This window comes from Thermobia domestica, chromosome 14 (assembly GCF_964235325.1).
Source record: "Thermobia domestica chromosome 14, izTheDome1.hap1.1, whole genome shotgun sequence".
Lineage (NCBI taxonomy): Eukaryota > Metazoa > Arthropoda > Insecta > Zygentoma > Lepismatidae > Thermobia > Thermobia domestica.
Genome location: NC_137467.1, coordinates 161,158,206 through 161,230,294, shown reverse-complemented (window position 1 = coordinate 161,230,294; position 72,089 = coordinate 161,158,206). Strand labels below are relative to the sequence as shown.

The 72,089-nt window shown below is 34.7% G+C and overlaps 2 protein-coding genes across 2 annotated transcripts; one reads left to right on the top strand and one right to left on the bottom strand.

Moving 5' to 3' along the window:
- Nucleotides 1-13,498: 13,498 nt before the first annotated feature.
- On the bottom strand, nucleotides 13,499-34,795 carry LOC145670738 (uncharacterized). The gene is made up of 3 exons (XM_081739511.1): nucleotides 34,152-34,795; nucleotides 19,298-19,422; nucleotides 13,499-16,818 (listed from the first exon to the last, which is right to left on the bottom strand). Exon 3 carries the CDS (start codon nucleotides 16,712-16,714, stop codon nucleotides 15,440-15,442), a length of 1,275 nt encoding a protein of 424 aa, XP_081595637.1. The 5' UTR covers nucleotides 16,715-16,818; nucleotides 19,298-19,422; nucleotides 34,152-34,795; the 3' UTR covers nucleotides 13,499-15,439.
- Nucleotides 34,796-35,703: 908 nt separating this feature from the next.
- Nucleotides 35,704-61,459, top strand: LOC145670440 (uncharacterized). Its single transcript, XM_081739118.1, has 2 exons — nucleotides 35,704-36,585; nucleotides 58,817-61,459. The coding sequence occupies exons 1-2, from the start codon at nucleotides 36,224-36,226 to the stop codon at nucleotides 59,925-59,927; spliced, it is 1,473 nt and encodes a 490-aa protein (XP_081595244.1). The 5' UTR covers nucleotides 35,704-36,223; the 3' UTR covers nucleotides 59,928-61,459.
- Nucleotides 61,460-72,089: the final 10,630 nt, after the last annotated feature.

Sequence of the window (72,089 nt, the reverse complement as noted above, 5' to 3'; positions counted from 1 at the left end):
TGTGTTTTTAACGTTAGAAATCTGTCTCATTATCAAATACGGAAACGCTAAGTAAATGAAGACATAACATACTGATTTATTCCTTTAGGGATAATGATGATGAACCTTAATATTTTTTAGTAATATTTTTGCTTACCTATTGTAATAAAAACGTCCGATGATAACACTCAATCCTTGACATCCAGCGCCACAAGCACACATACACGCTATTGCAAGTTTACAGAGAATGACGACGAAGATTTAGCACACCTCTCTATGTTAACTCTCTTACATCTATTCTCTTTCCGTATTTCATAACACACACACACACATTCGTGAGTACCTTCGACAAACATGTCATAACAGGTTCACACCTGTCTTCAATATTCGGGGTCGCATACTAGTCATCGAAAACATATCTCGTTACGATTTCAATACAGACATAAGATAATACCTTTCACATCAGGACTTAGGAAAGTCATGTTTCATTTTGTTTATACAGGCATCTCCATGTGAATGTGTTTCAAAGCAATATCTCATTACGAGTTCAACATAAACAGGATATTCGAAGGTGAAAAGTGATTTCAATTATTAGTCATTTCGTTCACGTGATCCTTCATATAACACTTTTCACATCTAACACAAACATCCTTGTCGAGTTGGGTATACAGGTTTTCATCCTACGTTGTGAAAACATTATCAAATGATATGAGAAGCTTTCTTTATTAAATTATGTTCAATCAATGGAATCCAAAACGTTTTAAAATAATCTTATTCATTTTAGCAACCGAAGAAACGTTCCCAGGCGGAACTTTTCCCACATGGGTCCTATCACTTAGCAACATGATTTTGTATGGGTATGTGTTTCGCTATGCGAGTCGTATATCGATTCTCATCCCACCTTTTAAAAAAATCATAAAATACAATATTTACCTTACTAACTAAGAATAATTTCATATAATCTGCTGAGAAGCTTCGGATCGTTTGAATATCACGCCTCCAGTTCATAACCTAAGGCATTTCGTGGGAATAGGACCAAGGGGCCAAATCGCTTATGCTCTACGGCTTTCCAGATGGAGCGGGAACCGGGGGGTTGAAATAACTAGACAATACAAGACGAGAAGAATAAAAAAATGCTTCATCTTGTTTCTATAACTGTTAGGCGTCCAAGACTATGAGCTTAGCAACAGCGGGTTCCCACAACCAAAATTTTCCCACAGGGCTCAAACGGGGAGGGATCAAATTTTTTCCATAGTGCCTCACCTCTACTATGTGTTTTCAATTATACGTCTGCTGTACGTTAAGTACAAAAACTACAGGAATTACGCATGTAACCTATTTTTAAGTACGCCACCTAATTTTTTTTCACAGTGTATCTATGAGTTTTTCTTACATGGCATTTAACGTTAAAAACAGGAAACAGTTAATCGCTACAAATTCCTACTTTAGATGTAGGTTAAGAATAGAGATGATATTTATTCTTAGGACGCTTAATCGATTTTCAAAAACCGCTTCTAGCTTTCTACTAACGTCTTTTGCTCTACAGTAATTAATCTTAAACCGGAAGTCGTTCATTTCTGCCACTTCCAGTTCAAGAGTTACCTCCATTAATTTTAAAACATTTTCCCTGCACAATTATGTAACACTAGGTTTAATTCCAACTAAACTTGATACATATATGTCTTACAATTTGGAAAGAAGTACTCTGGAGGGCCAGGAACCCCTAGCTTGGGGATGAGAAAAGTGACCTTTTAAAAATAATTCTAATGATCGATATTTGTATTGAATCCATAGGTTTCGGGTCAATCGCTTAGATGGATAATGATTGTTTCCATGCCGTTCAAGTTCATCTCTGAGGAATCGGGAAGGGTGACATTTTAAAAGTAATAAAAAATGACGGATATTAAAGGCGAACCCATAGATCTTATTAGTGCTAAGACGAATAATGGCACTCTTGATACAATTTAAAAGGAAGTTAGAATGCAATTTATGATTTTATTTAATGTAAACTTATGCATTAAGAAAAACCTAGACTATTTACCATCCAAAGTTGTAGGTGCGACTGTAGTTTTCTTATTATTATTTTAAAAGTATACTTTTTAAATAGCACCACGACATAGGAGGGAGTGAGAGTGAGAGATTTCTGGCCTTTTCAACATGTTTTTAAACGTTTATAAGGATTTTCTTACGTTTTTCGTATAATTTTAATTTATGTTTTTTCGTATATTGCAAGTACACACAACTTGTAAGATGTAAATGCAACTTAATTTTGAAGAGACTCGAAAATGGTGACGCCTTTCCGTTGTTCTAGTACCTAGAACGTGCGCCTTTCGTGCAAGGGGTCTCACGTTTGATTCCTGGCGGGAGTCCCTTACAACATTTGAACGATTACTGTGTTCGAATTTCATCTTAATCTTTGAGTCCACGTCTCATATAACGTTGATGCAGAAAGGGAATCCTAAACTAAAACAATTAACTAACTCGAAACCGATGAAAGCACAAAACACAAGGTTTCGACAGAAAACTAGTACAAAACTTTGGCATAGAAAAAGTATCAACTGTCCAGTTGGAGGGGGAGGGAAAGGATGGGAACATGGACATAAGACCATAAAACGCATCATTGAAATGGCAGTCAGTAATGATTATAGAGGTTGTTCAGGGGCCTAGAGCTTCGAAATTCCCTCTAGGGCATTTCCCGGGCGTGCTTAATCTGAGTTAGCATAATTTTAGCAGTACTATATTCACCCATCGTTTCTTCAATCCCTCCGCACTGGAAAATCTGAATGAACAATGCCTCCTATAGTGCTCAATATAATTTACAAGTATTTTTTGAGTACTGTTTTCACCTCTAGTTTACTGAAATTCTTCCACGAGAAAACCTGTAATCAACATTGTCAGCAGCTACGGCCTCGACTAATATACATTTAAAAGTGCAGCTTTATTTTCGTATTTTCTTCAACAGTAACTAATTTAAAATTGTATTATAATTCAAAGTCCTTATCATATTTCTATCGTAAATAAGAATATATTATCAACTTCTTAAGCACTTCGTTCCGCAGGAACCGGTTCAGCGCATGTAACAAGCAAAAACAACAGGTTAGGCGTCTCAGAAATACCAAAGGAGAAAAAAGAAAGGAAAAAGCAGTACAGTACTGCCTTATCGCAGTCAGTGCTAACAACATAGTTTCGGTCGTCACTTACATCGCTAGAGCTACAAGCGGTGTACAAGAGTTATACAGTTTCAATATACATTGTGCCACAGTAGCGCTACAGGCGGAATGTGCAAGAACTACAAATGAATATTTTTCTCACAAGTATCCATCACTGTTGCACTCTCTTTACATTCTACACGTGCTTTTTCCTCCCACTTTTTGATCTTGCCAAACAGAAGTACCAGGCTTTCCAATTTCACATCCATAAACTGTTTGTGTACAGAGTACGTTTTTAGGTCTTCGAATGACTGTGAGCGCGATGTACAAGAGTAATGATCGGACAATCGCATACGGCAGACAGAAACTCCCGGTTGCAATAATAATTGTAAAATACAAATACAGAGCCTTGGCAATACCGTAAGGATATATACATATATATATTAGAGAATTATTCCCGTATTTAAAATTTAATCATATTGTTTTTTATAGTTATTTAGCCTATATCGTTGACATTTACATGCTACTTTTTTGCCTTTTAGACGCCTGTCAATGGAGGCCAGCAGACAATTCCATTGTGTTCAGTTTCCCTTGCTTGGAATTTTCCATTCGAGTAGTTGGCACTAAACATTTTCAAAGGATTTTGTTTAGCTTTTTTTTTAGGACAAAACATATAAAAAGACAGCCTCCCTTACATTTCGTCGCTGTGCGTTGTAGGAGTTCTTGAGTATGTGAACTAGGCCACGCAGTTTGCTAAACTGGAAATGAGTAGTGCAGTTTGTAGAGAATCCCCTGTTATTAGTTACTGTACGTACTCAAATTAGAGATATTGCTACAATACAGATGCCCCTAAAGCAATTGGGTGTTGGCCGTAACATAGCTTAGGCAATGCTCGGGAATTAGGAATTAAGCTTGTTTCTTATTAGCTTGATCATACGCGTATAAAAGAGGTAGCATGGGACATTTATTGGATCATCAGAATGGAAGTATATAAGCTTCCTATGGATTCTATGCCGGAGGTGAGTGAAGCTCGAATAGAATTAGAAATTGGTTCCGTCCTAGTGGCGGAGGAACTTTTTATTTGAATGCGAATGCGTTTAGGTTAGATCCCCTGTGTATTTATTAGCACAATTAGGTGCGGTGAATGATTAGAGATTTCTCACTGCAACTTTCAAGCAGGAAAGTGTAAGAGTGAGTGCTGAACAAACTCCTCATTCCTTGAGTGCAAGGAACTTTAGTCAGAGCCATGGAGTGAAAACAGACAACCTATCCCAAGACCAATCTATGCTACATATATAATTTAGATAGATTCTTTATTGTAGACTTAATTAGGAATCTCAGAATCAGGGTAGGCCAGACTGTGTCCTGTGAGTCAAAATCTAGTCTTTGAAATGTAAGGAGTACGGGCCAGGATTAATTGATTACTGTAAACCGTATTTCCACAGGTCCCTTCTAAATTAGAGAGACATTGAATAATAATTGAAATTAGGAAAATTGGAAATTAGCTTGAATTCTTCCTTTCTCCATTTGTTATTGGGGAAAAGCGAGCATGAGATTTGTATGTGTATAGGGGCGGAGTAGTGCCTTGAGATTGTAGTCTTTATCCCACCTCCAACATTAGAATATTAATTTGCAATAAAATTAATCTCCATTCAAATTCCTCGATCTATTCATTTAATTTTCTTTGATATGAGCCAATACTAGACACAACGAGCAGGTATTTATTAATGGTCGTATAGATATATAAGTATTGAGCAGATGGTTGTTAATACGAAGTTTTCGTAATTTTAATTTTTATTTTGTTTGGAGGAAAAATAATAATAGTATAAATTCTTGAAGGAAGTGAAGGTTATTTCAGTACTTTCATCCCAAGTAGAGGCTTAGCCAATTATAGATATTTAATTTCTAGTTGTATACAGTTATATCAATAGAGACAAGAATATTTACCGTACGGACACTCGGATTGACAGCCAGATTTTTTTTTTTTAATTTTTCTTCCTTCCAGTCTGTTTCCACCTTCCCCTAAACCCAAAAAGATAAAGATTGTTTACCTTTGATATAGTCTTTCTTTCAGTGTAATTCATAAGGTGGGTGTGCTTTGTCGCTGGTCTATAACCCTACTCAGGCCGAAACGCTTACAGGATTTGTGCATTCTGTAAGGTATACAAATACCTGTATTACTTCCCGGGAAAAAAATGTTACAAAAACACTCTTTTGGAAGTGTTATCTTTTAATCATTTAGAACATAGTGTAGTGTGCATGACCGGAAGTACTGTACGAGCAAGGGTGACACATCAAGAATATGAACAGCAAGTAAGAAACACAATCTAAATTGTAGGTTGAACATAGGTATTTATACATAGTGTTCCGTTTGAATTTTAAGACATATATTTAGCGCTTTCATAATGACACATTTGTAATAGAAAACAAGTGATATCACATCAAAAATTGAAAAATCGCGCTTTCATTATTTTCTAGTTAAGCTTTAGGGTCTTTATTTAGTCAAAATCTCCATAATAGCTTATTTATCATGAATATTCACAAAGTATAATATATATGTAAACGCATAAAGCTATATGTAACATGCCCACCCATTATTTCTCTACTTTCAATAATAAACTAAAATGGTACACATTAAGAAACAATAAATAAAATTCAACTACTTTCATGTAATTTCAAGTCATCATAAAAACTGGTTTAATCTCCAATATTATCAGAAAAACAGCACCGCTTTTGAAGAATACTAAACCAAAACCTTCGCATAGCATAATGAAATCCAAAGTCGGGTCGAGTTTCTGCTCTATTCCCATAATTTAACTGACGTTTAACACACTCTCCTATTTAATTATAATTAATTCAACACTAATTTTTGGTGCGACAATTTTCGAATCAGAGAAGGAGTTGATTCGGCCAAACTTCCCTTACGTACCGGCAGTTTTAAGTACCAGGGGAAATTACAAGAGTTTAGGAAGTGGGACTGATTATAGCTACATTTCTATTTGCCGAACGCATGGTAAGGATTTGGGTATCAGATTAGTCCCCCAGGTCGCCATTTTGGCCTCACCGCTTTATATAAACAATAAACCACGTTCATACTAAATCATTCATGAAAGCATCAACAAACACCAATACATTTTTTTCTAAATAGAACAGGGACACTAATAATAATATTACAAATAGATAGAAACTTTGCATTATATCAGCAAGGAAAAAACTGTATCGCTCAGACCCCGAATACAAAGGATAATCATTTTACACCACCCCTGGGAGTAAGCAATAATTAGAAATACTAGTTTTCTGGGCTTTCAGCATCTATGACAATATTAGCCCGTTACGTATTAGAGATGACGTCCGTCCGCGACCACACTGCAGGTGGTATTGCAGAGCGAGAAAGGAATCAGAGTTGAGTTGAGTTGATTTTGAGTTTAACGTCTCTTTCAGTAGAGAGGCTATACAGACGTGGACCTGCTGATTAACATGGAATCCAAACCACATGAGCTCCCTCCGGAAATCGAACCCGGGTCTCCCACGTCAAAGGCGCGTAAGCTAACCGCTTAACCACGAATGAGTTCAAGAAAGGAATCAGAAAGTAAGGAGATACCTGAAACCATTATTTTAGGTTCGATCCTGGTGTGAATGAGAAAGAAACAGGAAAACTTGACTCAGGATGACTGACCTGAGTTTTAAAGTGTTTCAAGCTAATGTACCTACCGGAAATTGAACCAGGGACCGAAGGCGAGATTCTTTGCGTTTACGCTGAGCGCGCAAACACCTACGAATTAATATAACGTGCATTAAAATACATTAATTTTAAAGGTGGATCCAATCAATAATCCACCTTAAATGCTCTTTTATTCATCAAGTTTTTCATATTTCCATAAATGCTGACAAAATCAAGAAATAATATTTCTTGTACTAACTTAGCATTTATAAACGTTTTCTCTCTCTCTCTCTCTCTCTCTTTTTTTTTTTTGTTTTGTTTTGTTAAGGAAAACGACGTTTATACTAGATACATTCATACGCGTGTCCAATAAAATGTTTCTTCGTGGACAATATTGTGATTTATACAGTGAATTCTATTTTGAAATTTGTAGAAAAGTACTCAGTGGAATTATAACATGCATGTTTCACTTTTGAAATATATTTTAAAGGTTTAGAATGGAGCTGGTTAACAATAAATTCGTGGTCGACTGCAGTGAAAGTTCATTTATTTTTCATAAGTATAACATCATTTCTTTAGTGGATACATCCTTTTAATATATTAATAAAATGTTAACTTCTATCTTGAGAGGTGTTATGCCATCGCATTTTTATTGCATTTTTTCTCTCTTAACATTTAAGAAACATAAAGACGTAGAGTTGACGTAGTATTGACTAATTGACGAAGTTTTGCTGACCAAATCTGAACCAAAGAAAAACGTATTGAACTGCAGCATTAAACAAGGAAATAAAACTTTATCTCTGCAGGTCATAGAGCACAAACCTAGACTGAAAATTTTAACTTCAAACTGATGAATCCTTTTTCTTTCTTCCATTTCTTTGGCAATGCAACAGCGAAATAAGGACATAAGTGAAATAAATTAACAGTGCCATATCTTCTACATTTTACGTCACATAAAACAAATCTTTTTCTGCGTCTTTAAATGCATTATGGGCAAAGGCTTAGAATTCCTATTTATGCCCCTCCAAAAAGTATTATGGAAATCTGTACCCAAAAAGAAACATGGCGTCGCTTCGGCGACAGGAACTTTTGGGTACTAGTCTCCATTTACAAAAATTAAATTGCGTTTGTTTTGATGATCCTTCATAATACACTAAGATGCTAACAGGAATATCCATATTAAGTATACATTCTAACTAAGTCTATTACACGAAATAACAAATTTAAACAATTGTTCAGTACACTTTAAGATTTTTAACACATTTGGCAACCATTTACTAAATAAAACATGTTGCCATCTATTGTGAATAGTAAACACTGATGGAAACCTGAAAAAATAATTCTTCCACCTTCGCTAGTAACGTAGGTAAGTTACTTTTACATTACTGTCTCTTTCATGTTAATTATATGGTTGTTCTGCCTTCTGTAAATATCCAGAGCTTGTAAATAAATCTATGTCTCTCACCAAACTACATCTTTTTCCATAAGTAGGCTAGTAGTCTATTGTTTTCAACCTTAAAACGCCGAAATTATTTTTTGTTTTTAATTTCGGTGAAATTTGTAATTTTGAGTTATTTAGGTGTAAGGACCACTTACGAGAAATTTTGAGTTCATGACGTAAGCGGTTTTTTGGGGGTGCCCCGTGATCATATGAACACGCTAGGCGTTTAAGTACTTTCCTATATCATGATTAAGTGGTTGGCGTGTTAAATTATTACAAATATGGAAAAGAAAAGAGACATTTTCTGTCTTAGAAATTTATACACTTTAGAAGACAAAAATGAGGACAGTATTTGGACTATGGAATTGTCAGGCTATGAAGCCCATTATCTATGGGACTTTACGGAAATTGAAAAAAAAATGTCGGTAGGTACACAATCCCATGCTATATTTGAAACATTTCGTAGGTACTGTGCTTGAACATAGTGTCCTTGCACAAAGTTTACGCTTAGGCCGAACCACAAAATGCTTTCACCCATGAAGACAAACGTCATTCCTTACATGGTATTGTTGACTGCTGGACTCAGAAATGGATGGAAGCCCTGCATCTAATAGAATGGTTTTATACTTTTGCAACTTTGAACAATATGTCTTCCAAATTCTAAGTGTGAGATGTCTATTCTGGCTTTCTCAACATTAGCCATGCGTTTTGTGCGATACATCAATCATCCAAGAGAAAGGCGCCCACCACCACTTTTTGGACTTGATCAGTAAGTTCCCTGTGTTTGCTGATATTCTCCGAATTCATACGCACGCGTACTTCCTCTTTTCACTTTGGGAATATATATTGCTCGACATTAAAAACAGGCTGAAACCCGTTAGAAGTAGACGCAGTTGCGATGACAGAGTTGTCACATCATCTTCACCAAGTCGAGTATTATCAGTAAAAACAACTTCAGCACGACTGGTAAGTTGTCGCCATGTAAGGTTCTCGATGAGTCCATTTCCATTTCCTTTTCCTGAATCTTCATCCGAAAAGACATTAGGTTTCGGAGGTTCAGCATATATGTCTTGCATGTCTTGCACGTCATCCGATTCTAAAGAATCAAGAATTTGTTAAAGTGAAAGACCTCTGCATCTAAAGGGGAAACATTCAATTACCAGTAACATGAGTTGAATAATAATAATAATAATAATAATAATAATAATAATAATAATAATAATAATAATAATAATAATAATAATAATAAATTAAAGTAAAAAGAAAGTAACTCAACTGAAAACATGCACAAACTGTTCTAAATTGATATACCTGCAAAAGTTTACTGTATTATCGACACCTATACGCACGTACGTAAGAGAAAAAGCTACTTAAACGCCTTGCGTGTTCATACGATCACACTGATGGAAAACGTCAATAACCATGGCCCAAATATTTTCAGATGAGTAAAATGTAATCTGTAACAATTTTTGACAACTCTAAAACATAACCCAGCAGAAAATAATTTGAAAGGATAAGATATAAGATTGTTTTTCCATACTTACTACGAGGACGATGCCATTTTTCTTGTATTTCTGGCGCGTTGTGGATATCTGTGCCTCTAGGTTACATTCACACCAATATGTGGAATTTGATTTGTGTGAATATCTTTACCAGAACCTTCTCCTAGTAGTCAACACATAAAGCTTAAAAAATCTCTAAAAGTATCTTATACAAGGCTTACTTTCATAAATACTAGCTGCTGTGATCATATGATCACGCACGGCGCTAATGGGTTAACCTGAATAATGTGTGCACTGTGCACAACATACACATTCAAAGGGGGCACGGTGGCCCAGTGATTGATAGCTTATCTCTGGTACGAACGGTACCCGTTCCGATCCAAAATCAAGTAAGTTATTGGTGGATAACATCGTGTCCGTTAATTTTCTCGTAGTTCTTCCGTTTTCTCCCACATTACCATAGAATCAATTTCTCATTACCATTCACCTTTATTAATCTCCGAAAGGAAAGACTTAATCTCATTTTATGCATATATAGGGCCTATATATATATATATATATATATATATATATATATATATATATATATATATATGTGTGTGTGTGTGTGTGTCGTGCGACAGCGTTCATAGCGTAATTTGACTTGCGTAGTACAATGATATACTGCATAAATGTGCGCCAGCTCGTGCCGCATTCGTAAAAAAAATGAAATGAAATCTTTGAGTCTTACGTCCCACGGTTATGCCGGTTAGGCTAAAGGAGTCGGTGATAATGAGTAATGAATGAAATGGTGGAATGAAGAAAGTGGGAGGAAACGGGAGAACCCCGAGAAAACCCACGCACATGGTGTTTATCCACCACAAAGTCCACTTGGCGGGGGCTGGGATTGAACTGCCGCATTCGTGTACTAATGAGCTCCTATTTCTAGTGTGACAGTAATATGGAGCGATAGAGTGCACAGCATCGTGTCTTTGCTGTTGAAGGTTATTTCAAGAATAACGACTCTGTTACCCATCGTCTATTTAAGCAACATTTCTACTTAGGACGTCATGAGAAAGTTCCAGATGGACGGACCATTGTGAGGTGGGTACGTGCATTTCGAACAACAGGTTCTCTTTCCAACGGCAAACCGGGAAGAAGTGAAAGAGCTGTGTGGACACCAGAACCCGTGGAAAATGTTCGTGCTGAAATATTGCGTAGCCCAACAAGATCCGCTCATCGTCATTCGCAAACTTTGCATATGTTCGATCGCTCATTCAGGACAATATTGCACGATTATCTCCATTTTCATCCATATAAGCTACAGATTGTTCAGGAAATTAGGCCTCGCGATGGTCCTTACTTCTTTAAGGATGACAGCGGTGTGGCTGTAACTGTCACCAGTGAACGCTCCCTAAAGATGCTGCAAGACTTCGTTCTTCCCCAATTAGGTATTGTCAATGTGGATGTGGAACAATTATGGTTTCAACAAGACAGAGCGACCTCGCATACAGCCAGAATTTGCATGTATTTCTTGTAACATACATTTCCAGGTAGAGTAATTTCCCGCTTTATTGACATTTCCTGGCCGCCTAGCTCACCTGATCTTTCATGTGCAGACTTTTTTCTTTGGGGCTACCTGAAGCAAGAAGTGTTCCGAACAGGTTGTGCCACCATTCCTGAGTTGAAGGATCACATCAGAACTGCCATTGGCAATGTCCCAGGGAATACGTTACGCCGAGTTACGGAAAGCTTCCAACGCCGCCTAGATGAATGTGTTGTGCAGAGGGAGCATCATTTGACAGGAGTCATATTCAAAAAGTAATCCACGCAATGAACAATGACTTACACATTATTAAATGACGTACTTTTAACTATTAATTGACATAAGAGGTAATAAATAAATTAGTTACTGCATGATGGTGTACTATGAACGATGCATGATGGTTTTTAATATTCTACTATGAACGCTGCCGCACCCTGTACACACATACACACATATATATATACAGGGTGTTAATGAACTATAGGGACAAACTGTAAGTGGTGATTCCTTACATCAAAAGAGATAAAGTTTATATGGATTTGAGGGAAAAGTGCAGTTTCAGAACTAGGGCTGTCCAAAGTCGCGAAAAAGCCAATTTTCAATAGGCCCTGTTTCGAATTCCAGAAACTGTGGATTGTGGTCCTTATCAACATGAAGGAAGTCATGCATACGCAATCCAAAAGCATATTTCATTAACTTTCAATGGGTGTACAGGGTTAAATTCCCAAACATGCCATCAACCGAATTTTGAGATATGCTCGAATTTTATGATTGGTTCAACGTAGGTAAATTATAAGCGTTGATAGCAGTGAACACAGAATCCTTTGGCGCGATGTCAGAAGTGTTAAGGATCGTCAGCAGCACGGTTTCAAGTACTCGGAAAAACGCATGTTGAAATGGTTTCTTTCACACTTATAAGTGAAGAAAATATGAAATATACCGTGACGAAATACATCGCATCACACATTATTCCGTACACAAAGAAGCATGTAGCTGCCGGTTCCTAACATTTCCGACTTCCCTCCGAAGCATTGGATGTTCATTGTTGTCAAAGCTTACCTCCAGTCTACTTTGGACCCTCCATGAAATCAGGGTATATCTGGAAACTCTATTGAGAGCATATCTGAACATTACACATTGTATGAAATACCATGTATACTTATTGAAAATTGACGAAACATGCACTTTTAAATTGTGTATGTGTGGCTTCCTTTACGCTGATAAGGACCAACATGCACAGTTTCTGGAATTCGAAATAGAACCTATTAAAATTTGGCTTTTTCGCTATTTTGGACAGCCCTAGCTCTGAAATTATGCATTTCTCGCCATAGGTCCATATGAACTTTTTCTTATATCTTGATGTGAGGAATGACCTCTTCTAGTCTGTCGGTGTAGATCATTAACACTCTTTAATATATATATATATATATATATATATATATATATATATATATATATGTGTGTGTGTGTGTGTGTGTGTATTTGTATACTGAAACAGCAAGTGCAATTAACTCATCACCACACCCTTTACATTAATCGTCTTCGCTTCTCACACCTGGTTGGATTATAAAAGAAATGTTTCCATGTAAGTCCTGAATCCACAAAATCGTTTTCAGGTATGAGGTAACTTTCGTGAGAATGAAAATATACGAAGTGCGTAAAAAGAATGCTCGATGCATTCTGACACACACTTGGTGATAATATTTTTACGATACTTACCAGTTTAATGAAAGATACTTGTTAATACAGCTGTTCCACATTTATATAATACATTAATGAATATAATACTGTCTTCCTATACAGAAAGTGAAATGTAAGAAAACATAACAAGCAACGGCTTCTAAAGCTGAGAATCCATAAATGCAAATATTAAGTTAACGAAATTAAATCATTACCCGGAAAATAAAATGCACTTAATAATTTCAATATAGAAATAAAGGGTTCCAGCTATCGCCAAATATCATGTGTATTGTACGTGATTTCGTTAGGGATATCTTTTCTTTTTCTACTTTGTTCCTTGCATAATGCCATCAATTTTCTTTATCACAATCTCTCGCAACTTCGATGCACAATTGTGTGGTGTTAAACTAAATTAAAGAACAGGATCTTTGTATTTTTCAGAGATAAATTTATTCTCTTTCCAATACTGGAATTTGTTTTAGTTAGTTAATCATTTAGATTCTCGCGATACATGATCTGTCGTTATGTCTAAATTACAATATAATAAGACAGTTGGGCATGTAGAATAATATTTCTGACTTACAAAGCTGAAATTTATGCGGTTTTTACTTTTTAAATCTGTTTGAAACTCACTTTTCAATTAATATAAAGCTACAATATATTATAAATACATATTATTAAACAAAAGGCCTCAAATTTGAATGAGAGAGTATAAGCTTTGGTGACATACTATTCAAAAATAATTTTTAAAAAAATCCTGCCATCACTGGCTGTTGTAGGAACTCTTTGTAATATTATCAAATATGTCATATAATGCTTCAAAGCACAACTTGCCATGAGGAGCTCAATAGTGTTTCTAAAAAGCAATAATGCACCACTAAATTATCATATTGATATAACACAGAATAACATGAAAATTATATTACATGCCTCTAATAAAAAAAAAAATTCTTGGCACAACAGATTGCGTTACATGAGTTCCTATACTACATTCTAGCTATTACATTCAACATTCTAGCTATTCTTCATTCAAGTATTACAAATGCAACAGTTGAACCTAAGATCTGATAGCTTCGTTTTATGATGCAATTAAGAATTTAAACGATACATCAGCTAAAATTTGTAAACACTCACAAATTCTTCACAATCAATAAGTACTTAAGTACCTAATACACACGCACATATATTCTTCACTGAAATTATATTAAGTGAGAATATTTATAAACTAAGTTGAACTCATTTATTACTTATAAAGAATGGAGGAAATAACATATTTTGTATCACATAATTCCTGTATAGGTGCAAATTCAATAATACACAAGCGAAAATATGCACGACTGATCCTCGATTATACCCCATTCTCTGTTTTGCTGCGCGTTAACCACAACACTATCCAGTCCTAAAAAATACACACGAAACATCAACATAGATAAAGTCTGGCACATTTTTATTAAAATTAACTACCTCTAATCTTTTTGTATGTTTCCTAGGTAACATTACTGAAATTTCGGTAACCAGTAGCGTGGCATTTCAGGTAAGTATCCATCCGATAACGATATCCATGGAAAAAATAGTTGGTTCCCTGATCAGACGCGGTTTCAGTTAACTTAACAATGACTTCAGGTAACTTAATAATCACAAGATAATAATAAAAATAATGACAATTATATACTATTGAATAAACCAGAACTATTGTTTTCTTTTATGTTAATTTAAATATTTCAGTAAAAAAACACATTATTAAAACAAAACATGACAAAAATATTACAGAAACAGCTACACAAGTTTTTTTTTGTAATACAAACTGACTGCTTTATTTTACAGTATACCATATTTAAGAGAGTAGACACAAGAGCAAACTAAAAGTGCTATTAAAGAAAAAAAACTTTCATTACAAATACAAAATTAACATTTTGAGAAAAAAAATACGAACATTTTATATGTAATGACAATGTTGTCTGAAATATATCTGCTTTTAGTTTCGTTAAACTGACCAAATATATACAACGTAATCGCTACTATTCTACTAATATAGTCTTCACAATATAAATACTTCATGTTTTAATACAAGTTTGATCCTAGATATCATTCTATGCACATCAGTAAAAAGAGGTTTTAATATTTAAACTTCACTTAGATTTCGAACTTTGCGTCGTTTTGAGGAGAAAACACGTCCCTGCCCATGTATACTGAAAAATTATTCCTAATCATTTGTTATTTTCTTTCATAATATGGTCCACTTTTTCAAAAACGTACATTGCTTGAATAACTTTTTTGCATGAATTTTTCATCAATGACTTCTCGTTAAGTAAAATCTAAATAAGGCAACAGTTATCTATGACAACATTTTGACTTACACTCCTTTTAGACTCATATATCGACTACAAAATACCAGAGTACGTTTACAAGCTCGCTAACTATGGAAATCCATAGTTGCTCCACCTTTACAATAACTTACACATACATCAAAGGTTTACTTCTTTCCTAAAGAAACATTTTGGCTCACACAAGCTGACAAACTGTGGGGTGCTTTACTTCTATTCTTTCCACTTCGCCAGATGCCGTACGCTTTTTAGAATATTGGTGTTCAAGTGTGAACGAAGATTTTGGGGGTCTACCACTTACTACACACTTCCTTCCAGGCACACTACTTTTTCTTCTGGCAATAGCTGTTGGCCGAACTGGTATGTAGGTAGCATTTTTTCTACGGTAGTCATGAGCGCTGCCAAAATTATGCAAAGCTGATAAAATACCCGCCTCTGTTTTCAATTGGAAGTATTTCTTGTGAAAAGTTTTAATTGCTTGACAGAAGTGTCCTGGTTCGTGTTCGTATTTCTGCTTTAAATCTATGACTACTTCGTCAAGCATTAAAATTACATTTGCATTGTTACCACGTACCGGTAACTCTAATCTGTAACACAGTGCCCAAGCCTTAGCTCTTTTCAGAAGATGATGCAAATACTTTTCGAACTTGGGGTATTTTCTGATCAATTCGGATTTCTCCTTTAAAAAGTCTACAAATTCCTCTTCGCTTCTTGTATTTACTAGTGTCTTCACAAACGAAAACAATTCTTGTCTAGCTGGCTTAGGAATTTCATTGTTAGCGCTGCATAACCAACGCCATGTAGCTTGTAATATATGAAATATACAAAGAAGCAACGTAGCCTCAGGAAAACACTGGCGAAGAGCATTTTGCTCACTGGCGCTATCATCAGTTAGAAACAAAGATGGGCCTGCCGCACCACGACCACCAAAAGCCAAGGCAGACAAAAGTGAGATGTACGATTCTAACCCTACTCTTAGAACCTCCTCCGCTTCAGAGCTTGTGATGATGGTACCCACAGGAAATCCACCCACACAGCTGTCCACCATTAATAAAAATATTCTACAATTATGTCTGTCTGCATTTCCCGTACTGTCAACAAAACAAATATCACTGCTGCTTTTCAGACGGTGCACCCTATTCATTAATGGTGTACAGATTGAAACTGCGAAATGATTGCCAATAGAAACAAATTTTGCAGATATGCCTTGTTCTTGCAGCTGTTTAACTTTTTCATCTATACTAACTACAAGACCTTTAGAAGAACAGCCGTCTTCCTTTTGCACAACTTTATAGTATAGTCTATATATCCAGTGAAGATCGGGACACAGTTCTCTATTTGCTGCCGCGATGTAATAGTCATCGTGTTCCTCCATTAAATCTTTCTTATGGACTTCCAAAGCTTGAGATGGTGATAGACCTGTCCTTATTAACTCGAGAAACTTGACCTTCATTTGGCTCCTGATACCGCAAGGCTTCTGCTGCCCAAATCCTGTAATTGTGTTTATCGTAAATTGTAACAACCGTTGGATAATCCGGTAGAAATGGGGCCTTCGACCTACAAATCAAAGAAAGTAGATTTTAATATAAAGCAATTCTCAAGGTATAATTTTAAATTTTAAAAGCTAATCTACTTGCGTTTTTATAGAGGTTGGACCATTTATTTTTTAACACCCTAATAACTTTTAAACTAATAGACCAAAAAGTTGACATTATGAACTATTCAAATATCGGTAGGGCGACATTGACATACTAGCTAATATCACTAGAATTACAGTGTTGTCAACTCATCACAAACTTCTTTTTTCAAATACCTCGCGTCAGGCTATTACAAACTTCAAATTTACATCCGAAACGAAAGCACATAGTACAATATTTATTGTTCAGTGCTGCGAACTTAGGATGCCACTATCACAAAAACCATAAAACGATTCAATCTTGGAGGTCTCTATAACAGTAACAACGCAAATGAGACGGACGAAACATTGCACATCGAAGAATACTATAATCAGGATATAACATTTCTAAAAAGTAGAAACTAAGTTACAAGGAATTCAAACTTTGACTTTATTTCGAAAAAGTGTTCACATAGGTATCATATCTTATTTCTAAAGAGATATGATAATTATGGTTAAATGAAATGAAATATCTAGTTTAACGTCCAACGATTATGCACTGAAGCTAAGGGAACGGTGATGATGAGAAATGAATGAAATGATGAAATGAAGAAAATGGGAAGCGGGAGAACCTCGAAACAACTACGTACACGATGTTTGTTCACAGCAAAGCCCACTTGGCGCGAGCTGAAATTGAACCAGGGAACCCACACATCAGAGGTAAACGCTCTACCGCTGACCCACCGCGGCCAAAATTAATGTTAAAGTTGGCAGCACTGCATAGTCATGTAACTGCAAAAACATGTAGCAGTCACAAATACCAAAAATCATTGAAGTGTCAATGAAACAAAAGAGATTGTGAAATTTTATATGTATAAAATAGGATACATGACGAATCGCAAGTATAGATGGAAAAATTACTCTTATGCATAAATGGATGTAATATACACTAAATTAAACCTGCATTGCTACATGATACGATAAAGACTGATTAATGTAAGGTAAACTACAAAATAGCGGTATAAATAAGGTGGGATGGTGTGATTAAAAGTTATATAGAAATGACCAAAATAGATATTAAAGCGACAATCAAAGAATCATATTAGGGATATCAAACTAGATAATCCACTCTAAGGGCTCTCGAAACACCTTAGGAAAGTAGTACTCGGAGTTAAAAGAGTAAACCGGAGTACAACAAACAACTATTGGTATTATATAAAAGTAAGGGGAATCCGCAATTTAATTTACTTACTACAATAACTAGTAACGATCTACTTAAATAACTAATAGATCTATATATCAGGTGCCTCACGCAAATTCAAATGTAAACGCCTGTCATTGCCTTTCCATGTAAACCCTTCCTGTTATCCATTACCGTTCTCATTTTATGGCAAACACTGTTAAAACCGGAAGTGGATAATTTCTGTAACTTTCGATTTAAATAGAGCATAGGTGAAGGAGGTGGAAACTATTCTTTAAATGCAAAATCGATTGCAGAAAACAGCTTCTTTCTATCTTTCATCATTTCTGCTCTTTCTAGATTAATATGGAAACCGGAAGCAGTAGATTTCTACAACTTCTGCTTATAGCAGGAAGATACAGATCAGGATGGTATTTTTCCTTAAGATGCCGAATCAATTCCAAGAAACTGTTTCTCGATATCTGGTACCATTTTTGCTCTATGAAAATCAGTATTAAAACCGTAAGTTGTTAATTCATACCTCTTTCGTTTTGAACAGATTATCGAATGAAATGGTACTTATTTTTTACATGCTTAATCTATTGTAGAAAAAACCCACATTTTTCGTTTCTGCCTTTTGTTTATATCTTTTACCGTTTCTGATCTATGGGTCAATCTTGAAACCGGAAGTTATAGTGAAATTTAACCACATCCGGTTCTCAATTTACTGTTACGCACTTTGATAGTGACTACGATGAAGAAAAAAAACGCAGTGAAGTTATAGTTGCCTTCACTGGTAGGATGTCTCTATGAGAAAGGTTTGATCAACCGCTATTACAAGTGTCTGAACATTGGTGGAAATTTTGTCGCCTAGTAATATTAATTTTACTTTGAGTAATTCGTGGTTGATAAAAAAAAAGTTATGAAATTTAATTTGGTGACTGGCATTATGCAACATTTTGCTCAATACCATTCAAGGGGAAAAAAATAACGAAATCTTTCTTTTAACTTTCCACGTTACACACTGTACGAGTGCACCGTAATTGAGACATATTTTGGAATTCTGATTAACGAATTACTGGAATGAAAGTTGGCGAAAACTTAAGTACCCCGAAAAAGCACAAACAACAGTGTTCGTGTAGCACATACACACTATTGGGTTCGAACTGAGGACAGGAAGTACCCATTTTTCACAACTACTCCGTCCATCACCCACCAAACAAAACGGAGTAAATTCATACCTATTTCTGGCAGTCACTGCTTTAATTGTCACATGTATCTCTGCCGGACATCCTGTATGTTTCTTCGAAGGTTGCTTCCTTCCACGATATTCCGGATAGGTATTATGCTGACATCTGTATTCACACTAGAAAAACAAGGAAGTTTCACAACATTACACTTTCTATCCTCATAATGTAACACGTTAAAAAACACAATGTTCAGTATAATGTGAAGACGAAGATACGTGTGAATAATATGACAGTTTACAAAGAGAATAAACGAAAAACTAGTCCTACGACAGCACAAGCTGCGAATATACCCGATGTCATTTGATTACACTAGTTAACAAATTTAAACTTTTTGTTTGTTACATGAGAAAAATCACCTGATCTTAAAGGAACTTTTTGCGCTGAATTCGAATATGCACTCGGTTTCTCACCATCACGTACAGTTTTCCCGTAACAGAGGGATTTTCGGGAAATTCCCTCAAAAATTTCCCTTTTTCAGATATTTTATTCCCCTAGCTCCTGTCCCCTTACATATAGTAACATAGAAATTATACCTAAGTATACCTTGATTTATATTTAATAAACCCTAAAAGTTTCGTAAAAATCGCTTTGTTCTTTCTAGAGAAATAAATATATTTGTATGTATACTGTGTGCACTGTTTATTGCACCTGATAGTAATGCTTTCAGATCTCCTGAGTTGGGGTAAAAACGATTTGCTTTATTACTACAAACACAGACATAAAAATGAATATTTACAATAGTCAACAACACACTTGTATTGCTCTCTGTAAATACTTCCAACGTATATTTTTTTAAACGTACAGTATATGTATATCTTAATACATATATATACAACTCACCAAGTTTTTTCGTTTTGTTCATGAAATGGTTATCAATATTTGTTATCAAATGTAACAAAATGCAAAAGAAAGAAAGAATGGAATACAGACTCATTGTTGACAACAATGAACTAATGCAGTCTGAATTTTCCACTACGGTATCGTTTCCCCCCTTAACGGCATTATACCCAACTAAGACCAGAAGTTTAGTTTGTGATCAGTACAATGGCGTCAAGAGGACGGCGTTCGTGTGTTAACTCACCAAATAGTTTTTGTTATGTGTGTGGCCAGTTTGTAGTTAAAGGACAGTGTAGATCCATTACGCCATCGGTGAAACTAGCATATAATATGTATTTCGGATGTCGTGTGGGAGATCAGGACAAAACTTGGGCACCGTGCTACGTCACTTTACTTGCATGGGCCAAAGGGAAACGGAGGTTCATGAAATTTGCTGTACCAATGGTGTGGAGAGAACCACGTCTGTGAAGTTGTCCCGCCCACCTAATGAATTTTTCTTTTTCTTATCTACATCGTTAGTTTATCGTTAGTTTACGTTAGTTTTGCTAAAATTATCGTTAGTTTTGCAAAAATAACGATTTTATTAAAGAAATAAATGGGCAGGCCAACTTCACGGTTCCCCGCCCACAAACGAATTTCAAAAGTTTTTCATATCACATCGTTAGTTTATCGTTAGTTTACGTTAGTTTTGCTAAAACTATCGTTAGTTTCGCAAAAACAACGATTTTATTCGAGAAATAAAGTTTCCCGCCAATTGTGAATTAGCCTGCCCATATTGAATTCTCATAAAATTCCAACTCATATCGTTAGTTTATCGTTAGTTTACGTTAGTTTTGCTAAAACTATCGTTAGTTTCGCCAAAATAACGATTTTATTCAAGAAATAAAGTTTCCCGCCAACTGCGAATTAGCCCGCCCATATTGAATTCTCATAAAATTCCAACTCACATCGTTAGGTTATCGTTAGTTTACGTTAGTTTTACTAAAACTATCGTTAGTTTTGCAAAAATAACGATTTTATTCGAGAAATAAATGGGCAGGCCAACTTCACGGTTCCCCACCCACAAACGAATTTCAAAAGTTTATCATATCACATCGTTAGTTTATCGTTAGTTTTGCTAAAACTATCGTTAGTTTCGCAAAAATAACGATTTTATTCAAGAAATAAAGTTTCCCGCCAACTGTGAATTAGCCCGCGCATATTGAATTATCATTAAATTCCAACTCACATCGTTAGTTTATCGTTAGTTTACGTTAGTTTTGCTAAAACTATCGTTAGTTTCGCAAAAATAACGATTTTATTCAAGAAATAAAGTTTCCCGCCAACTGCGAATTAACTCGCCCATATTGAATTCTCATAAAATTCCAACTCATATCGTTAGTTTATCGTTAGTTTACGTTAGTTTTGCTAAAACTATCGTTAGTTTCGCAAAAATAACGATTTTATTCAAGAAATATAGTTTCCCGCCAACTGTGAATTAGCCCGCCCATATTGAATTCTCATAAAATTCCAACTCATATCGTTAGTTTATCGTTAGTTTACGTTAGTTTTGCTAAAACTATCGTTAGTTTTGCAAAAATAACGATTTTATTCAAGAAATAAAGTTTCCCGCCAAATGTAAAATTAGACCGCCCTTAAAGAATCTTCATAAATTTTCCCCTCATATTGTTAGTCTATTTTTAGTTTAGGTTAGATTCGCCAAAATTATCGCTATTTTAGCAAAAATAACAATTTTATTCAAAAAATAAATGTTCACTGTTTCCCACCCACAAACAAATTTCAAAATTCTTTCACATTGCAGCATTAGTTTATCGATAGTTTACGTTGGGTTTGCTAAAACCATTGTTAGTTTCGCAAAAATACAATCTCTCGCCAACTGTGAAGTTAGTCTTCTCATAAAGAATTTCCATAAATTTCCACATCACAGCATTAGCTTTTCGTTAATTTACACTTGTTTTGCTAAACCTATCGCTAGTTTCGCAAAAAATAAAAATTTTATTCGAGAAATAATGATTCCCGTCATATCTGAAGTTAATCCGCAAGTAAAAAAATCTCCTGAATTTTCACCCCATATCATAAATTTATGTCAGGTTTACTAAAACTATTGTTGGTTTCTTTTAAATGTTCCTTTTATTCGAAAATAAACGTGCAAATTATCAGAGATAGTAAAGCATCTTCGACTGTCTATGACAATAATACATGAAGTATACATTTCTGCTGTCTATGCAATTTTTAGAACTTGCTGTCACCTTGACATTAGCAACTAGTTTTCACAGCCTCTAACATCCATCCAACTCGTCATAAGAAATCAGAGTATATTTTTCTTAATAAACACACACCAAAAGATACTACAATAAATAAAATAATTAAATATTTCAGAATGAACATGAGATAAAATTTCTAACAGCTCTCAGATTGAATTACAGTAAATAAAAAAGTAAATAATGCAAATGCGTGAAAATGATCCTAAATCACATTGAAGTTTTTTCATAAGATGGTGATGTAGCTGTTTGTTGACGATACCATCATTTGACTCTACACACACAAAGGTTTGGCTGACTCCTCACGCTATCTTTACCTATCTAACTACTAAAAACTACTGTTCAATATTAAGGCGACAGATTTTCTGATATTACACCTGCAATTGTTTCGAATCATTATTTACTGTTGCCGACAGGTTTTTCGACTTGCTTATCACCCAGTTTTATCATGACTATCCTGACATGTCCAACACCTGAGCGATTTCTTTGTGAAAAAAAAATCAGCTGCTTATCATTAAAGCAAGTGGTACGTTTTGTTGACACCCTGGTGTTCAAAGAAAGCACACAAACAACAATAAATCTACATAAAGCGACATTTTTTGAGAGGTTCATGGTTAATAAGGAAAAAAAAATCACACTTCATTAAATAAAGCGTGTATTTTCGCCGATCTAATACTATTCTTATGCACTTAATTATCGTTCATATCGATGAGCGATAACCTTATTTTTGCGAAGCTAATGATAGTTTTAGCAAAACTAATGTACACTAACGATATGAGGTGGAATTTATGAAAATTCTTAGTGGGTGGAGTAACTTCACACTTGGCGAGAAAGATCGGCGTAGCCAAGGGGAGGTTCCGGGGGCTATGGATCCCCAGAAACTTTTAAACGTTGTAAAAATAAAACCTAAAATTGCCTTTCCAGTTTATATATTGCCAAAAATTTTCAGCGGTAGGACCCTATGGTTCCCAAAAATTTGTAGGGGTCCTTAAAATATAACCTAAACTTGTGGTCCCACTTTGCATATAGCCAAAACGTTTCGAGGAAGGGCCCAGGATCCTCCGAAACGAAATCCTGGCTACGCCACTGTCGAAAATATTGTTGAATTAAATCGTTATTTTAGCGAAACTAACGATAATTCTAGCAAAATTAAACTAAAATATCGATAAACTAATGATGCGATGTGAAAGAATTTTGAAATTTGTTTGTGGGTGGGGAACCGTGAACATTTATTTTTTTAATAAAATCGTTATTTCTTCGAAACTGACCATAGTTTTCTCGAAACAAACCTAAACTAAAAATATACTAAGAATACGAGGTGGAAGTTTATGAAGATCCTTTAGGGGCGGGCTAACTTTACATTTGACGGGAACATTTATTTCTCGAATAAAATCGTTATCTTTGCAAAACTAATGATATAAGTTGGAATTTTATGAGAATTAAAAAATGTTCGGGCTAATTCACAGTTGACGGATAACTTTATTTCTAAAATAAAATTGTTATTTTTGCGAAACTAACGATAGTTTTAGCAAAACTAACGTACGCTAACGATAAACTAACGATGTGATATGAAAAAGTTTTGAAATTTGTGGATGGGTGGGAAACCGTGAAGTTGGCCTGCCCATTTATTACTCGAATAAAATCGTTATTTTTGCGTAATTAAAGATAGTTTTAGTAAAACTAACGATAAACTAACGATTTGAGATGGAAACTTATGATAATTTTTTATGGGCGGGCTAACTTTACATTTGGAGGGAACATTTAAATCTCGAATAATATCGTTATTTTTGCAAAACTAACGTAAACTAAAGATAAACTAACGATATAAGTTGGAAGTTTATGAGAATTCAGTATGGGCGGGTTAATTCACAGTTAGCGGGAAACTTTATTTCTTGAATAAAATCGTTATTTTTGCGAAACTAACGATAGTTTTAGCAAAACTAACGTAAACTAACGAAAAACTAGCGATGTGATATGAAAAAGTGTTGAAATTCGTTTGTGGATGGGGAACCGTGAAGTTGGCCTGCCCATTTATTTCTCGAATAAAATTGTTATTTTTGCGTAATTAACGATAGTGTTAGCAAAACTAACGTAAGCTAACGATAAAGTAACGATTTGAGCTGGTAACTTATGATAATTCTTTATGGGCGGGCTAACTTTACATTTGGCGGGAGCATTTTTATCTCGAATAATATCGTTATTTTTGCAAAACTAACGTAAACTAACGATAAACTAACGACATAAGTTACAATTTTATGAGAATTTAATATGGGCGTGCTAATTCACATTTGGCGGGAAACTTTATTTCTAGAATAGAATCGTTATTTTTGCGAAACTAACGATAGTTTTAACAAAATTAACGTAAACTAACGATGTGATATGAACAAGTTTTGAAATTCGTCTGTAGTTGGGGAACCGTTAAGATAGCCTGCCCATTTGTTTCTCGAATAATATCGTTATTTTTGTGAAACTAACGATAGTTTTAGCAAAACTAACGTAAACTAACGATAAACTAACGATGTGAGATGGAAATTTATGATAATTCTTTATGGGCGGGCTAACTTTACATTTGGCGGGAAATTTTATTTCTCGAATAAAATCGTTATTTTGCGAAACTAACGATAGTTTTAGCAAAACTAACGTAAACTAATGATAAAGTAACGATATGAGTTGGAATTTTTTGAGAATTCAATATGGGCGGGCTAATTCACAGTTGGCGGGAAACTTTATTTCTTGAATAAAATCGTTATTTTTGCAACACTAACGATAGTTTTAGAAAAACTAACGTAAACTAACGATAAACTAACGATATGAGTTGGAATTTTATGAGAATTCAATATGGGCGGACTAATTCACAGTTGGCGGGAAACTTTATTTCTTGAATAAAATCGTTATTTTGGCGAAACTAACGATAGTTTTAGCAAAACTAACGTAAACTAACGATAAACTAATGACATGATTTGGAATTTTATGAGAATTCAATATGGACGAGCTAATTCACAGTTGGCGGGAAACTATATTTCTTGAATAAAATCGTTAATTTGGCGAAACTAACGATAGTTTTAGCAAAACTAACGTGAACTAACGATAAACTAACGATATGAGTTGGAATTTTATGAGAATTCAATATGCGCGGGCTAATTCACAGTTGGCGGGAAACTTTCTTTCTTGAATAAAATCGTTATTTTTGCGAAACTAACGATAGTTTTAGCAAAACTAACGTAAAGTAACGATAAAGTAACGATATGAGTTGGAATTTTATGAGAATTCAATATGGGCGGGCTAATTCACAGTTGGCGGGAAACTTTATTTCTTGAATAAAATCGTTAATTTGGCGAAACTAACGATAGTTTTAGCAAAACTAACGTAAACTAACGATAAACTAACGATATGAGTTGGAATTTTATGAGAATTCAATATGCGCGGGCTAATTCACAGTTGGCGGGAAACTTTATTTCTTGAATAAAATCGTTATTTTTGCGAAACTAACGATAGTTTTAACAAAACTAAAATAAACTAACGATAAACTAACGATATGAGTTGGAATTTTATGAGAATTCAATATGCGCGGGCTAATTCACAGTTGGCGGGAAACTTTATTTCTTGAATAAAATCGTTATTTTGGCGAAACTAACGATAGTTTTAACAAAACTAAAATAAACCAACGATAAACTAACGATATGAGTTGGAATTTTATGAGAATTCAATATGGGCGGGCTAATTCACAGTTGGCGGGAAACTTTATTTCTTGAATAAAATCGTTATTTTCGCGAAACTAACGATAGTTTTAGCAAAACTAACGTAAACTAACGATAAACTAACGATATAAGTTGAAATTTTATGAGAATTCAATATGGGCGGGCTAATTCACAGTTGGCGGGAAACTTAATTTTTTGAATAAAATCGTTATTTTTGCGAAACTAACGATAGTTTTAGCAAAACTAACGTAAACTAACGTTGTGATATGATAAACTTTTGAAATTCGTTTGTGGGCGGGGAACCGTGAAGTTGGCCTGCCCATTTATTTCTCGAATAAAATCGTTATTTTTGCAAAACTAACGATAGTTTTAACAAAACTAACGTAAACTAACGATAAACTAACGATGTGAGTTGGAATTTTATGAGAATTCAATATGGGCGGGCTAATTCACAGTTGGAGGGAAACTTTATTTCTTGAATGAAATCGTTATTTTGGAGAAACTAACGATAGTTTTAGCAAAACTAACGTAAACTAACGATAAACTAAGGATATAAGTTGGAATTTTATGAGAATTCAATATGGGCGGGCTAATTCACAGTTGGCGGGAAACTTTATTTCTTGAATAAAATCGTTATTTTTGCGAAACTAACGATAGTTTTAGCAAAACTAACGTAAACTAACGATAAACTAACGATGTGATATGAAAAACTTTTGAAATTCGTTTGTGGGCGGGGAACCGTGATGTTGGCCGGCCCATTTATTTCTCGAATAAAATTGTTATTTTTGCAAAACTAACGATAGTTTTAGCAAAACTAACGTAAACTAACGATAAACTAACAATGTAGATAAGAAAAAGAAAAATTCATTAGGTGGGCGGGACAACTTCACAGACGTGAGAGAACCCACCAACCATCTGGATGATTGTTACTTTTGTCTCACAGTAGTTAAGGGACATTCTAAAAAAAGCAAATACACAATAAGTTATTCCAACGTTAAATCCGCAATTAGACCTATTCCGCACGGGGATGAACTTCCACTTCCCGAGCCCACTACCAACTGGGAAGAGATATGGCCAAAAGACTCTGATGATGATCATGACCTTGATGAACCATCGACATCAACATGTACATCCAAGGATCCAACGTTCATCCCTGACTGTGTTCGCGAGCCACATTTCATCCGGCAATGTGAACTTAATGACCTAGTCCGTGATTTGCACCTGACAGAACAAGAAACGGAACTTCTGGGATCAAGGCTCCAGCAGTGGAACTTATTGGATGCAGAAACGAACATATCAGTGTACAGGAAAAGGCATGTTCAATTTTCAAGCTATTTCTCAATGCAAGATAATGTGTGCGTATGTACGGATATAAATGGGTTGATGGCGGAACTAGGAATTCCTTACGTTCCAGAAGAATGGAGGTTATTTATCGACGCGTCAAAGGTCAGCCTTAAAGCTGTCCTTTTACATAATGGAAATAAAAAACCTTCTATACCACTTGCGCACTCAGTGAAGATTAAGGAAATCTATGACACCATGTCAACTTTGCTAAATCTTATAAATTACAAGGACCATTGTTGGCAAATATGTTGTGATCTCAAGGTAGTAGGTATTTTATTAGGACTGCAGTGCGGTTACACGAAGTACCAATGTTTTTTATGTTTATGGGATAGCCGAGCTGATGACAAACATTATGAAGTGAAGGAATGGGAACCTAGAGTGAATTACGTACCTGGAGAATGCAACGTCAAATACGCTCCCTTGGTAGATCCTAATAAGATATTACTACCGCCACTTCATATCAAGTTAGGACTTATGAAAAACTTTGTCAAAGCCATGGACATATCTGGTGAAGGTTTCAAGTATTTGCGAGATAAGTTCCCTAACCTGAGTGATGCTAAGATTTCAGCGGGAGTGTTTATTGGTCCCCAAATTAGTTAATTAATGCTTGATGATAGCTTTGACAGCAAGTTAAACAGTGCTGAGCTAGCTGCCTGGACAGCATTTAAGTGCGTTGTGCGCAACTTTCTGGGCAATAACAAAGCTGAGAGTTACACAGAAATCGTACAGGACATGGTACAGAAATACAAAGAGTTGGGTTGTAGGATGTCTTTAAAAATCCACTTTTTGCACTCCCACCTCAGCATCTTTCCTGCTAACCTAGGTGCTCTCAGCGACGAACAGGGGGAAAGATTCCACCAAGATATAATGGCAATGGAGAAAAGGTACCAGGGACGATGGGATCCTTCAATGATGGGGGACTATTGTTGGGGTCTTGTTAGAGAATGCAACATTTCTTACAAAAGAAGGAAGTAGTGTACGTTTTTGTAACCCAGTGGAAGTTTCATATATTGTGATAGTTTTGATTGTCTTTTCATGACCTTTTGGTACATTTGTATTATTGTTTATTTTAAATTGTCACACTTGTAAATTATATTGTATTATATTTTATATATGTGTTTGCGGTAATAAAGCAAAACGTTTTACCTCAACTTAAGAGATCTGAAAGCATTACTATAAGGTGCAATAAACAGTACACACAGTATACATACAAACATATTTATTTCTCTAGAAAGAATAAAGCGATTATTACGAAACTTGGAGGGTTTGTTAAATATGAATCAAAGTATACTTAGGTATAATTTCTATGTTAGTATATGCAAGGAGACAAGATCTTGGGGTGTAAAATAAACGAAAAGGGAAATTTTTGAAGGATTTTCCCGAAAATCCATCTGTTACGAGAAAATCGTACGTGATAGAGAAAAAAACGAGTGCATATTCGAATTCAGCGCAAAAAGTTCCTTTAAGAACAGGTATTTCCTTTTATCTAACAAAACCTTTGTTAACTAGTGTTATTGCAAGCGATAATTCAATTCAATTCAAAGTACGATCTATCATTTATAATGTTGTCATTTGATATGTTCATGTTAGTGTAACACTTAATTCCGTCCTACAATATACAGGTACAATAATTATTAAAGAAAATTATCACCTGGGAGAACGTCTTTTTAGCACCACTCTTTTTCAACACGATCTAGTTAATTTGATTGACAAATCAATCTAATTTTATTTGAAATATTATTATTATTATTTGTCTAACACAGTATAACAACACTAAACAAATTTGAGTTGCCAGGATGAATTGAAGTTGTTCGTTTCATAGCACTGAGTAACGAAACCTAGAAGTTGGCCGGACATTCTTTTAAAGGAAGAACCACTGAAAAGGGAGCTAGGAAGAACCCTTTTTAGTAGCGGAAAACTCTTATAAACATACATCTCAACCAAGATTGGTAAAAAAAAAAAAAAAAAAAAAAAAAAACATAGCATAGTTTACTGAAAGGTTGAAGTGATTATTCTAATTACATAGTTAATTCTTTTTGCAAAATATATTATTCATTTCTTCACATATTTTCAAGTTTTTGATTTTGACGTTATAGCAAGGTTACGTTTAGTTCTGAATTTTGCCTTGCAACTATGAAATCATTAAAGAAAAAAAATTCAGCTCCACAAGTTACTTACAATATAGTTACGGGATTTTCGCATTAGATAATAAAATTCTGAAAAGTTTTTCGTGGGAAACTAATAACGACGTTAGAGGAAATTTAGTGCAATAGGTATCCTAGTGAGTTTTAGGGCCCCCTCAGTTCTATGGTGTAATTGCACGGTACCCCTATAACCGCTGGGTGTTCTAACTTGGAATACTTATCTGTAACGTCTTTAAAATTGTGTAAACAGTTATTTTTAGAATATTTTAAAATTCTATCTATGGAAACCCAATGGCATCCCTAATTCCCACTGGAATACCTAATTATATTTGCGTTTAGTTTCTCCTAAACTCGTTATTACTTTCGAATAAACCGTTTTGGAAATTTTACCACCTAATGTACAAACTCCATAACTCCATAGTGTTCCTACTTGACAATATCTCGTAGCATTTAGGTGTATGGAGTTTTCGTTTTCGTTGAACGCATGCTTGTGATGTCCTTCAGAGCTGTGTTGACATTTTAACAATTGCTTACCAATGGGGGGAGGTAGGCTCAGCGACTGTCCCAAGCAGATTTTGCTTGCTTGAGGCGAGAAAATCGCGAAAAAGGGATATTTTGTAAGAAAAATCCCTTTTTTGTACCTTTAGCCCCTTTAGACTCCCCCTGTTTTAACTCAGAGATGTGAAAAATACTAAGGGTGCACGGAATGTGTGTGCAAAATCTCAATCTTGTAGGTACAAAAGCCTGCCAAAAAGTAAAGTTTTGTGTTTCAATTACCGTCAGGTGGACGGTTCGTATCTTTTCCGGAGTTACGTTACTACAAGTACTTTTAACAATTTCCCAAGTTTTGTTCATCTTCACCCCACCTGACGGTAGTTAGTTTTAAATAAATAAATATGTAAATTCAGTGAATTAATTGATTTTCGAACTTGGAGCTATCAAGGATGAGTGCAGCAGGAATTTTTGCGGATGGCATTTAGTATCTCCCCCAAGTCCATCGACGGTTTCGAAACTGATATTACGATTCATAGTAAGCCGTTGTTATCGATCTCATTTATGTGTATAAACACTATCGCTGACGCGCCTGCTCGTACGAACGCACCCCATTTCTACCACTTGGGCCTCACTGCTGCGCTCCTGCCCTGGCTCAGTTAGGCAACATTCGTAGTAATAGTATAGAACGCCCTTTTGAGAACCCCCTGATCTGCGTTTCTTCTGTGTTCTGTTACCACTTCTACATGAAATACCATAAATTTTCTACGTAGTGCAATAGTAAGAAGTATCCATGTGCACAAGTCATGCGATATGCTTTAATTCCCCCCTCCCCACACCCACAGTCATAGATAAAGTACAACGGCACTATACATGCAGATATAAAGTACAGGTACGTTCTTTTTATTTTCGTATCAGTCGATAAGTAAATAAAAGTCGCTTTGTTGCCCCCTTTGTAAGTTCGCACATACTCAGTGATTAATCCCTAAAAGTATGAGCGTCCTGCTCCTTCGGGAACTGATGCACTTCATCTATACTATATCCCACTACTAAATGAGCCACATCACTAACAAGTGATTTGTGGAAGATACTAAACAATGCCCGTTCTTGCAATGAAGTCGTTGGAATGAATGATTGGCACTATAAGGGTAGTCACACCATTTTGACTATTAGAGCATATGGATCAGATACACAATGCATTTCAATATTGCTGCCAGGAATATTATTTGCACACAGGTGAATTAATTATTGCTTGAGTACCAGTATTCGTGTGTAAATGAACTTACAGATAATAGAATTTAACGAGGAAAGAATATAATCTGATTTAGCCCCCGCATAAAAGAAAAAGTCTATCAAAAAGACGACGCTTTGAATAATATGCTATTTTAAAGTATTCCACTGATACTGATAGTACAAGCATACGAAAACCTTTCTGGTGTGAATGTTGCCCTTTTGATCTTGGTACAAGATACTCAAGCACGTATCGGAAATATTGGACAGTTTTTTGCTACCTCTAGAAATACATTTAGGTGACTACTTTGCAATGTCATGCCCTTTTACTTCACGATATTCGGGTAAAAGACGAAAATCAATTCGATTTTACTTGATTTTCATACTCACATATCTTGATGAATACAAAAATCCTAAAGGGTTTCACCTGTTCTTAACACTATATAGTAGCTTTCTCCCGCTAAATTTACTATTAAAACCGAAAAACACATTATTTTCGGTTCCATTATAATTTATGCTACCGGTACATATGGTTCTATTTGTTCAATTTATAATTATTTCTAGTTCTTTTCGCATTCAAACCGTTCAGGTTCTGTAATTGGTTCATTTCCTTCAAATTTGTGCAGATGGTTCAAAATGATTGGTTCTTTAGTAATATTCCTGGTTTTCCTAGTAATATTCCTGCTTTTACTAGTTTTCCTATGGCAACAGGTGAAATAAATAATGTTAACTAAACGTGTTACCTTAAAGATGTCTGACAATAGTCTTGTGGCATCACTCGAGCAGGAGATTCTATAAAATTTTGAAACATTTCTTACATTTTCAGATTGGGTCATAGCTTGTATTTTTTTTGGCGGAGCATACACTAAATAAAAAGTTCCATCATTACTTGCGGATTCAGTTTTAGACGGCTCAGTATAAATACAGTGTGGATGTATAGCATAAAAAGTACAGAGAATAAAACACGAACCAATTTGTGCTAGGTGCCCACTAAAAAGAACGAATGCTATCTACCCGAGTCGGGTCAGGAGCGCAGCAAGGAGGCACGAACGGCAGCGACCGGGGTGCGTCCTTAAGGAGAAGGCGCGTCAACGATGGCGGGTATATGCATAAACGAAGTTTTTTACAACGGCACTTTCTATGTTACAATATCACACCATCCCTTCATTTAATCAAATCTCTTGCAATCGAAGATATAAATTGGAATACTGAATTGTGTGTCATAAACTATACTTCCTCCGCATCTTGTACCTATGTATAAAAACGGAAGTTAACCTCCGCTGGTATAGTGATTAGCGCGTGCACCTTTGGTGATCCAGGGTTCGATTCATGGTGTGAAACCACAAAACAATTTAAATTTATTTCACTATCCTCTAACATTAAACTGAAATTTCACTTCATCTCTCTTCAAAATTGGAAGTTAGTTAAAAATGACAAACACGGAAACTAACAGCTTCGAAGGTAATCATAATACTATATGTGAAGTATGATGTATGAAGTATTCCATTATAAACGTCTTTCAGGAAGCAATGTTACTTTTTTTAAGAAGCAATTAAGTTTTAGCAAACTAAACCTAACTTTCCCTCGTTAACTCTTACACGTAAACAACTTATTCGCCATATATTACTTTTGAAATGAATTGGCTTAAGTAAATATTTGCCATTTCAACTATATCGGCACGAAATTTAAGATCTGATCTCAGAAGTCAGACTTGCGCTCGACTGTCCATTCACAATGTAAAAGGCAATATTCCTATCGCCGAATTACCTGGTCCTCAACTGCGATCAGAAATTTTGCAACCAGTTTTAATGTATACAGTTCAATACGTAAAGACAAATAGAAGTAGCGGCTTAAGTTTAGAGTTGCCCCTCCAGTCTGAAGTTGCCCTTGGACTTTGCAACATACAAAAAACAGTGCTTAAAGTGTTAAAAATTGTTACATTTCACTTAACTTCAGTACTCCGTTTGTTTCACAAAAATTTAAAAGGTTTTCTTCATTATTTTGCGCATCCGTTACAGCTGTTCGCCATATTTTACAACTACCATGCTGCTGAAACCTTCCGCAATGCTTCCGCATCTGGCAAATAGTACTAACTTCCACATATCTTTTCTCGTATTAAACATAACTCTCCTGCCGATCTTACATTCCTAAACCTCAAATAAAAACTTCAAATTATCATTTCTTACCTCATTTCTCCTGTAAATTTTCCTGATTTTTATAAAAAGCGGAGGGGTAACTCTAAACTTAACCCGAAGTAGCAGAGCGATTTTAAATTTCAAGGCACAATCCATTTTTTATTTACTTCGTTACAATAACCTACCATTTGGATACCTTTTTTCGTGCTGCACAACTTTTCAGGAGTATGCTTAGCAGAAGGGGTCCAGGAGCATGTAAAAAAATTTAAAAAAAAACAGGAGAAATTGATGATGCATGTAGTTAGACGTAACATAACATAACCTAAACTAACCTAAGCTAACCTGAACTGACCTACAATTAGTAGAAATCAGAAAAACTCTATTTTTTTTTTTTTTGGAAAATTATGCTGGACCCCTACACTAACCTAACCTAAACTTACCTCAACTAACGTAATGTGAACAGAAATGACCAAAATTTTAACATTTTTTAGAAAAACAGAAATGGATCCCTCTGTTAAACATAGGCCCCTTTTTCACACTTTTTCAAGAATTACAACACTCCTTAGGATGTAATTTTAGGAAATGCGCTACCTTAAAAAGAAAGAAAAAAAGGCTAACGTTACAACGCCCGCTCCAGCAGGTATACTCACTGAGAAACGTGAAATTACACACTAATAATTTTATGAAAATAGATCAAAACTTACTCAACTTTAAACTAACCCATTCCTAACTCCTACCCTACTTATTTACATCTTACTCTACTCTACTCTACTTTTTAAAAAGGGTCCTACTTATCGATGCGCAGCTGGAGCATGTCTTGTAAAATCTACCCAAAAATAGCACCTCCTTTGAACTATATTAAAATGAAAATACTCACCTTGAACAGCACGTATTTGCCATTTATCTTGAAAGATCGAAGTACTCTAAAAATTACGTAGGACTTCTTTTGGTAGGATTTAAACCTTCTTTTGCCTTTGTTCTTAAACGAATAGTTATACTATCTTCATTATTGGCGCTAATTTTATATGCGTAATTTTCTGGTAATGCCGTTTCCATTTTTTGTTCAACCGTTCTTTGAATGCTTCCCGTTTCTCAAGTTTTTCAACTTGGAATTTTTCTTTAAAATAGGCTGAAAACGGGAAATTATGACATTCTCAACTTTTTTGGTATGTTTTATCATTCATTCATTTTTCTTCTTTTGCTCTTCTCCTTCTCACATGAACAATTCCTTCACTGACTTATCTCAATGTTGACCAACTAAGCAGGCATATAGCCAGCACAGACGAGTAGTAAAGACAAAATGAAACCAAAAGGGTCTGGTAGTTTGGACTCCTGCTGTGAACTGACCGTGAGTAAATACCTGTTCCTTCCGCAGTGCTACCCTTCCCCTCGCACACGTGAGATTGTTTTATTGTTTCCAAAACAAATGGGTTACAGTTGTCTGGTGTGTTTTTCGATGTTTTGGCACGCACACAGGTGTCACTGCTATGTTTCGATAATGAAAAGAATTATCAAACCCATCCGATACATATGATAGAGAAAAAGCAGGAATTGGGAATCGATACCAAAACTAGGTATAAACCTGTAACAGCGAGCTCTTCTGTAGTAAAAATGAGCTTCAGTATCACACAAAAAACTTTAAGCATCTAGTTAATGCAACGCAATAGCAAAATACCTTGTCTATTGTTACAGCTTTTTTTCTTTCTTAGCAAGGAACAAGTAGTGTGCAGCAAAACAAAAATCTTGTTAAGACCAAAAAATTGTATTGTGTTTCTTTGCCGAACACAACATTCCCTTTCAAAGCATAAAGAAAAACATGGTGTTCGTTAAATAAAATGTTCACAGTGTTCTTGATTTTTTTTTTTTTTTTTTAAATATTGTGGCAGCATCTTTGTGATATTATCATGCATTACTGTAAATAGTTGCTTTTACGTTACGAGAATGAGTTCAACTGCTCCTTATAGGTCCTCTAAAGTGATATTTTTCAAAATTATTTATCACTAGGTGTTATAAATTGTATCTATTTTAGTTGGCAGGAAATTTTGCTTCCAATCGGGAAATTTCATGGCTTCGGACGGGAAATTCTCTGTTACAAAACTGGCATCACTGCATTCTAGTAACCTTGAATCACTCTACGAAAGAAATACGCAAGCGAAGAAGAAAATGATTGGAAAAATAAAGTACTTTTCTGAAAGTTCTAGCGTTCGACAGTGGCTGTGCTAGTGAGTGCCTCGTGGCTGGTGATGCTCCGTGAGGAAGGAGATTAAGTGGACCCAGTGATACACCTACACTACACTTACACTTTCTGTTCCATTTACACGTACATACATTCCCTCCTTCTTTCTTCTTTTATCTACACTTTCTATTTCTCCTTTATCTTTTCATTTTATTCTTCCCACTTTCCTCTACTTTTGTGCCCTGTTCACCTTGGCTTTCGCCCTCTTTCCCTGTCTGAAGTCCTTTCCCGACTTTGACTTTTACTTTTTCCTGATTTTGATTTTTTTCCGACTTGTGTCCTTTTCCCGATTGTATCCTGTATTTCATTTTATTTTGCTTTTGAATCATAAATCCTCTGTTTGAGGTACACATTTGACCATTTTTGTATTAGTAGCACATATGACCATCGAGCCGGTGCACCTACCTATTTGACCGATAATGGTCTATGACAAGACAAGACAAAGTTCTCGTAGACGTAAATCATTTCATTAACACTGGCAAACAAAATATAAGGGAAGTAAAAGAACAGTGTTAAATTCTTATATAATTTGAATTCACAATGGCTGGTGAGGCGTCTGTTAGGTTGGAATTGAAGTGCAAAGAAGAAATTGTTTGTGACTTACCTCAGGAAGATCCACTCGAAGGGAAAGGGTGGACATACGAACTAATGACTGACAACAAAGAGTTAATATTATCTACAACTGAAGGAGAGCAAACAATAGACAAGGGTACAGCTATGTATTCTTTGGATGTGAAACTGACCGTTAATATGCTGAAATCAGAACTTGCAGAATCAGATCCTGCATTAGAAAGTAATATAGAAACGGTACGAAAAAAAGTGGTTCAGGAGACTTGCGCGTCGTACTCTAATGACTCCCAACAATTAACCACTAAAAATTTAAATTTAGTTCGGTCAGAAAGGTAATGTTCAATTTTTCATATACTAAATGGCTCAGATTGACAATACGGTTACATGGGTTCGGAAAATTGTTGGTTAAAAGAAATGCTTCACAAGAAGTATTTAGATATGGGAGATATCTAGAACATAAGTTAGTAATCTACAATTTGAAGATGGCGTGGCACACATACACTAGCTGTATACCAAATAATAACAAGGAATCTATTTTTTTGTCAAGTTATGAAGGAGTATTTTCTTTTTCAAGATAAACACTACTACTCATACAAATCTCTTGATAAAAAAAAAAATGATTCTTTTATTATTAATTACACGTTACTCACTAATTATTGCACATATATAAAATATAGGTGCTCGACGATATTGTTTTATTTATATAGAGACTTTTGTAAAATAACAAATTGCGAGAATGATATTCATCCTATAATTTTCCAAATTAAACGTGGAATGTATTATATTGGAACAAAAACTATGCACGTTTGTAATTTTAGTCAGAATTTAGCTCAAATGAGTCTAGCCTCATTTCTCCGGAGGGCTTAGAAGACATTAGCAAAATACAAAATAAAGAATATTTTTTACCAACAATGGATGTTCATTAATTATAGAGGTCCATACACAAATCCATTTCATAGGTGCACTAATTTCTTTCAAGGAAGTCAAGTTTTTATATTCCCAGCAATCATTTCAATATAGGATCACTTTAGGGGTCTAGTAAACGTACATGATATATGAATTATTGTCGAAACAACTCTAACGAGCATGCGCTAGATGGCCAGTAAAAGGAAGATTGCTATGTAGATTAGGGCATTACGCAGAATGTTGGTAAACGAGGATAGCGCAAAATACTTCATTTAGGATAAACTTACATGTCTTGCGTGTTGAATGTGTAATTGAACGTTCCTAACTATTTTATAGGTAACATTCTGAAATGCTTTCTCTGTTTGCATATTTGTGTACCGAAGTACCACAATACATTAGGGACGTAATTTCTTAATTATATGGATTCTTTCATTCTCAAACATTTTTCTAGTTCCGTGTCATGATTTGACTAATTGATTTTTGATACTCCATTTCGTTTACAGTGGTTACTGGATACCGTAACACGGGATTACTTTGCACATCGGTCGTTACTTTGCACGAAATATGAAAAGGGTTTCACAGTCCTTTGTCGGAAAACCATGAACTGTAAACAGGAAGTTTCAACTACGCTGTAAGATAGAACATGTAACTGTATTTTGGCTGTAATGTTGGGGGTTAGCATCAGTTCTAATTACCGGGAGTTTTTGTTCTAGTGGTATGGCAAGCAGTTACTCTAAAAACAGCCTAAATTTAAAAGAATTTTCGTCAAAGTTAAGTCAGTTGGTAGAATACTAGTGCATATAATTAGACTTTGATGCAATTGTTGAAATTGAAATGTGAAACGTTTTAGAGGTGAGGTTACTTTCAACAACATACAAAAAAGTATGTTGAACATGCGTTTCTGTGCAATGTTTTCATTCAGTATTTAAACATTTCACACTCTACACAAAACTGCATGCATTTTATTAACATCGATATTCTTAAAGGAAATTATGTGTTTTCTGGTATCGACTCTGGAACCACATTTTAATAGTTTAATATATGTCCCACACAAATGCCAACTGACGAACAGAAAAAATCATTTTTGTAAACTGATTTGATTTGGTTATTCCCTTTGTCCAAGAATATGATCCGAGCACTAATCAGCTTAAGATTTACGGGGTTGGTAACTTTCAGGCTCAAACCCACCCAAAATTGCATGATTTTTTTTTTCTTAACGGCAAGTCTGCAATTAGACTCAAACAGTGACTTTAATCGGTTCTTAGAGATTTAGTCACTTCCTGGAACTGTTTCTGCGTGAGTCACTTGTTGGAACTGTTCGTGCCTTTGCTGTGGCGTATTAGTTCAGAGATTAGTGGTAGTTCATATTTTTCCCACTAAGTGTCTCTGTACAGTCATATGGCAGTTTGTTACTGTGGCGTCACATGTTCTGTCTGCTTGTATGTGTGTGCTGTTGCTTGTGGGATGCGGTGAGCGGGTAATTGAATTTTCGTTTCATGGCGACGATCCAGTGAGCAAGTGCGATTGAAAAACCGTAACATGAATTCAATACAAAGAATTTGAACTTGTCGTTTTTAAATAAGTTTGTATTAGATTCGGATATTAACTCATATCGCTTTTCAGCACTGTGTGGTTTAATTGAGTTAGAGAAAACCTGTGATGGTCGAATTCTGAAGATATTCCCGACCTATAGTAAAAGTGGGCGTTTGTCGGTTAGTCTTGTTTGTAATAATAACAAGTTTGCTCGCTTTAATAAATCGACGTCGTGCAGAGCGGAACATTTTTCAGTAATGTGTAGTTGAGTATTGAGCATGTGTTCCTGCTATCTTACTTTTTCGGGAATCAGCAATTATAAGTTCATTACTCATGAGTGGTCTGATATGGCGAAAGGGCGAGTGCTTTCGTTTTTTAATTGATATTTTTTTATTCTTAGATTTCCTTTGCATTTGAGTATTTGGCAAAGTATTTGTTTTACTGCTGGTTCCATTATCTTGGTGATATGTAATTTATTTTTCCTTGTGATGCTTCACTGATTTATAATTAGTGATGAGTTTTTTTTTTTTTTTTCCTTCTTACGATAGCTTTATAGTAGTGGTTTGACTGAATATTATTTTTTTGGGATGTTTCTATGGTGCTTGAGTAGGGTGGGGGTGGGGTGTTAGTCCCCATATAGATATCAATATTGATAGTCACCACTTCACCTGGATTGATTAAGAAAGGTGTTTAGTAACATTTTGGCACTTGTCTTTATAGTATAATTCTTAACAATGTATATTACTTTGACTCGGATAGTAACTATAATCGATTCAACTGATCCAGTCCCGGGAGCATATTGAAGCAGTTTAGAAATCATTCCTAAACTGCTCCCGACACCGGATCAGATAAATCGCTGCAGTCACTGTTTGAGTCAAAGTAAAGATTTGCCTAAGAATCCATTGCTAGTGACTGCAGGATTGCATCAAAGTCCCATTATACATGGCAGTATTCTACGAAACTAATTTAACTTCGACGGAAATTCTTCTAGATGATATCTGTTAAATTTTATCAGCCTTTATAGTGACTGCTTTTCATACCTCTACTAGAAAAAACTTTCCCGGTAATTTAAACTGAATTTGACCGCAAACATTATAGCCAAAATACAGTTACATGTTCTATCTTACGGTTGCAGTTGAAACTTCCTTTCTACTGTTCATGGTTTTACCGACAGAGTACTGTGAAACTCTTCTTCAAATTTTGTGCAAAGTATAAACCCCGTCTTATGGTACTTAAAAGCAGTTTTATGCAAGACATTATAGTTTTGATTAAACGGTAGGTTATATATCATTATTTAGTTTACGTTAACTGCGGAAAAGGAAGTGTTAAAGAAGATGTTATTAACTTTCTCTTTCTGTGTCATCACGTTAGGAGGATGAAGCTCGATTATTCGTATACTAATACATAACAGCTAGTTAATATACACTTATAACTAACATTATGGAGTAGGGTAGTATAGATGTGAAAGAGTAGAGATGAGAAAATGATCAAATAGGGCCGCTATCACTTTCGAATCCATAGTCCTCTGGCGCAGTAGGTGTTGCTCATTAGTATATATTTTGTTTAATTTTTATAATAATAGTTATTATTATAATTATGATAAGGAATTGAGAATGTACCGGAAAGGACATTAGAATCGCAAGATTGTGGCTTCTCTTATTTATTCTTATCAGTTTTTTATTTCAAAATTTTTTTATGCACTTTTTTCCCTGAAGCTAGTGCTATTTCGCCTGGCGCGTGGTAAAATACAAGTTTGTATAGTGTTATAATAAGAATTTATACATAATGCTGCCGAAAAAATTCGTAATGTGTATCATTTGTTTAACATAACATAAAAAGGTATAGCAAAAATATATATATATTAATAATCATAATCTATGGAGTAATCGTGGACAGTACATAATGATTCCAGTTATGTATAAAAATATTTATAATAATCTTTAAAATATTCAGCACTCGAAATCGAAAATGGCATCATTAATCACTACAGTTTGGAATCAAATAAATAAAAAAAAAAGTAAGAAATTGTTTGAGATTCATATATAGGTCCATTTTTTCTGTAAGACCCTCGAAAATTTTAGTCATTTCACTTGTCTTTTAAATGGTGTGATTTCAAATTATAACCCCTATGGTGAGAAGCAGAACGCACACTATTAATAGTTCCAAATTCTAAACATGTTACAAATAAGACGATAGGGTATAATTATATAGCTGTTACCTAGGATATTATTATCCCTTCCTATATTGTAGAAAATGATAATTAATTATTTCATTCATCGGGTAGCGATAAGGTGATTTGAAATGAAACATCTCCATCTTAGTTCCTCAGAGCGCGTAAATGGGAAGTCAAAATTTAGAGTAGATAAAAAAATAGAAGAAATGGATAATTTTAGTTTTTGTTATCTACGGACATAATTGTATGGTTTATATTGTATCATATAGCAACAAATGTGTTTCTTTCAGTTATTACGGATAAGACAATTTCAAATTATATCCTTTGTGTTGAGAAGCGAAAAACTATCATTATGAACCACAAGTTTGATAATATTTCAATATGGATTAGAAATATTTTCCTGACCTTTTTCGGATTTGTACCTTTTACTTGCAGCTATTCTACAACCAACTTTACGGAATAATAAATTTATTTATTTTCATTTTTAGTAGTTAAGTGTAACAAATTAGGAGTTCGTGCTTTCTACAATTTAGAAATTTGTAAGAATATCTTTAGCTGGAAACTACAAAGAAAGTTGTATTTTGTGTATTGTATTGTATTGAATTGTTGGAAGTTGTATTGAATTTTTATTTATAGCAATTGGAGGTTTAATTATGCAGTTGTGCTTTGAAAGTTCTCCAGAAAGAACTGCCCAATAAATATCGTTGTAGTGCATATTTAGAAAGTTAGGCCCGAGAAATATGGTTGTATATTTAAAAGTTTACTACTCAGGCCAGATGTGATTTATGCTTTGTAAGCCTGAATCCTGCCCGCGGGCTAATCATTTTATATATTAAGAAGAAGGGGTTGTAGTTATGGTTACTTTTACTTAAATATTACTTAATACATTCCGGACGGACTGCGAACATAGCTCGCAGTGAATGTTTTGTCCCTCTAGACGGGCTGCGAGCTATGCTCGCACTGTACTGTTCTTTTTTGTAGCAATGAAACGATGGGCGACACTCGCACCTCGTTTCGTGTATTTGTTAATCGTGAGTACGTGGTTCAGATTCGAAGTGCTAGGTGGCGTGTGTGCTCAATTTTTGTCACAACTCAGCTGTAATTACAACTTTGTAGGAATACGCGGTTTTTTGCCTTTTCTTGTGAAAATGGCGAAGAAGTTGAATTTTTCACACAAAGGCTAATTACACATGATTTTCGAGTTTCCATGTGGGCATAACAAGTATCATTATTGAAACTCTCACATTGTGTATTTTGTGTCTCGTTTCCAACTACAGCTTACATATTACATGCGTATAGGATATTTTTGTAGTTTTTGTTACATTGTAAAAATTTTTCTCGCTTTGCGTAATTGATAGAAGTATATATGCAGTAAAATGTTAGAAAATATATACCAAGTGTTGAATGATACACACCTATGTAAAGGGGAAGTTCTGTAGTTTATAAAATGGTATAATCAGTAGCATTGTGTTGAAAACTGTCATTTCTACGAATTTTTAAAATATGCCAAAAAACCGTCGTCTACAAGGAAAAATCAGGTATTAAAAGGCCCGTCCGGAATGGGTTAATTATGCACCAAGGCAGACGGTGATGACGGCAATGAATGAACGGTAGAGTGAGAAAAGTGGGAGGAAACGGCAGAATACCGCGAAAACCCACGTACACGTTTTTGTTCTTCAACTACAAAACTAGCTTCACGGAATCCAAACAAAGTAGCAGAGCTATACCATTCAGCCACCGTGTCCCCAGTAAAAATAAAATAGTACCACTTTACAGCTCTCCTACAATACATATGCTATACTGATATTAGTTTATTTTGGAATTCAGAATTTAACTACAATATGATATAATTAAGAACATGCTTCTCGAAACTATTGTCATAATAGATTTTGTCTTTTTTTTTCATCTAACTTCTGCGCTGATGACGGATAATTAATTAAAGAAGCTGATTGTAAAATTAATTTTTAGCACTCTTACGTCGGGAATCGAACTCGGTACAACATGCACCAATGGCACGCGCTAGCAATTCGAACAACGGCGAAGGCTTTATCCACATGCACAAACTGTCCTATGACGAGAACATAACAAGACTAGTGATGGGTAAATTCTTGGCAATATATTTTTCGGGAATGTTCCCTGGAAGATTCCCAAAAATGGGAATTTTCTTTGAATTTATGAACAATCACAAATAAAAATGCATTCTATTTCTATATTATCATTTCAAAGGTAAATTCTTTTTTATATCACAGTATATTATTACAGTTTTCCCCAGAGGAGTCTTTAAAATGTATATTCTGAATGATGTTATTTTATTAATATTTTATTATATTTAGAGAGTACGCATAAATGGATGTTTATTTACAATATGTTCTACGAAAGAAAATATGTTTCAAAAATGGTATAGTAGGTCCACATACTTTTAAACCGCTAAAAAGTTAGTTATAAACAAATTAGGTTGGGTAACTGGCAGAAGACACATGTCCCACCATTTTGTCAACATTTAGGCATAAATATGTATGTTCACAATATTTGCAAGAAAAATTCTTATCTTTATAATTTAGCATGTAATATTGCCACTCGACCTTTTTTCCTGCCCATTTCTCAAAATGTCATGCTTTAATTGACATGTAAGTGAAGTCCGACTACCTCTTCAAGAATTCAAGCCAGAGACAGGAGACAGACCAACGTCTATTGCTAACGGTGTTTGAGGGTTTATTAATAGCGCTACATCTCCATTTCTACGTAATTCTAAATTACTTAAAAATGGTTCCTTGTCATCATTTGTTATTTAGTACTTTGCTATTATTGACTATTGTTTATCTTTGGTGGACCAGCATATGCTCCTACTTTTTGCGATATTCTATTCTGATGCGGTTGTTTTATGTTTTCATATGTTAAATTACGTTACCGACATTAAATTCACACAGCATTGCCAAGCGAGCGTTAGCGAGTGAAGGTGGGATATAGCCCCGCAGAGCACGTTCTTTTCTACCTTCGTTACCAGCAATTCACTATCTTTTCTCACATAAATCACTTCCACTTACACTTACAGTTCGTGCAAATCCCCTACCGCCCTAAAAAATTGTGTTCGATACTTTGTGGATTACTTGAACATCACTACCAACTCATTTGTTCCGTAAATTGTCCTACGTTTTGCTAGTGTTTGGCCCCTATACTAAACAGTTACCCTACTTTTTAGTTCAAATGGAAATTAAACTTAAGAAAATCATATTATTACTTATATAAAGTACAGTCAATAGTTTTTGATTTTTTAACGTCCAAATTCTTTAAAACCTAGAAGTTATAACGAAATACTTTGGATAGATTATTAATTACCTGTACCTTGGGCAGAAAGTGTTCATACATGTGCACTATACTTAATAGAATGTTAATTTAATATTAACAAAAGAAGAATGTTTTTAAGATATGTAAAAAAATATATTACGGGATAGTATTATGTAGTTGTTACTAGGTAGTTGTTGATGGATACCTAATCATCATGTCTGTGTGCATGACAGTTTGAATGAAAATATATTATAAAGTGTATCAACTAATAAACCATTTTAGTACCGTTCATCGACTTTATAATTCTTATAGAAAAGGTGAGAATAATAGTATATATAATTATTAAAGATAATTTTACATGCAAACGATTACTACCACTCGAGATATATATTTTACTTAGCCGAACCAGGTTGACGACTACCCTTGGTGAGTCGTTGTAAAAATTTTGGTGCCGAAACCCGGGACTTTTCATAAATTCATATCCCGAAGCAAAGTAAGGGTGAATTTACTTTTGTAATAAGGTTAATGAATACAAATTTCACAAGACTATGAAGTGGTAGAATAATTATAAGAAAAATGAACGGTGAAGCAATGGAGAATGAATCCAATAATAGTGACAACGGTGAACATAGTGTAGCACCAGGAATGACATCAGAAGACCGAATCTTCCTAGCCTTACAGCGACAATTGATTCAGATGTCTACCGAATTAAAGCAGACGATAGAGCAGAAGTCCGAAGAATCCAACAAGCAATGCGAAGAATTGAAGCAGACGATAGAACAGAAGTTCGAAGAATCCAACAAGCGATACGAGGAATTAAAGCAGACGATAGAGCATAAGTCCGAAGAATCTAACAAGCAATATGAGGAATTAAGTAGACGAATGGAACAGAAGTCAGATGAAACGAAACAGTCAATTGTCCAGGCGATGAATCACATCACCTCGCAGTTCGAGGAAAAGTTAAAAATAATATCCGAGGATTGTCAGGATAAGCATAACCACCAAATCCAAGAAATCAGTGATGTAAAAAAGGATTTAGAAGTAATAGAATCTTCTGTTCAACAGCAAAAGATTCAGGTCATCAATAATTCTAACAACATACGTGCAAATACGCAATTGATAGCTACTCTACAGGAAGAAATTAGAACGCTACAGGTTAAGGACAACACATACCACAATAATATGGGTAGTGATCGCTTGGAGTTTCCCCACTCACCAGAGATGACTTCGCCTCCACCTGTGTCTGATGAGGATATTATTTTGGAAGAAATTCATCCTAAGAGTACAGATGTGCGGAAAAGGGATGGTGCAACGACACATCACGTCATGGATAGGAATTGTCACCCAATAAGTACACGGAATGATAAAAGGAAGGTAAAGTTAAGTGTTAAGATGAGTGAAATACGGGCTATGAGTAAATTCAGTGGTAAATGTAATGAGAACGCTACTTCTTTCCTGGAAAAATTTCAGGACGAATGCAATATAATGTGTATAGATAGATCACAATATATGAAATTAATCCCTCATGTATTACTCCCACCATGTTCTTTATGGTTTAAAGCAGTACGTGATCACATCAATACATATGGGGAATTTAAGGCAGCACTGATCGCAAATTATGAAAATGACTTTTTGCTTGCAAATCGAGATGCCACCATTAGAAATCAACATTTCAATCCTCGTTTGCACAAATCTGTTGTTGAGTTTGTTGTAAATACATACAACGAATTAAAAGTCGTAAATCCCTTGCAATCGGAATCTAGAATAATAGCATCGATTCGAAATTTGCTCCCATTTAAGTTACAACAGATCTTGTTTTCTACACAATGCATGAGTTTCAATCATATATTAATGCTTGTCCAATGCTATGAAACTCAATACCATGCTTTGAGTCAACAAGCAGGAGTAGGTAAAAGTAAAAATAATTCAGATCATTTTGTACCTGTTCGGAATCTAAATATCAGAAGTGTGAACGATACGGAACACAACCTAAGCCGAGTAATTTCTAGCAATCAAAACGAGCAAAATAGGCAAAGTTATGTAGGGAATCAGCCTAACCTAATTAATCGTGGTAATCCTGATGTCAGATCACCCAACAGAAGTAGACATAAAAACAATCGGAATATAGGGCGAAATTACAGGAATACAATAAGCTACATGGATAGACGTAATTGGAGGTCAAGAGATGGCACTTCGTATCAAAATCAGAATCACGATGAAATACATGTACAAAAGAGTGTAGAACCTAATCATGATTGTGCAGTACAATGTACTTTATTAGAATCATATGCAAGTATGAATGTAAGCTGATTACCGTTAATGAAATTAGGTTAAACCCATATCAGTTATAGATTCTTGTGAACTTTTATTTTTAAGTTTATGTGTTAATATCAATAATGAAAACAATTCTTATAACTTCGTTATACAGGCAATATGAGGAATTATAATTCGATTCATAATTGATTAAAAGCAAAGATTATTTATATTAGATTGACTTGTGTTGAAAACTTAATTGCCAAAGATTATGTTAAGTATAAGATTCATTCTATTAAGTTAATTATTCAACGACTGTCTTGAATGAGATTCTTCTATATTTTGATGCCTTATTGATCCAATGTTTATTTTAACATATCACCTAATATAATTATTATATAATGCGCCCTGGATAATGGTAACTCATGTTTGTTTCTTACGATTTTGACTTCGCACCCTTCAAAGATTAAATAAATGGGCGACGACATTTTAATAATAAAATATAATAATAATGTAATGAATGATAATGAAATAAATATAATTAATGTAATAAAAGATAAGTATTAATGAAGTGAAAGATTTGTTATAAATGTATCTATATCTATGATATGTAATGAAGATACATACGAGGGGCGATCAAAATGTGATGGACATATGTAATGTAAGACCATTATTGTAAACGGACCAGTGGTTCTTGAAGATAAAAGCCAAGCTCGCTTATGACTTTTATATTCAGTCCAATTGTCGGGCGACATTTTATATAACGAAATACTTTGGATAGATTATTAATTACCTGTACCTTGGGCAGAAAGTGCTCATACATGTGCACTATACTTAATAGAATGTTAATTTAATATTAACAAAAGAAGAATGTTTTTAAGATATGTAAAAAAATATATTACGGGATAGTATTATGTAGTTGTTACTAGGTAGTTGTTGATGGATACCTAATCATCATGTCTGTGTGCATGACAGTTTGAATGAAAATATATTATAAAGTGTATCAACTAATAAACCATTTTAGTACCGTTCATCGACTTTATAATTCTTATAGAAAAGGTGAGAATAATAGTATATATAATTATTAAAGATAATTTTACATGCAAACGATTACTACCACTCGAGATATATATTTTACTTAGCCGAACCAGGTTGACGACTACCCTTGGTGAGTCGTTGTAAAGTAAGTCATAATATATTAAAATAAAGGAATTAATCATATTGTTCTTATAATTTGGAAGATAAAGTAATGAAATGGAAATAAATTCCTTCCCGGGATTTTATAGGCCAGGGAGAAAAACCGGGAATATTCAGGGTCTCAAATAAAAAAGTAAGAAATTGTTTGTCATTCATATCTAGCCCCATTCTTTCTGTAAAATCCTCGAAAATTTTAGTCATTTCACTTGTCTTTTAAATGGTGTGATTTCAAATTATAACCCCTATGGTGAAAAGCAGAAGGGACGCCGTTAATAGATCCAAATTCTAAACATGATACAAATAAAACGATTGGGTATTATTGTATAGCTTTACCTAGGATATTATTATCCCTTCCTACATTGTAGAAAATGATAACTAACTATTTCACCCATCGGGTAGCGATAACCTGATTTGAAGTGTAACACCTGCAACTTAGTTCCTCGGAGTGCGTAAATGAGAGATCAAAATTTAGAGTAGGTAAAACAAATAGAAGAAATGGATAATTTTAGTTTCTGTTATCTACGGACATAATTGTATGTTTTATATTTTATTATATAGTAACACATGTATTTCCCTTAGTTATTACGGATAAGACAATTTCAAATTATATCCTTTGTGTTGAGAAGCGGAAAAAGCATTATTACCAACTACATGTTTAATAATATTTCAAGAAGAATGATTGGAAATATTTTTCTGACTTCGGATTTCCTTGTTTCGGATTTGTATCTTTTTAATTGCAGCTATTCTACAACCAACTTTACGGAATAATAAATTTATTTATTTTCATTTTTAGTAGTAAAGTGTAATAAATTAGGAGTTTGTGCTTTCTACAATTTAGAAATTTGTAAGAATATCTTTAGCTGAAAACTACAAAGAAAGTTTCAACTCGTTCTATTTCAAACGCTTTCCAGTTGGATTTTTTTTTTTTTTGCGTTGCTCTGATCCTATCGTACAGGTATATATTTGACATATTGCTATTCCTATTATAAGAGGCAAGTAATTCGTGAGTATTTTTTTTTTTTTAATGAAGAAGGAAGTATTAATGTCCGTACTAACAAACAATGAAAGAAATTTTGATCGTAGCGTTAGACTTGTTTCAAACTTGGTGATCAGAACGGCTCCTGCTCTACGGATGGTATAATTTGAGACCGTTTCTTTTAGGCGAGTGAAATGAATTGAGATCTTAGTTGAGAATATAAATGAATGTAAGAATATCCGAGGTACAAACTTTGAAAAAAATTCTAACCATTCTATTTGATACATCTTTCGAAATTTAACAGCTATTGCCAGTTATTTTGCTTCTAATTCCAGAGAATGCAATTTAAGTACAAGATATTTCTTATTAGGTGAGTGAAATAATTTTTTTTACTCTGCTTTTAGATTTTAGACAAGTGAAAATGGCTTTAGATACAAGTCGCGCAGGATTTTGTATTTTTTTATTTAAGAAAAGCTTTGGAATAGAAGATTAGGAATAGATTTATCAATACAAAATAACTATGCAAAGTATATTTTTTGACAAAATAGAATCCTAATACCTTTAAAGATCTGCCCAACTTCGGCTTGTTTTTAGTTTTCCTTTAAAGGAAAGTTGCCATTATGACTACTAATCGATTCCTAAGTGAGGTTAGTTTCAATTTTTGTTAAGGGGCAGCAGCATTTTTTTAGATAATGTTCTCGTAGTACATTTGAAAACTGTATTTTATAATGGACTTTTCGTTCTTCTATATAGAACTCCTGTAGCCTGACATCATCGTTATTATTTAATTTCATTTCAGAACGATGTTAAGTCGAATTTCATTGTGGGTTAATGAGATATACCTCATAAAATGCCAGCGAAACGTTACTTATTTATTTACAAATTAGCCCGGTACAGTCCAGATTAGGAATATAATCGTAAATACGAAATTATTAAGTACATCCCGCCTTTCGAACAAAATTTTTTAATAGCATAGAAAACTACACTGTCTAAGCTGAATTTCATTCTGGATTGCAGGTTTACATTAGGAAAGCACGATGATGGCTTTGAATCCAAGGTTTTATGAGAGAAAGATATAAACTGCTTTAAGAAAAACTATTGTCCACTTTTATTATATTTCTTACACGGGGGAATATATTCGATGATCCAATCGAAAATGTAGGAACGTGAGAGTACAATGAACCAAGACTGACGAGAAGGTTATGGAGCTAATGGTTTATAGTTTTCTTGTGTATCAGTTCTTTGATATATTTTGTGTTTCCACGTATATTTCCCTTTCTTTAATTTGCACCTTTTCTAAATTTTTAAAAGTATTTTCAGACTTTTCGATTGAATTCCACCAAGATATGAGTTTTCTATCATTTTGTCAGTACTGGTGTCTACTGATAGCTTTTATCATGCTTCATACTGCCTTTTTGCACAGTTTCATATTTTTGCACTTGAAGATGTAAACGCTGAGCTGTTTCATATAAAATCAGGAAGTTCACGAGTGAAGACTCAAAAATTAGAGTTAAATTTTACATTTCGAGTAGCGTTACCAATTGGCGAAAACAAGTGGAAGGCAGAGATTTTTTTCAAAGTCAGTTTTGAAATTACAGGCTCTCAAAATACTGATAATTTACCAGCAAAATATTCCATGCTTGACATTTGTTCGATTAGCACTTCCAAAGATCTCAAAGCTCATAGGATACTAGCAAGTATCAACATAGCACTTGCAACATAGATATTTTCATTTTGTATCCAAGTAGTATGAGAACCGTCAAGGTAATTTGAATGATATTTTTATTACTTGTTTGTGGTAATGAACAATTTGTTAAACAACTAATTTATATTTTAACTGAGTGTGACGTGAAAAGTCACGAAATATCAAAACTGTATTCCAGGTGGCAATAATATCATAGTGTCATCATTAGCACAACGAATTCACACCTGCGGAACTATTTCCAAACAAGCAAACGGAGTGAAATTAATAGTATATACCCAGTCAGGAATGTCCAAGGGAATGGTAACTGTATTCGCATCAATAGTAATTGTATTTAAGCGCAGAACTAAACTTTTACAAACTTGAAACCAGGAACTTAATGAAACGACATAATGATCCTACCTTCCTCCAGACGCTGTTATGTTTGGACCTTGAATTTACCATGAAACCATTGCCTCCAGGAATCTTAAAAACACACAAATCTTGATAGATAAGGTTGGTAACTACTCTTTACATCTCTTATACGTTACAACTTCTATACACTATTCACACAGTACACGGTGCAGCTTCTGCACAATATTCATCTTACCTTCTTCAAAAAGAAAAAAAATAAAATAAAAGGGATAAAACGCAGCGAAATGGTAGCTATTTCACAATAAGTTACTAGGTTTGGAAACACACCTGCTCGATACACAGGTACCGTAGTGAGTCATCGAAACTGGCAGAAGGCAATTTTATAACTTTTACGTTTGCATAGAAAAGTTTAATCGAATATTTCTGATTCAGGCCTACACATCCAGGACAGCAATGCTACCAACTTGAAATGTGCAAAATATAGCTACAGAACCAAATATTTAAACATGTACAAATTTTAGCATGAATTCCAAATTGAAAAGTTGAATATAATATAAATCAAAGATAGAGTAGTCACATAGATTGATTGTTTTATATCTGTGGGATCAAACTTCAGAAAAACAACCATGTGACATTTCACTATATTTGACCCAAAAGCCGTTGCTTGTAGGGAGCATAAACCCATGGCCGATAGGTTAGTCCGGCGTTTGGTCTACCATGCAGTAACATGTTTAATCATACTTGATATTTAATCTTCTAGTATAAAAATTACAGGAACCATGACCTGTAACAATTTCCATCGTTTCTTTGTGTAACTCTCTTTCCCCTTTCCTAATTTTAATAGTCGGAGTGTATTATTCCAATTTTTCCTTTTATGGTTAATTTTCACAATGTTATGCATTTTCTTTTGATGATTGCGTTTAGTTGCATTACTAATCGGAATTTTTACAATTAATTCTTAAATGTTCACTTATTTCTTTTTAATCCAATTTTTTATTTCTTGTCCTAGTCAGCTAACAACTAACATTTAAGGAGGCTGGCGTTCTAAGAAATAGTAGTTCCTTTATCCAGGTGAATTGTTTCAGTGTATGTCTTATAGCTGGACATCGAACATGAGACGCCAGGATATTTCTCCAATTGAAGCAACAAAGAATGAGTATTTCTGCATCACTTAGAGAAGCACTAGATAGGATAAATTACATTCACGTTCTAAGAGATGAAAATTAATGCAAACAAAATGAATATAATAATGTGCATCATGCTGAGACAGAGAAAGATGGACAGAACCACGAAATTTAAACTCTTAAGCATAGACAGTCTGGATTTCCCTCCTGCTTCATCTTTCTGTTTGTTTTTTTTCTCTTCCCTTGTGGAATAAATCGCATTTAGTATCAATAGCCAACATAATTTACAATGTGTAATTCATTGAAAAAAAAAACTGTAGGCAAATCGAACGGAGAATATTTAGAATGAGTCTCACATGCTGTCCAAGTAGGGGCACAATCTAAGGCGTATATTCAAAACAGCCATGTAACTGCACTCTGCAATATAGTTGTTTCCGGTTCCATTTCAATTTTTAATTTTATTTACGGTTTTTAGATGTCTATGGCTAAACATCTGGCTCCAGAAAGAAACCTTAGATCTGTAGGTCAAAATCAGGCAAAAGTTTATCCACATTCTTCAGAACTTACTGTTGCGTCTACATACATGTAGGATTAATCGAGGATTTGCATTGAGAAAAGCTAAAATATCCTAGATAGAAGCACTTTAAATTTGGTATTGGCGCAGAATGTTGCGTATAACATGGACCGAAAAAAAAAAGAAATGAACAAGGACTAAGGGACGCTAATGAAGGGCAAACTATGATGAAACTAATTGGAAAAAGAAGAAAAAGCATGCTTGGCCATCTTATTCGGCACTCCAATTGTATCACCATGCTGTTAGTTGAAAATGCAGTAGGAATACCAGCAAAACGAAGACCAAGGATATAGTATCTAGACAGTTACGAAGAAGTGACGTTATCAAATTTTAAAACTGATCTTTCATGGTAGAGAAAAATTTCATAATTTCCATGTTGCCCACCTACCTATGTTTGGAAGGAACAAGAAGGAACCGATGATTTAATTAGTGATTTCCCAAATTTACGATATTGACACTACTTCCTTAAGAATGATTAGAAAGTTGATTTCATAAATCTACGAAGCCAATTCTACCTCTTGAAGGAGGTCTCCTCACCAATAATCCATGCGGAAATGACATTTCGTAGCTTTGTTAGGTAATGTTCGTGCAGTGTAAATAAAACTTCGAATATAATATGTGCAAGCTCTCACAGGAATATATCGCCTGGTACAAGCTATATTTTACTCTCAAAACACATTGTTTTGTTATTAATAATTTGTTTTCTGCGTTTCTTGTAGATATCTTAATTTTATTGACTAGTGGTTAGTGGAGGCTAGTTTTGGTCAAATATCTTTACACTTATATTTCTTTCTTTTTACTGCACGGGTTCTTCCTGTGGCCGTGAAATCGTGTTTTTTGTCGTTGGTTGAATCTTGTAAATATAATCGTAACGTTCATATTGATCTTTACCTTTTTCCCAAAAGTTTACACATCCCTCTGTCACTTGTTTATTCCGTTTTTCCCAGCTTTGCTACGGCAAATCACGATTTCTTCTGTACCTACGTTTTGCATAGACCGAAGTTGGAGAGAACGGTAGACAATGCATAGATACCGTAAAAATGGAAAAGTGAGCAAATGATCAAATTAAGCTCAGATATTTGAAAAAACTAAAATTATCTTGCGGGGCATATCACGAAACCTGGTTAAACTGTATAGAAAATCTAATAATACTGAATGCAATTCATACTAATTAAAAGAACATCAAAAGGTTACAAATGAACAAGTAGCTTTTACTATATATGTTTACGGCCGTTTCGACTTCATTTCCACCTTTATTTTATTTTTTTCTTTTAATACAGGTGGCTGTGTGGCACAATTGATAAATTAAGATTTCACTTACAATAAACTTCGACTGGTCAACTCCTTCAGGAGCGTTGCAGTTATAACAATCTCAGACGTTCCACGTCGGATAATCCCATGGGTCCGCTGGAGTTCTCTGCTGATAGTAATAAACGATCGTCCAAGCCGGAACAATTATTCCTTCCGTTTCAATGATTTGGAGCCAGAGTTTGTCACGCAAAACTGAAATTACTAACGAATGTTAAGGTGCTAACACGTATGTACTAGTCACTTCACTGCTGATTTCTACACAATATTAGAAAAAATATTTTACCCAAAGCATATGCAAATGTAGTACAATCACTGATGGTAAACTAAAAAAAAGTTGGCTATCAGGTATGCAAACAGCGATTAAGCTTGCGAAGCTCAATCCGTACAAGGATAGCACTCATAAGAATATAACGTGTGTTTACTTAGGAACAATGCACCGCACTCGCCTTCGTGAGTGTCCTTCCGAGCGACGACCAGGCGTTCGTGCAAAGCACTGAAGGTTCTTTTAACAAACCAAAGCTTGTATATGGTCAGCCGGGAAAATCCCGATTTTCACTCCTGGCATCGGGACCGGAATTATCGTCCTATTAGCTTTTAGATATAACTGCGTAGGTGGAGGGTGATTGTCCCGAAAGTCAGATATAAGGAAACAATCACCAAAAATGCTGCACTCACGTGATCAGTGTCCCTGTCTCTTGAGCATATATGGCCGTAAAACCGGAGCTAGGCTTACTAACACAAATGTACAAAATACAAAACTGATGAGAAATGGTTCAAGATTTCTCTTCCATATACGAGGCTTGGTTAATAAAGTCTAAAATTAACTTTGTCCTATATCTTTTAAATTCCCAAAAATCAGCCTCAGGTCGTGATAGCCGAAACGTTGTCTTTATGGGGTTATGCTATGTATAGTACGGATTTTTTGTACGAAATAATTTACATCTTGATTTAATTTCGCCTCTTTGCACAGTAAATAAAACAGACAAACCAAAACTTCCAAGGTTGATTCGGTGGTTAGATGGTTAACGCGTTGCTGTCTGGAACAAATGGTCGTGGATTCAAGTCACAGAAGTTGAAATATTTTCATTCTAAATATGTTTCTGTATGTTCACATGTATTATTAATATTACTTTTCTTGCACTTCACATATGTTTTCTTAGACCATGTGTTCATGGATTAGGGTAGTTTACACGAGGTTTCGTTGTATATGCTTACAGTTTCCTATCTTCCCTTCAAAATGGATTTCTATATGTTCACATCTGTTAATATTTATTTAATAAGATAACAAGTTAATAATTATTTAACAAGTAAGAATATATATTTGCAGAAAATTTAGAACGATGCCAAAGCACATTTTTTTAACACAGGAATGCATTATTTTTCCTTTATTCCGAAAGTTACTGCGATTGTGTGCTATGCAGCCAAACCTTCCACTAACTGATACTGCCGGTGGCATCAGTTTTCTGGACGTACTTGCATTGTAAAATCAGATTTTCTCTTCAAAAATGACCTATGGATTATTGTTCTGATAAAATATAGAAAGTATCAGTGTTAAAATTGTAATCGTTTTTTATATATGAACACATTTTAACACTATTTTAGAACAGGAATTCCAAAACTGGGGTCGAATCTGGCGTAATATCACGACTATTTTTTTTTAACTGTATACATGTCAAATACGGAAGTAGTTCAAATTTACTATTACATCCAATTTCATTACTTACTTTCTTAGAGGAAGAGTGCTGAAATGTATCACGTTGCAGTTTCTTGTAATCGATTCTGCATTCAAATAGTATGTTCATTTTTTCCATTGAAATTCAATTCAAGCTGGACGTGGTTAAAATTATCCGTCTCCGGTTTCAACATTTATCACTATAAAACGAAAATGATAACAAGTATGTAGCAGCTGTTGTTTTGTAAGTGATTAGTAATCCTGTTATCTGATTTTCATAGAGAAAAACTATAAGCTGTGGAGCAGCTCTTCTGCGATCGGGTCAGCGTCCCAACTATACGTTCTGTCTTCTTCCTTAACTTTCTATTCAAATTAAAAGTGCTTCAAATTAACAAGTTTTTTCAACATTTATCTCTATAGAAGTGAAAGAGTACCGTATAACTAGTAATAGATATTTGAGATAGATCCAGCGTCCAAGGAAAAGATTTCTTCTTTGATCTTGTTAATATATGGGAACATGTTGTTACAGATGTACTACCTCATGTTTGAATATTTAATTCGCATATTTTGGAAGACGACTGTGAAACGATATTCACTTGTTTAGTTTGGGTATTGTATAAAATATTTAATAAACCCCACCATGCCATGCATAAAAAAGTTGTAGCTATGTAATAGATATTTGGCAGAAGTTATGTGAATGGTTAAAAAAAAAATGTACCGCCTTCACACTTTCTTTTTTACTGCCATGAATTTTAACCTTTATCCTGATTTGAAATATTATTTTACTACTAGGCAATGCGGTTATTTGGTCGTTTTCGAGCCAGTGATGTATGTTTTAATCACTACAAGATTTTACCGTTCCGACATTTACGTTGGTTATTTCACACATTCCGCTAACACCGTATCAGTTGTTAATAAACGCAGATATTTACGAATTTTGTAACATTTTGAACTTGTTCATTATAGTTACCTTAGTGTAAACCTAACGTTCGGCCGGTATTGTATATGTTGGCGATTCTACCTACCTGCACAATTGTGTAGGTCAGAGCTGAAAGTGTTAATGATGGTTATTAACAATACGGAGAAAGACGTTAAATTTTTAATAACTTACTTAGCGTGAGATAAACGAAAAGAAATTTTACGTGCTATATATTTAGTTAACATTTACAATAAGAAGACATCACATTTTTATACAAATAATGAAATCGATATGTCTACGATAGGCGGGTCACGTCGCTTGCGTCAGTAATATGCTTGTGAACTTAAACGTTTGTGAAATTTTGGTGTGTCAAAAACAATAAGATAATATTATAGGATACGATACTCTAAGAATGGGCTATAATGATCGAAGTTGGCATGGTTTAGTGTAGGATGATACCCAGTCGAGAAGTTAAATTTATGAGGTGTGGGACTTCGGGTTTTGTTAATCACTGGGTGAATGATTTTCGTATATTCTTGAATGTATACTAAAATTTAAAGTGAAATATATATATATATATATATATATATATATATATATATATATATATATATATATATATTACTTTTTAAGCTATTACTGCTAAAATTACACATTGAAAATTACTATGAAATCTTCAAATGAATGTCACGTTTCTTGCAATTAAGTTAGTCTTTTGACCTTCATTCACAATTTCGCGAACGTATGTTCAGTATGCTGTACTTTCTTCTAACCAGCGAAACAAACACCTGATCATGAGGGTGCTACCTCTGCAACAAAATGTGCAGAAAACCAATGCGTAACTTCAACTTTGTAATTTCACAGATAGTACAGAAAATACAACCGGGACCAAGCTTATGCCTATTGTCCCTGGTTCAGGATTTGTGCAGGAACTTGAACTTAACTTGTACTTTAATGAAATGTGAACTAGTTTCAAGACGCATTTATGCGAAGAAAACATATTTTGACTGAAATCTTATAAATAAAATATATACTTCCTTCGAAATGCGATGGTAGAGTCGGGAAAAGATATTCTTGAAAATTTATTTCAAGTGTTAATTATTATTATTATTTTGTAGTTTTTACGCTGTAAGTGTTTATAAGTGTCCAGTGTTCAATACAATATTATACGTATAGTATTACGTGATTTTATTCCTCCAAGTTTGTGTTTAAAGATGATGAATTATGTATGACGTCGTTAAAGGTACGTAGATATACTTAGTGAAGAGTGTCCGTAAGTGTTCTTTTTAATCGAAAGCTTTCCGCTAAAGTTTCCTGTAGGAAATATTCTATTGTAGGTTTTCAGGAAAACAACTGTAATAAAAAGAAATGAATATCACTGAACACTAAGGGTTATAATAAACTAACATGTGGAGTTTGCAAATGTAATTATATAAGCTTTGCTACAAAAATATATACACAGACCATATCAGTGAGCTCTGAAATACAAAGTAACAAAATAATGTATGATTCAGTCTACAGAGCAATTGTTACCTAAAGAGTAGTATATACTCTTTCGAAAATCGAGATGAGACGAGCAATGTTTACGATGCTTTTCGTCTCGTCTCGATTCTCATCTCCAAGGCGTGACGATATTGTGAGTTAGCCTTGTACCGTCTCAAATTAGGATGTTAACCCGCATCCTGATTTTGTTCGGTTTGTTTTAGAATCGAAATGGGAAATTTCCCTTTTATTGGACATCATTACAAAACCTAAATATTTTTTTTTTTTTGCCTAATGTCACGTTTCTGCTTGTAATTGTATGACCTGTGCGATAATAAGTTTTTATTGTTTAAATATTTCACGAGATACTTATTATTATTACTAGTATTATTCCTGAAAATTTGATACTTCAAGTATTGAAACAAACGACTATTCAAATATATGAATGTAATAAAATGTCTGTCATTGCCGATCAATCGTAATCGAAATTCCTAGAGTTAAAAAAAAATGTTGCTCGACGTGTATTCGGTGGAAGAACCTCCAGATTACTGGTCAAGCGTCTGGACCACTGAACCATGATTACTACGCTGTAAACGATAAATCTTTAGTCTGGTTACGTTAAATTTCTCTGCCTCAGCTTGGAAAGTTGAATGGTACTTTTTTTTTTTTTTTTTTTTCGTTTCAAAATATCTTCCATGTTCCAGTTATGATGATATAAGTGAATAATCTTCGGTAGTTGTTCTTAAACCTGTGGATCATAAGTTTTTTTTTTTTTCACGCGAAACTACAGATAAGACATTTAATTCTCATACTGTACATTTGTTTCAAAGCAGCCGCCATTATCTCGCCAAAGACTTATAATCGCCACGATATAAATGATTGTTAAATTTGATATAGTGAAACAAACTACAGCCACTTATCTTGAGAATAGAGAGATATGGAGACTTCTCAGTGGTACTCCATTTCATATTTTTAAAATAGATCATGTAATAAAAAGACTAAGCGAAATTTTATCATGAAATATAGCGTATGATTACATTTTTTTGTTGTTACTTAGTGATTGTCTGCATTCACATTTCCTTGTTTGTTGAATTTGTTACAGGCGCGATAACATATTAGCTGTCCACGGAGAAGGGGATACAGTCATTACATTAAAGGAAGCAGTTTCTCATTCAGATGAGGAATCACATACTTCGATGCAATTTGGCGAAGGAATTCATCGATCACGTTTGTCAAGATATATGCTGACAAAGGAAAGTGAAAAGCGTCATACGTACCAAAAGAGTGGTAAACGCTTTAGTCGAAGTTCAACCTTCTCAAGCGGTAACTTATTGCATACAGGTGAAAAAACCCACATCTGCGGAGTGTGTGGAGTGAGATTTAGTGTATGTTCAAGGTTGGCTACACATATGTTAATCCACACAGGAAAAAAAGCTCACACATGCCAAAAATGTGGTACGGGATTTAAACGACGTTCAAGTTTGGCTAGACATATGTTAATCCACACTGGACAAGAACCTCACACATGCCAAGAGTGCAGTAAGGTATTCAATCAACGTTCACGTTTGGCTACACATATGTTAATCCACACAGAAAAAAAATATTACACTTGCCAAGAGTGTAGTAAAGCATTTAGTCGACGTTCAAGCTTGGCTAATCACCTGTTAATACACACAGCTGCAAAACATCACACATGCCAAGAGTGTGGTAAGGCATTTAAACGACGTTCAAGTTTGGCTAGACATATCTTAATCCACACAGGACAAAAACCTCACACATGCCAAGAGTGCGGTAAGGCATTTAATCAACGTTCAAGTTTGGCTACACATATGTTAATCCACACGGGAGAAAAATATTACACATGCCAGGAGTGTGATAAGGGATTTAGTCTACGTTCAAGTTTGGCTACACATATGTTAATCCACACAGGAGAAAAACCTCACACATGCCAAGAGTGCGGTAAGGCATTTAATCAACGTTCAATTTTGGCTAGACATATGTTAATCCACACAGGACAAAAACCTCACACATGCCAAGAGTGCGGTAAGGCATTTAATCAACGTTCAAGTTTGGCTAGACATATGTTAATCCACACAGGAGAAAAATATTACACATGCCAGGAATGTGGTAAGGGATTTAATCTACGTTCAAGGTTGGCTACACATATGTTAGTACACACAGGAGAAATAATACACATGCCAGGAGTGTTTTAAGGCATTTAGTCTACGTTCAATTTTGGCTAGACATATGCTAATCCACATAGGAGAAATACTTCACACATGCCAAGAGTGTGGTAAGGCATTTTGTCATCGTTCAAGTTTGGCTAAACACATGTTAATCTATGCAGGTGCGAAATCTCACACGTGCAAAGACACCGGAATGGAACTTATTCAAAGTTCAAACGTGTTGACCCATACAGGAAGAAAACGTCACACGTGAAAAACTGTGGGAAAGAAGAGTCTACGCTCGAACCTTAGAAGACATTTCAATAAAGTAAAGACTACAGAGATTCAAAGCGTAGATGGCATTTACTCAAAGCTCACACATGGCGAATCAAATGTTAATCCACACAGGACAATAATCGCACGTGCGGAGAGTATAGAAAAACATTTACTGGCAGTTCACATTTGGCAAATGGCAATATTAAAGAAAACATTCCAATAACCAAACACATGCAAATGGTGTTGAATAGGATTTAGTCTGGAATCAGCTTTGGCAAGACATGTAACTAGACATAGGATATAGAACGGGATTTGACAAGATTTTAAGTCTAGTTTTGGAAAACATGTTAAGTTTACGAAAAATATCCTACAAAAGAGGTCTACAATAATATTAAATATTAATAGAAACAGACCACATTAAGTCCTTCAAATGATATACCTCTCCTTTGCAACGAAATGTCTTTTGGAATACAATTTTTAAGTTCGTAATTTTGGGGCATATTACTGCAAATTGGTCCCGCATCTACTCTACGAGCTGCCTTTCTGTCTTGCCGTCACAGGAATTGCAGTATAGTGAAAAAGTGGCTGACGCCGAGGAAGATTCGAATTGAGGATTCCACATGTGAATGTTTGTCTGAGAATAGTGACTCCAAATATACCCCTTCTTGAGTCTTCATATATGTAATGAAGTTAGGGGTAACAAGTTTAAGCGACATCGATAATGAGGGTGCACCTTTCTCATCAGCTACAAGTGTAGATCCGGCAGAACAAACATGTTTTATGTCTATTCCAACACTAGGGCCCTCTGGACCATCTGCGATTTGGCTGCATCTTGCTGGCCAATACATGGTTGCACAGGTTCGTTTCACCGCATATATTTATATTTCTCAAGACGTTTTTTCATGCTCATTGACGGAAACTTTGGGCAAATTGAAGGAAAGAAGCGATCAAAAAATCAAGTCCTCCTCCCTGTCACATGGGTTAAATTGATCAGACGAACTTCACTCAAAAATCGCATTAAGGTTGTATGTGTCAAAAGAACTCACTAACAATATTGAACATGATTTCACTCCAGTTCCTAACATCTTTGATTTCAAAGGACTTTAATGGCATTCTTATTTAAAGTGTTTATGACTTTAACGGAATTCGTGGTGTATGTTCGGAAAGAGTTTGTGTACCAAAAGCTCGTTACACAGTATCTTCTACTCTTTTTCGCTCACTGTCGTTTCTGAAGCGCGGGATGATGATGTAAAGTGAATGTGCATGTGGGTGGTTAAAAATACAGTTCGTACCTATGTTTTCTATTCCTTACCTATTCTTTATTGTGTACTCAGAAGTTGTTGAGTATACGACTTACCAACTTTTCATTACCTTTATAAGAAAAGTTGTTAAATCAGGTTTTAAATTTTATTCAAAAACGTTCTGCTTACTTTGTACGTATCTGGTATTGTAAGCAAACGTCACACCTGTCGAAACGAAACAGCATACAAAATTTTAGTCCATAGTATTAATATAACTGTATTTCAACACATTTCTATAAGGATTAAAGCGCAATACTGTAAAATCTAGCAATAACGAGCTAGCAACTTCTGATTCTAGTGTCATTTCATTCACGTTTAAGCTTGGCAAGACAAATTGTAATATATACAAGTGGAAAACTTCACACATACGACGAGTTTAGAAAAGTATTTGGTATACTCAAGTTTGCCAGGACATTTTAATACACAGATGAAAATCTCACACACATGACAACACACAGTTAAAAAGAAGATTTATATGGAGTTCACATTTTGCAATGAACATGTTAAAACACACTGGAGAAAACATATTAAAAACTAAAGCGTTCTAAGTGTGTAGAAATGACTTAATTAAAGTTTATATTTCGCAGCAGATATATTAACATTTGAACGCCCGGAAATTCGTTTCACCTAGATCGCCTGTAGGGATCAATTTGATCCCTAGCTTCTTTTTGTACATACCTACTTTTCTAACAAACACTACTCGAGTTTTTTCTTTTTCTTCACTGTGTAGTCATTACTTACATCTTATTACATAATTTATTTCGGAAGCTCTGTAACTACTTCTATTTATAGTTCTGCTTACAACTTTCCTTTATCTTTGTTCACGAATATGTTCAATACTGCGCCGGTATCACCGTGATTACACACATTTTCTGCATTTATAAGTTACTTTACGAACACATTTTCCACAAACTGCCTTTTTGCAAGTGCTACAGTTTGCAGACGCTTTGTTTCTCTTGCAGTTTACAACAATTTGACAATTACGTCGTTTACGCGGTATTTCTGAATTTCAATATGTGTCGTCTTCTGTTCTTGTGGCTTGTTTTGAATCCTCAGACCGAAGCTGCAGGTATTCTTTCCGGAGTTCTTCTGATAGCCTTTGAATAAATTCCTTTCGTGATATCTTCATTCCAATGACTGCTGTGTATATAACAACTACATTAATTACTGCAAGTTCAAGTACATTATAAAAAGTATGGATTGCCCATCTTCGTGATGACGCTTTCACTATATTGCTTGGCCATTTTGTCAACCCCATATTTCGTTTCATTACAATAAGCAATGGTTTCAGGAACTTTCTTATTATTGTCGATTATCTCCACGGTATCATGAAGAGAGGTCAATACCAAAACATTCTTACTTTTCTTACCTTGATAAACGGTCATTGTTACGTCCTTGCTTTTGAGAATCTTTTTCGAGTACAAAGGTGCTTTCTCTGATTTAATTTCTTTCGGTATTTCTCTTCTACTTTCATTCACTAGCCCAACAATAATAGATGACTTTGCTTTCAGATTGTCAGCGAGCTTTAGTGACATAAAATAGTTGTCTGTGGTAACGTTTCGAACTTTGCCAGAAAATGGCTCCATAAGACGCATGACAACGTACTCCGGAACTCTTGGATTTGCAGGGCGTTCTTCCTCCTTACTAACGCAAAGGAAGCCGTTCAAAATATATTTCCCATCTACATCTACAGCAGGCCAGAATTTCTGCCGGTACTTATCTGGCTTATTTGACATAAACTGCGGAAATGGACAACCAGTTTTACTAGGAAACAACTGTTCATCTATTGTAATGTTCTGTCCTGGTTTATAGCATGCAATACAATTTTCAATGAACCTACACCAAACTTCAGAGACAAGAGCAAGTTTATCTTTCTTTACACGAATCAATCTGTTACCTTTAATATCAAATCTTAGGAAGCTCATTATTTCGCAAAATCGATTTCTGCTCATAGTCTTGGGACAAAATGGCAATCCCCAAGACTTCGACCACATTGCATGAATCTCAATATTTTTACTGCCAGTAACGCCACGAGCATACAGAATCCCTATGAAAGCTTCGAGTTCCGATAAACTTAGTGACGAAGTATTGTCCTTCAGCACACGACGCGCTTCTGTTTCAGTATACTTTTTTTGTGTGTGGGTAAGTATGCGTTTGTCTTTGAATACGCGCCATGCACTTGACACAGATTCACTACTTACATTTCTTCTGACCTGCGGTGTTGGTCCTGGAATTTCTCTTAGAATGTTATGAAGACATTTTCTACCCGCGTTTCTAACATTAGCAGGTATTTACTCCCATACAGTACCGTTTGGAGCTGTGTACTGTTTCGCCGCCGCACTGATGCCTTCACTTGAACATCCACACATGTTTCCATCTTGTTCTGATCTCACCTTATTATGTACTGGAATGCCTGCAAAAAAAGGCAGATTCACTGCGACTGCTTTCGTATTTTACAAATAGATAATGTAAATTTATTACATTATTTTTATGAAATTAAAAAATATTCATGCAAAGATATGATTGGTCCATAAAATGTTACTTCGCAATTGACCAAATAGGAAGAAATGTTATTACTTTCGCAATGAGTAAGGTTGTTTTAGCATTTATAAAATAAACAAATAACGCGATGAACCTGGAATCGATATATTGCATAGGAAGGACCAGTCATATCTAAGAGATGATTACGAGTAATAAAAAAATAATAAAAATATATCAACGTACGTAATATTATTTTAGCGGCAACTCTTTACTTTGACCATAACCAATTTAGTGGCAGACAGTCTGCTTATTCTTGATTTGTATTTTTGTACAAGGGCGATTGTTACTTGTCCTAGTACTGTACATGCATGATAGGTAGCAGCTTTCTTCTTAGCATATTCGCCCTTGTACATAAAATTGAACTGCACAGTTCTGGTCAAAATAAAGATTTGAAATTTTAGCTAAACTTGATGATAGAATATATTATGCTTTTGGTATTACAGGGAAGTAAAATCTAAAAATTTACTGTTGATCCCAGTTCTATACAACGAATATTTCATCATATTTCTTCATTGACTTGTAAAGAATTTAAACTCATGTTGAATAAAAGAGACTGAAATAAAATGTACTCACCTTCGGGAATTTCATTTTCATCTGCAACACTAACTTCTTCAGGAGATTGCTCTCTGCAATAAGTATCCCATTCCAAATTGTCTTCTGAGTTCGATGACATTTCACCGCCATCAGATTTCTTTTCGGATATTCTTTGAAGCTCTTCAAAAACTTCATGAGAATTTAATTGTTTACTTTGTTCCATTTTCGTAGATGCTTCTTTACTATAACATTACTTATTCATAGATTTTATTTGTCACACCTTCGAACAAAGTGTCAACTACTGCATTGCGCCAACCACGTAACGACAAATGACGCTATGAGTGCACATTCTAACTCAATAGTGCCCAACAGATATCCTGGTACCGGGAAAGGAAGATTTCGTAACGTTTGGTTTGACAAATTAAATCATTTTAACTAAAAGCTGCCCAGGGAAAAGCAAAATAATAGTCGAAGCGAGAAAGTATAACATTTTCAACTTCAGGATCAATTTGATCCCCTGGGCGTTTAAGGCAAATCGATCGATATCAGACTATTGAATTGCACAACCACAATATCATTTTTTTTTTTTCTTTATGCGACATAAACAATTTAGGAAAAGTCAGGTAATCCCACCTTTCAATTCCTTAAAATATTATAGATAAGAAAAAATGAATTTCGAAAAAGGATCAAATTGATCCCTGTGGGCGTTCAAATGTTAATACACGTGGGGAGGAACTGCTCGTGTCAAGACCATGAAGAGTGGTATAGTCGAAGTTCAATTTTGGGGAAACATGCTATCTCATACAGGTAAAAGATGGCTATGCATAATTGTGAAAATCATTTACATGAAGTCCATATTTTGTTAGTGGAAAGATATTGTAAGATATGTGAAAAGATTTACTGAAAAATAATGTTTGTACATAAAATGGTATAGTCAAGTTACACACATGATAAAATATAAAAATGCGAAACATTTTAGTTGTCTTAAGTTTGCGATAAAATTCGTTAAATATCACGTTCCTTAACCTTCATCCGCTCACGTACTGTCAATTCACGTTTCCGCTCGCGACGACGCCAATTCGGCCGTCATCGATTAATCACGTTTTCCGGCATTGTGCATGTTGCAAAATGTATATTTTGGAGCATTTAGGTTTAGTAATTTAAGACAAATCATTGTTGACCAAAAGTATAGTTTTAATTTAAATTAAATTACAACACTGCGAAATATGAGTGAACACACTGAATAAAAGACAAAAGAACAGAATCTAACCTAATCAATATCCATGTCACTGAGCTAGCTGTTATAATTTTGATATTTATTGCAGGGAGCAGTAATCATTGAGTGCTTTTTGCACGTTTTTCCGCAATATGAAGACTCAAGGCGAGTTCAAAGTTAATCAACATCCAGGTCACTGCCCTCTTTCGGAGATCGCTGGCATGTATTGCAATAGTAGTAATTGTTGACTGCCTTCTGAACACGTTTTTTTCACAATCATTACATTCAAGGGGAGTTCTGTTTTCTCTTGACCCGGAGATGAAGCAATTATCTATTCGGATTGGTTAGACTAGTTCATCATCGGTAGTTTGCTTTCTGTATTGTGCCAAGAAGAGCAAGAATTTTTTTTTTTTTTTTTGCAAAGTTGAGATTTCAGAACGAGCTTTCAGGTTTTCATTTATTACTTCTAATGCTAACTGATACAGATATGGTCTTCTTGTATTATTTTTGATATTTGGGCTGTTAAAAATGAAACAACGACTGAAAAATAATGAAAGTTTTACTTAAAATGCGAAACAAAAAAATCACGTTTTGGCTCCCTCTGACGGCAGAAGGACCGTCAACCCTCCAATACCAACTTTGGGATTGCACTGAACCGGAAGTAATGTCTTTGATAATTTTCTCGTAGAGGATTGATATATTTCAGAGTAGCGAGATATTGCTTTAGGATGACACGTAACTATCTAATCCAGATTTATAAATGGGAGAGAAACGGGCTGTTTTCAAAGATAAGGGAAAACAGGTTTCCCTGAATCATCTATGAAAAATGAACGAAAGTGGAAAAGAAATAATAGATGACGTCGAACGCACAAAGGTTTAGCTTATATTGTGTGGCCAGAGGCTCTCAGGCCGGAGAGAAAATAAAAGTAACTCATCCTATGGAGGAGTGATAGATAAATGAGATAAAGTAGACGAGCAAACGGATTGAACAGGAAGTACGTTGATTATGCAGTTTAGAATTTATTACAAAACAATTCATTAAAATTTTCTGTTCTTCCCTCAACTTCTGCACCTGATGCATCATTGTACATTACAAGAGGTATTCTAGAATTTTAGAAGGACCAAAATTGTTTAGTGTTGTTGATGCTGGTGTCTGATTTTTTTAAAAATATAGTCTAGGTATTTGCTGCATCTCAATAGCTTTTTTATATGAAGTCCTATATCAGAAATTCTTCTAAAGATATGTGTTCATTTGGAAATGCACGCCACAGTTCCCAAAGCTTTTTCTTATTTCAGAATATGTGACGACTCTGTTCGCCGTGCCTTGTTGGAAATTTCATTGTTTTTACTTTTTTGAACAGTACAAAGTATTTATTGTTGCATTAACCCTTTCGGGATCTTATGGGAGGATTTGTACCATATGCACTTTTCATGCTACATTGCGTTATTTCTCTTCTATTTGAGCTTTTTCGTCCTTTTTTTTTTGTTTTGTTTTCCAAGTTTAGAGGCCTTGTAGAAGACATTACGTATGGTTTCAGAGCGTCCTGCGTCCAGACATAGGAGGTGATGACGTCACAAATCAAAAATTTCTCTTCTCATTTTCTAAGCCTATGTTCAATATTTTTGGCGGGCTTATTTTTCTACGTAGAAGATTGAAATTTTGCACAAACATTCAGTCCACCGAGTAGTATTTACCAGAGTTTTTGTTCCGATGTCAGTGCTAAAACAGGGGGGAACCAGAGGGGACCAAAAATCCCGTATTTCGTAATTTTCCCGCCAAAAAACATGATAGGACCACGTGAGTCATACCGTCTGAAAGGCCGTTCCATTCTGAAGAGAATGACGGTCGAATTATTATTCTAGGGTAATTAGGGACGTCTCAGGGATTTTTTGAAAAATATACTTCTATATAGGGAAAAATGGGGCATGGTCGGTATATATATTTTTTGGCGGGCTTATTTTTGAACGTAGAAGATTGAAATTTTGCACAAACATTCAGTCCACCAAGTACTATTTACAGATTTTTTGTTCCTATGTCAGTGCCAAAACAGGGGGGAACCAGAGGGGCAAATTGGTAAAAATAGGGATTTTTTACCCCAAAAATCCCGTATTTCGTAATTTTCCCGCCAAAAAAACATGATAGAACCACGTGAGTCATACCGTCTGAAAGGCCGTTCCATTCTGAAGAGAACGGCCAGTCGAATTATTATTCTAGGGTAATTAGGGCCGTCTCAGTGAATTTTTATCCAAATACACTTCTGTATAGGGTAAAAGTGGGGCATGGTGGGGAAATTTTTTCTGGCGGGCCTATTTTTTCACGTAGAAGATTGAAATTTTGCACAAACATTCAGTCCACCGAGTAGTATTTACCAGAAGTTTCTTTCCGATTTCTGCGTAAAAACAGGGGGGTCCAGAGGGGCAAAAGTTGAAAAAAGGGAAATTGTGCCCCAAAAATCCCTTTTGCCAGGAATTTCCCGCCTTAGATACATGATGGAGACATATGAATGGTACCGCCTGAAAGACAGTTCTATTCTGAAGAGAATGATTGGCGGATTATAGTCCTAGGGTAATTAGGGATGTCTCAGGAATTTTTTTCCCCTGAGATCATAGTGTTTTATGGTACTTTGGGGCACTGTGGGAATTTTTGATAAAAATTCTCCCGCCCTTACTATTCAAGACAGAAACTTGAAATTTGGCACACACATTCAGTATACCAAGTACTATTTACCAGATTTTTTTAGATGGGTACGATCACACAGGGGGGTCCAGAGGGGGCCAAATTCAAAAAAAAATTTTCACTTTGACATTTTTTCCCGCTTCTGGTATATGGTATGATCACGCAAGTGGTACTATTTGAAAGCCAGCTCTATTCTGAAGAGAATGAGGTATGAACCATGATCCTAGGATAAATAGTGACGATACAGTAGCTGCTTGACTGAAAGTCTATAAAATAGCCCAAAAAGCCAGGATCCGGAAAGGGTTAAAAATATCGGCAAAAGAACCCACTGTCTCGTCTATTGTTCCATTCTAGTAAAAGTGCCCACCGTAACACCTGTAGTACTTTACAAATTTCAACCAAAGGGACCTTCCTTCAGTCAGGCACAAACTTTCTTTTTGAGTTGGATTGCTGGCTTCTGAGGTTGGGAGTAAGATATGGAACGGGGAACTCGCGGTCTGGGAGAAGCAACTCTTTATACGAGATGACACATTCTGTCTGAAAAATAGAGACGACATAACCTAAGCTGTTATTTTTACGCGCGTTATGAATATTGTACTATCCCAAATCGAGTCCTTGAATAAAATTGTCGACAAAGGGATGTCATTTGTGTCTGACGTTATCCCATGTTTACTGTCGATCCATATCTAAGCCCAACTTATAGTCACCAAAATGAGCAACTTTGTCACCTGGTGATGGCAACCATCGGCGCAAATCTGTCTTGAACATTGGGGGGGACGGGTAAGACCGTTCCCATAAGATATATATATATATATATATATATATATATATATATATATATATATATATATATTGAGACGAAAATATTGAGAATTTTATTTATTGTGTATTATTACTTCTTTGATAAATCCACATCATTAATGTGCATTTTTATTTAGTAACTTGTAAGTTAAAAATTATTTCAAAGTAGTGGGCTCATCGAACCCCCTCCTTGGACTTCCATGTGACATAATTTCTACAAGTATATTTCCTGAAAAACTCCGTCGTAAGTCTTGACTAAAATATTGAGAATTTTATTTGTTGTCTATTATTACTTCTTTAATAAATCCCCATAATTAATGTGCGTTATTATTTAGTAATTTGTAAATTAAAAATTATTTCTAAGTAGTAGGCTCATCGAACCCCCTCCTTGGACTTCCATGTGACATATTTTCTACAAGTATATTTCCTGAACTTAGATTTTTTCGTTTGTATTTAACAAGGATTGTGTTCTTATGTTGGGAAACAACATATCAGCCACGAGTAAGTTCTGAATGCTTATTCTATATTTATTTCTTGTTAGATGGCATTAAGTATGTTATACTCTGGGTTCGAGGAGCCCCCCTTGGACCTACTTGAGACAAAAAAATTCTTGGACTTCCTAGGGTTAAGTTACAGGAGAAGGTAACAAAAACATTTCCATACAAAATTAATAGACGTTTTAAAAATATTTTTGGAAAATATTTCTCATATTACGAACGAATTTATTTTTAAAATATTCGAAACATTTTTAAAATTATATTTTATACGTTTTCTCGTAACAAAAAAAAAAAAAAAAAGATTGCAAGGAACACGTTGGAAAACATTTGTAAAATTATGGAATATATTTCCTATTCTGTTTTTTATATCATGTATGTAAAACATTTTCAGTGTTACTTTGAAAACTTTTTCTCTCTCAACATTGAAAACATATTGCATTACATTCAACACAATAGTAGAATTTGTGAAAATTTTCCTTAGATTATTTTCCTTTTAACGTTCTAGAAATATACTTATTGTACTTCATAAAATGTTTTCCAAACATTTTTTTAAAAATTATTTCCGGTAAGTATTTGGGATATTTCTCAGATATAACAAGAAATATATTTTCTCCAGTAACGGAAGAGTATATTCTGAAAACAATGTATTTTTTTTTATTTATTTAAAAAATGGTTAATATTATACATTTGCATCAAACAGTAATTTACAGCAATATATGATTGTAAAAATATGTAAATAAGTTTCGGAGATATAGCGTATAGTATGTAGTATTTAGAAACAATGGATAACAATATAATATATATGTAAAATTTCTCTGAACAGTTGATATATTATTTTTATTATTCTATTGTTCGCTTCTTTCTGTTGCACTAGAGAAGAAACACCTCCTCCAGTTCCCTCCCAGGTGGCAACGTACGAAGAACTGACGAAACGTTGCCACATTGGACCGCAATGGATATACGTTGGAATAAGAAGGACGCTGAACGAACATCTCCAGATTTCTATAATATATCAGAAAATGTTGTTCACTAAAAGCACAAAATATGTTCCAAAACATAACGGAAAACATTTTCTATTCATTTTTAATATGTTTACTTTTTCCTGTTTTAGAGTTTTATATTCAAAATCGGATAAAATATTCTGGAAATAAGACTAAAATATTGTACGAAAATATTTCTTTTAAGTTATAACAGAAGGTTACCAAATACTTTTGTTAAAATTAAGTAAACCTTTTTAAAACATTTCTGAAAAATATTTCTCATATTACGAAAGACTTTATTTTTAAAATATTCTAAACGTTTTAAAAATATATATATATTTAATATGTTTTCTTGTAAAAATAGAAAATATTGCAAATAACCTATTAGAAAACATTTTTCAAATATATGGAATATATTTCCTTTCATTGTTTCCCACATCATATATTGAAAACATTTTTATTATCATTTCGGAAATATTTTCCTTCTCAATAGTGAAAACATATTAGATTACATTAAATAAAATATTTCTAATACATTTTGTGGATATATCCAGGATAATATATTTTCCTGGATATACTTTCCGGCTAGCATACTCAAAATGTACTTTCGGTAATTTCTAAAATGTTTTCTAAACATTTTTGGGAAAATATTTTCCGGAAATATTCGGAATACATTAGGGAAACCAGCATGGAAATGTCCAGAGAAGGAAAACCTTTTGGAAACCAAGGAAAATATTTTCTTTTGGTTGAGAAAATATTCCTTGCTGTGTGGGCTTTTTCTTATATATATAATAATCAACTGTTGTTATAATATTAGACAATCCTGCACGCCTGGGGCCATGACGGCTTCGTGCTAGAGTGTTCACCTCATGTGCATGGGTCCATGGTTTGATCCCTGCTGGCGCCAAGTGAACTTTGTAGTTGACAAACACCGCGTGCGTGGGTTTCCTCGGGGATCTTCCGTTTCCTCCCCTTTATTCATTCCACCATTCATTCATTTCTCATCATCACCGTCTCCTTTAGCCTAGCCGGCATAACTGCGGGACGTAAAACATAAATATTTCATATTCGGTTCTCGATTTTACATTATTATAAAATAATTATATCAATAAGTAAATACCCATTCAATTGCCAACCCTGTCATCCCTTGCCATTCCAACATTAAGTCAGAACTCAGACTACCAAAAAGAAGGAAAATAAACAATACAACTGTTCGAAAAAATGTCCATTATAATAACACGTTTTACTTACTTCAAATGTAATTCAGTAAATGTAATTCAGTGTTGTAAAATACGTTGTGTTATTATGAAAGTTTTATTTGTTATTTAGACATATTAAGATACACTCTATATCTCCGTGTGAGGGGGTTGATGGTGGAAGACGGAAC

Coding starts and splice junctions, on each gene's coding strand:
- LOC145670738 (XM_081739511.1), bottom strand. CDS start 16,714: ATGAAGGTCAAGTTTCTCGAGTTAATAAGGACAGGTCTATCACCATCT.
- LOC145670440 (XM_081739118.1), top strand. CDS start 36,224: ATGGCTGGTGAGGCGTCTGTTAGGTTGGAATTGAAGTGCAAAGAAGAA. Junction 36,586..58,816: donor AATTTAGTTCGGTCAGAAAG/GTAATGTTCAAT, acceptor AATTTGTTACAG/GCGCGATAACATATTAGCTG.